At 35.9% G+C, this 71,405-nt stretch overlaps 7 protein-coding genes across 8 annotated transcripts in view; 6 read left to right on the top strand and 1 right to left on the bottom strand.

Annotated features, from left to right (window-relative positions):
* Positions 1–452, top strand: part of LOC114763000 (frataxin, mitochondrial-like) — a 2,923-nt gene extending 2,471 nt beyond the window's left edge. The window contains exon 5 of one of the 2 annotated variants that reach the window (XM_028952596.1): positions 111–452. In XM_028952596.1, the coding sequence (XP_028808429.1) occupies positions 111–240 (130 nt within the window). In that variant the 3' untranslated portion in view covers positions 241–452. Of the gene's footprint in view, positions 20–110 lie in introns of those variants that run through there. The other variant, XM_028952597.1, reaches the window with a different exon arrangement.
* A 3,649-nt stretch (positions 453–4,101) lies between these two features.
* On the bottom strand, positions 4,102–5,322 carry LOC114763004 (zinc finger protein CONSTANS-LIKE 2). The gene is made up of 2 exons (XM_028952600.1): positions 4,602–5,322; positions 4,102–4,441 (listed from the first exon to the last, which is right to left on the bottom strand). Exons 1-2 carry the CDS (start codon positions 5,130–5,132, stop codon positions 4,421–4,423), a joined length of 552 nt encoding a protein of 183 aa, XP_028808433.1. The 5' UTR covers positions 5,133–5,322; the 3' UTR covers positions 4,102–4,420.
* Positions 5,323–16,600: 11,278 nt separating this feature from the next.
* LOC114762998 (uncharacterized) lies at positions 16,601–28,928 on the top strand. Its single transcript, XM_028952594.1, has 16 exons — positions 16,601–17,111; positions 17,209–17,670; positions 18,569–18,694; positions 18,838–19,043; positions 19,120–19,330; positions 19,416–19,653; positions 19,744–19,894; positions 19,971–20,271; positions 24,122–25,327; positions 25,418–25,873; positions 27,066–27,185; positions 27,294–27,499; positions 27,576–27,786; positions 27,872–28,109; positions 28,198–28,348; positions 28,425–28,928. The coding sequence occupies exons 1-16, from the start codon at positions 16,601–16,603 to the stop codon at positions 28,731–28,733; spliced, it is 5,103 nt and encodes a 1,700-aa protein (XP_028808427.1). The 3' UTR covers positions 28,734–28,928.
* Positions 28,929–33,303: 4,375 nt separating this feature from the next.
* LOC114762986 (G-type lectin S-receptor-like serine/threonine-protein kinase At4g03230) lies at positions 33,304–37,739 on the top strand. The gene is made up of 7 exons (XM_028952581.1): positions 33,304–34,513; positions 34,611–35,072; positions 36,294–36,499; positions 36,576–36,786; positions 36,872–37,109; positions 37,198–37,348; positions 37,431–37,739. The coding sequence occupies exons 1-7, from the start codon at positions 33,304–33,306 to the stop codon at positions 37,737–37,739; spliced, it is 2,787 nt and encodes a 928-aa protein (XP_028808414.1).
* A 10,992-nt stretch (positions 37,740–48,731) lies between these two features.
* On the top strand, positions 48,732–63,079 carry LOC114762997 (uncharacterized). Its single transcript, XM_028952592.1, has 15 exons — positions 48,732–50,087; positions 50,371–50,964; positions 51,055–51,254; positions 51,325–51,535; positions 52,280–52,517; positions 52,609–52,759; positions 52,841–53,111; positions 57,741–59,003; positions 59,145–59,651; positions 59,963–60,109; positions 60,362–60,573; positions 60,661–60,871; positions 60,991–61,228; positions 61,380–61,530; positions 62,519–63,079. The coding sequence occupies exons 1-15, from the start codon at positions 48,803–48,805 to the stop codon at positions 62,825–62,827; spliced, it is 5,988 nt and encodes a 1,995-aa protein (XP_028808425.1). The 5' UTR covers positions 48,732–48,802; the 3' UTR covers positions 62,828–63,079.
* Positions 63,080–65,695: 2,616 nt separating this feature from the next.
* LOC114762996 (calcium-binding protein KRP1-like) lies at positions 65,696–66,326 on the top strand. The gene has a single exon (XM_028952591.1). It carries the CDS (start codon positions 65,829–65,831, stop codon positions 66,180–66,182), a length of 354 nt encoding a protein of 117 aa, XP_028808424.1. The 5' UTR covers positions 65,696–65,828; the 3' UTR covers positions 66,183–66,326.
* A 1,034-nt stretch (positions 66,327–67,360) lies between these two features.
* On the top strand, positions 67,361–68,389 carry LOC114762995 (uncharacterized). Its single transcript, XM_028952590.1, has one exon. The coding sequence runs from the start codon at positions 67,479–67,481 to the stop codon at positions 68,178–68,180; it is 702 nt and encodes a 233-aa protein (XP_028808423.1). The 5' UTR covers positions 67,361–67,478; the 3' UTR covers positions 68,181–68,389.
* Positions 68,390–71,405: the final 3,016 nt, after the last annotated feature.

The raw sequence follows: 71,405 nt of genomic DNA, 5'->3' as shown, positions 1-71,405 counted from the left end.
AGTGTTTTTGGTCTGCACCAACTGTGGGATGAAATATATTTTAAGCATTTTTCTGTACCTGTTTCATTTCTCTTAGATGCCTGTCCGATGGATCGTATCTTTGTTTGCAGTGGTCCATCTAGGTTTGATTGGGATCAAGAAGCTAGAGCTTGGATTTATAGGCGGAACAAAGCAAACTTGTACAAAGTTTTAGAAGACGAATTTGGGCAACTGTGTGGCAAACCCATGGTTCTTTCCTGAGCTGTCGGGAAAGATTCCCGTCAATCTGAGTTTCATTTATGAAAAAGAAATCATTGATGATGAATTTTGACGTTCATGTGTACTCTTAGCCTCTCTTTTCGCCTTTACACCTTTTTATCTCATTGTATCAATAACACTGATTTGTAGAAGTCGAGTGTACCATCTAAATAATAATCTCTCCTAGAAATTCAGGCGTAACCACGCTGTCGCCAGCTAGAACGTTGTGAGGAATTGTAGTTACGATCGTAGTGGACATACCATGCATCGAGTTTACTTATTCAACTAGCATTTTGGCATGCATTGCGAGGTTTAATTCAGCTGCTACTGCAAAGTGAAAACTAGTCGGTTCGCATGATGTCCCTTGATTAAAACCAAGTTCATCAAATTAGCAGGATTATATGCGTGCCCCGTCTCTCTGTAACAATCGCAGTTACTTCTGCAATGGCTGGTGGCCCATGCTCCATTTTGCGGCAGAATACTGGCACCTATTATGACCTGACTTCTCCACAGTCTGACCATTCCTTATGTTTGGTGGAAGCCAATTTAATAGGGTGCCATTCCCCTCTGCACAATCTGGTGGCCCATGAATTTCCAAATGTCAGTCACTCGTCTTCGCCAATTCATCCCCTTTCAGCTCTCCGTGCGGCAGTGCGAACTTTCTGGTGAGGAAGTTTTTACTTCTGAAGCCAACTGCCGATTTCTATGGGTCCACAAAATTAATACTCCTCCCTGTCCTTGTTATAAAATTCATAAATAAGGAACATTTAGTTAAAAATAAAAAATAGATTAGAAACCCTTATAATAAATGAGAAAAATGATATAAGAAAATGTGTGGAAAAATGTAACAGGAGAAAAAATAGTTAAAGACAACATTAAAAAAATACATTAAATATGAAGATAAACATAAATTAAAGCTTTCAAAATAGATTATACTCCTTTCTAAATTTAAAGGTCATAAATAATATTTTTATAGTTTCGCACAAAGATTTCCGCAAGAATTATATGTTAAACAGAGAACATGAGGTCGAAATCATGCTTCAGTTTATGTAGTCCGATCACTAATGTCTGATCATGGAGACAAACTTGGCCAGTTTTTACAGCAAGTACTCGATTTGAGAATGTGAATGTGGGCGTTATGACGACATCTTAGTCCATCCGTGTCGTCTTGTTTGGTTATTACTTGTCAATCAAGGCACTAGTGCAATCATGCTTTCGTTCGTTTCACAACATTTTGCCACGGGTTAGTACAGAAATATATGCAGCCCCGTTGATCCAATAATGGGGGCGTGATTAGTGGTCGCTTTAATTGTTCAGACATATACAGGGGAGGTTTTCAAGCTAAGAAGAAACAGAATTTGAAGCTTGGAAATGGAGGGAAAATCGCTGAGCCTGGAGCAAACATATCCCTTGAAACAGATCGGATTTTGTGTGTCTCCAATGATATGCTCCCTTCCCTTTCATTTCAAGTATGAGTCATTTCTAACTATCTTATGTGTATGGATAAAAATAATTAAAAGTATTAAATTTATCACAAAATTCAAGTAGTTTTTAATATTATTTTTGTTAATTGCACTAATATTCGACTCCGTATTAAGTTTTGCTTTTTCACTACTCATATATAGGCATATATGAAAAAATAACATTTAATACTCTTTAAAAGTTAAGACTATCAAATGCCTTGTAAAAAGAACGCCTTCTATATATGTGTGTATGCACATCACAAAAGTATTTTTTTTTAAAAATCATTTCATCCATTTTTATTTGACATTATAATATAAAAAATATTCGTCAGCTTTGTCAAAATCAAATCCTTCCTTCCAGTGAGCCGAAGTCCTAAACACGAGAATATTTCGAATGGTGGGGGAAAAAAAACGATAATATCTCATGGCCCAAAAAAACACCAAGCATGTGTTCCTTTACGACACCAATAAAGTGAAGTAACCCCCTGAAAGTCATTTTGAATATAATTACGTGGATATTCACAGTTAACTTAAAAAGAATTGGAATATATCTAAAAGACGCTAAACCGGGCAGAGAGATGACAAAAAATAGCCAGGAAGAGAGACCCGGTAGCGTTTTCCCTTTTATTAATGAAGTGGTTGGTGATGAATGATGAGAGGCAGCCCACATGTGTTTCGTAATGAAACATTGAAAAAGGGAACCTTGTACGACAAACAATTATTGATAAAACAAAGAATTTGGAGCTCACACAGCGAAGAAGATGAAACGGTAGGAAGTGAGATGAGAGGAAGCGCATTTGTTGAAAGCGGAATAATAGGGACAGGGTCACATGTCGGGGGTTTGAAGCCGTCCAAAACTGAAAAGCAAACAACAATATATTCAGTTTCATGATAAAAGAAAGGCGAAAAACAAACAAAAGTGAGTGGATTCTGTTGTCGTTTTCAGGGCATTGAGGAACTTCAACTGAGCCAAAAACGAAGCATATGGAACCGCACCTGCCACAAAGCACGCCGTTCCTCCTCGTCCTTACGCACCCTTAACGAATTTGCACCACATGAACCAGTCAGCCCACTACCACCTCGCTTTTTAATTTTTCTCCTTCTTTGGGTTATTCTCTGACTTTCCAACGAGTCCTATTTCTTTCTCACTTCCCCCCCCCCCCGGGGGGCCTTGACATGATTTTGATGTTGCTTTTGTGTGAGTGCATGAAAACTAATCATTTCAAAACGTGAACAGCTCAACACACGGGTTTTGTCATCTTTGAGACTGGTCAGATCATCAATCCTATTCCTTTATAATGTGTTGCAAATACGAGTTAAGAGAGAGATCATCCCACAAAAACTAACCCACTAGATAAAGACAGTCCTTAAACTTGTAAGAAATCCCCCTTTTTGTGAATTTTTTTGATTTGGGACTAATAACAAAATGTTGGTTCAGTCGTTTGTAATATGTTTCACCTTTGTATTGTAGGGGGCCAGCTCAATGTGGAACACCAGAATTTAATAGCCGATGTATCCATTCACTATACTATTGGGTCTATTTAATGGTAACTTTAGCAGTACTAAATTTTAAAGCTGAATTTGTCGAGCGGAAGACCTGCCAACACTTCAATAATATGCGGGGCCCACTCATGATTTATCCTTATAGGGAGCGATATAAAGATCACCCCAAGATGAGCATATCTATATCTTTATCCCGATCAACCCGTACTGTAATAAAAAAATTAATAACTAATCTCAAGCGGAGGAAAGCTCCTCACAGCCACATGTTTGCTTGCAGATCCGGTCAAGTAGTTTATTTTAAAAATAAAAATATCTTTTGGAATCATCACCATTCATTAATCCTGGTACTAATCCAGACAGCATTTCAGGATATGCCTACTCTGTGCATTTCCGAAACTAACCTTGTATCATTAGCAGGAGTCCAGGCCTAAACCCAGCACCACTAGGGGCACGTCACGACATTCGGCAGACCAAACACGCATTATCTTGCCCTTAATCATTGGTCAAATTATACTGTTCATACTACGAATAAAACCAGGGGCACTTTGATTAATGGAAAACACTTCACTGACTCTGGATCACAAGCCAACGGAAGGCACACGAAACATTCATTCCGTTTTTGAGATTTATTTCTAACCCTCAAGATTCAATTGATCAAAATGGAGACTTCAAATTTTAGGAAAATAATTTTTCCCGAATACATTGGCTATATTGCCGTCGGATATAATTATGACTTTCAAACACTTGTTCCTGAGTTAAAGCGTGCTGCTATTTTGTCGAAGTCTGAAATGAACAATAATACTCGTATTTATTACGTAGTAAACGACAAAGTTCAAATTAATCACAAAAACAAAACTACGAGATTCTGGTAATTGTAATTTAAAAAAAAAAAAAACAGGTCATTGTCACTGTCCACGCAACAACAAATTTTATTTTCAGAAAGCATGAAAATAAGATGTCTGATCAGTAGTGCAATTAGTTAATCAATAATAAATAATTAATAAAATAATAATATCTGATAGTACGAATTCCATTCGGCTCGCGTCTCCAGAACAATCACCTTCCAAGAGCAATCTTAAACCTGCTTGGGCCGTTCATCTCTACGGCGATCTGTACGTAGACACCGAATGCGATGCGAGCCCATCGTCTCGTGTTTCACGGCGGCGTTCCCCGTGGTCACCACCAATCTTCTCTGCTGCTTCGTTAACTCCGTCGTCTCACCCGCCATCAGTTGGACCCTGACCGTCCCATAACCAAAGTCACGTTGTTTCCAGAAACCATAACAATCAATTTCAAAACTCAAAGTGGAGAGAAATCCACAAATATGACGGAGACAACCAGATCACAAGATACAAAACAAAAACTTGAGTAAAAATAATAAAGAAATCTGAGGGAAACCTGGAAATTATTTTTGGATGCATTTTCGCGCCTTCGTTTCGAGGAAACTGATGTTCGTGATTCAGAGACATTTCTGTTGCCGTTATTAGACTCATCGCTGCTCGAAGAAGTTGCAGGCGGTGGGGGCGTCGTGGAGGACCAGGGGACTATTTGATGATCGGCCTCCCCATCACCGCCTCCCTCATCGCCGTCGGCGTCATCGTCGTTGTTTTCGTCAAGCATGGCATCGTCGTCATCGTCTTCCGAGTTTGTTTCGGTGTCATTGCCTCCTTCGCTTCCCTCGCCGTCCTCATCGCTTAAGTTCATTCCTCCGTCACAGTTCCGGCAAACCGAAACGGTGTTTCCGAGAACAGCACCGGAGGCCTTCCATGGCGTTGGAGACTGGCACGCATGACATAGAAGGGTCCGGGAGTGCCTGGCAACCAAGAAATTAGCTCCGTGAACCTTTGCATCGCAGTCCCAACATAAACTAGCCTGGTCGGATTCACAGTAGGTCCTCGCCGGAACCCTGCACAGCTCGCAGTTCTTCATCTTCTAGTCGTGTCAAAACGGGGCTGGTCTTCTGTTAGTCTACTGTGTTTCTATATGATTTCTTGCTCTCATTTCCTTTTTATACGAATATCCTCTGTTCCGCTAATAGATGAACGGCGGAAAGAAGAGAAAAGCAGAAGATTTTCCGTGGAATCCCGGAACTGACCCCAACTCTATACTCCAGCAGATTTCGCTGCAATACCTTCTTTGGCCACCTTCCAAACTACTCACTCCGTGCTATTTATTGCTTCAAATTAAAAAAAAGGACGTGTTCCATTTTATCAGTTTAATATTTATCTTAATGTTTAATGTAACATAATTTTTTTATTATATTTTTTCATATATTCTCTTTTTTTATTTAGTGTAAGAGTATATTTAAAAATAAAAAAATATCTTTAATCTATTTATTTTTTAATTTATTTTAGCTAATTCTTTATTATTTAAAGTTTATAACAAAAATTGGAGGGAACGAGGAGGGAGTATAAGATAACAAATGACTCCATCAACATTTATCAAGATTACTGTGTCAATTAAGATTTTACTTATAATATTCAAGCTACAGTGGAGCTGTGCATTTGGACCAAACTTAGTGAACATACCTCGTACGACTTTTGGGATGCATTCAATGAATTTAATTTTTTTTTGACCAGCCAATGAATTTTTTGGCCAAAACCAGCTAATGAATTTAATATTTAGATTTTGTAAACACCTATGCATGTATATAAATGAACAGTTGGTGAGTGTGATTTTTGTTTGTTGATAATGTTTTGATTTGATTTGACTTTGTAGTCTTATTATCCGCTATCAGGGACATCTATTTAGATTTTATCATCAGATATCGAAACAACTAACTAATGTAATTTGGTTTGATAGCATTTTACAATATTATCCTTTTTTTCACTTATGGTATGAAAATTTTGAATCTTTTTTAAATATAAAATAACATACCTTTAATTACATGAATACTTCTTATGGAAATAATTTCTTGAACTTAATTCGTATGCATAAATTCTTCTAAAATTTTATGCGTCACTAATAAAATTATAAACTAATTGAAAATAAAAAATATTTTTCTGAAGAAAAATTTAGAAACACTCATTTGCTTTTTTTAACTGTGTTTATTGAAGCTCACAAAATCGACTACCCCAAAATTGTTTCCTGCATTCAATTTGGGAATAGTACCCATTAAATATAAATTTTATATTTTAAGTGTATGGATATCGATTTTTAGTATTAGTATGTTGATAATTTTTATGGAGCGATAAAATTGATTTTCGGTTTGAAAATTATTTTTTATGATGAACAAGAGTGACGTGGAATTTAATCAAAATTATGTGATAAAATACTTTTAAAACATGAAGGGTAAGAAAAAAGAGGAATAATTTAGGTAAAACTGTAAAAAAAACACTTTTAAAATAAAAAATTACAAATAAGAACTTGTGACAATATTAGTATAGATTTTGATAAAAAAAAATATGGGTCTTAATAATACTCCTTCCGTTTCTCATTATAAGAGACATTTAATGTTTATAGCATGTTCTTATATATAAGAGACACTTAAAAATTGTCTCTACTTTTTTGTGTTGATTTCCTATTTTACTCATATTTATCGTCTCCAACTTATACTTTCTCTCCCTCCCACTTCTCTTTCTTTCAATAATTTAATTGTCCTCTCTCATGCTCTCTCTCCTTATTAATGAGGGTATTTTTAGAAAAAAATTATATTTTTTACACATTGATTGTTCTTAACTAATTTTAACTATTTTTTTATTAATGTAATTCGGTTATTCATCTCTTATAATAAAAAACGGATGGAGTAATTTTTATAAACAGGTTCCTCAATAAAAATTTTTATTTTTAGGGTCCTTTTTAACGATTTTCTCAGTAATTTATATTTTCGGAGAAGTTTTAGGAAAAAGGATATGAAAAGAAAGATGGGCGGGGGCGGAGGAATTGGGGGGTTATAATTGCGATTTGACAGAAGATGGTACGGAGGGTAGAGCAGCGTGCAGGGAGAGCAGGAGCCATAACAAGGAAAGGCATTGGGGGAGTGGTTTGTGGTGGATAATGATGCCACGTGTGCGCTCCTCGTCCGGCCTAATACTTTCTGTGGTCTGTATGTGCCCTCCCCCTTATTTCCTCTGTACTTCTCATAGCCTGGGATATTTCTTCCGCCTACGTGGCAGCCTCGGCATCTTCCTGATTCCGATTTGCTTACGTGTCTCGCTCTCATTCATCCTTGCCAGCTGGTCACTTTGGGCTGCTTTACCCCACGCGACTTTGCCGTTCCAATGTCTCACGCTCCCCTCGCTTCCCTCAAATCCCCCGTATGTGATTACCACGCTCTCCTCCTGCAGATGAGATCTGCCATCGACTCCTGAAAGGCGCGGCCGGATGAGGTTTTTGCTTTTTTTGGGGAGCAAGACCACGAGTGAAAATCCATCACGTTGCAACTGGCAAATTAGCGTCTCCTAGTCCCTGGAATATTAGCTCAAGCCTTAGTTCTGGTTTAAAATGGTATTAAGACCGTTTAAAAACAGCTTTTTAAGGTAAGTACATGATTAAAACCATCACAATTTAAATTTTTTCATCGAAGAATCTTGACGTTCAGAATAAAACATTTTTATTTTAGTCTCTTAGTATAACTTTTTTCCCATGTATAACTATCCTTCTATTAAAAATAATCACATTTGAATTACTCTCAGACATTAAATATTAGCACTCATTTGAGCAAGAATTCAAATATGGATTCTTGATTTTGTGAGGGACTTGCTTTTCTTATTAGACTCAACCCTTGTTGATATACTCCTCCGGTCTTAAATGTAAGACCTTTATAATAGTGTGTATAAGGGTACTAGTATAAGGGTCTTACATTTAGGATCGGAGGAGTAATATTTTTGTTAATTTAAACCTTTAGACCTTAATCCTACTATTTATTATAGTGACAATTACATACATGTTTTAAATGAAAAAAATGATTACCTCCAAGTCCAGCTGCAGATAATTACAAAAACATGGCAAATGAATGCGGAAATCTAACCTATAAAAAGACTGAGAGAAAGAAGGCTCCTCTTCTTAAATCATGGGGCCAAGTTAAGTTAAATCGACCATTTTTTTTTTCATAAAAGAATTTTCATACCACGTCGACACGAGGTCACTGGCTACATTTTTTCTCCTAGAAGTCTAGAACATCAAAAGAACTCCAGGCAATCCTCTTTTTCTCTTTCTTTCCACTTATTTGGTGTTTCTGTTTTCCTTCTTCAGTAAAAATTATCGTTCAGGCAATGTGAATTGAAATTATTTTCAAGAGACTTTGATATTGAGATTTTTAATTTAAAATGCAAAGTTATAATTTTATTTGTACATTTTAAAATTTTATTTTGACAGGTGAATAATTGCTGGTCCTGATTTAAGTTGGCTTCATCGATGAAAAGAGCCCCTTTTTTTTTACTATAAGTTTTTTTTTTTGAAAAGTTGTCATTATAAAATTCAAATAATATTTTCAAAAGTCATAATAAAGAAATTTAAGAAATCCTACACCCTCGAATTCACATCTTAAGTGATTCAAAATTACAAAATTCAAGTCTTTTTTTTCCCTGTACCTCGAACTGGAAAATTTCAAGTCTCTTATCCTAACCACTGATGCATTTTTTAAAACTGAGGGTGCTCCTTCGAACACAGACAAAATTAGCAGTTATAAATTATACAGAACTGATCATATTTAAAGCTCCACGAGTAACTAAGCAAATCTAGACCTAGTTTGCTGAGAGTTCCAGTCTGATCTTCGAAATTTTGAAGGGAAAAAAACTATTCTTCCAATTTTAAATATAAAACTTATTTTGTACTGCAATTTACACTACAAAATGATAATCGCCGTGTTGGTGCCAAACTAGTGGGCCAAACCCAACAGAGAGGAGAAGCATGAACAAGATGGGTACCTGAGGCCCATCCTTGTCACGGCCCAGTAATAGTTGGGCTATCAGCACGTGATCCCATTAAGCAATGTGAATGGAGGAACCAATCAATTCACAACTTATAAAATTGTAAATTAGAATTCCCCTGTCTATGTAAAAATCTTATTTATGGGTGATCTGTAAGTAAATCTGTAAGCGTTCTTTAAGCCTGGAGACATACCTTAATCCTAATAAACTATTGGGATCAACTTACCTAAACTATTTTGCCATAAAGTGGAGGGAGGTTGTAAAATGCAAATAATGGACAATTAAGCAGCCGCAAATCATGAAAACAAGAGAACGTGTGGAAGGTTTTGAAATTTTTTGGACATGTCCAGGAGCGTTACTATGGATGAGGGAGTAGAATAAATGAACAATAGATTTTTATCGAAACTAATTAAGATCGCTGTTGTGGGCCGAAACAGATTTTTTTTTGGAACGGGTTTATGAGAGATTTAAACAGGCAGAGAGGGACCTTCTGGTTGTAACGTCTGTGGAGGGCTGGAAAGAACACAATGAAGAGAAAGAAATTGAGACTGGACTTCGGAGTAGTTGACAATTCAAATGTTTCCTTTTCTATTAGCTTTGGACACATTGTTTTTTTTGGTTGAAAAATCCCCCCATTAAAAAAAGGGGAAAATTATGGAGAAGGACCTAGAAAAAATAGTATTTATTAGAAGGGATCATAAAAATCATAATTATTTGGAAGGACCAAATACTAAAATATAAATTCAAAAATAATAAATTACCCCTAACAAAACCTCCTAAATTACCTCCTACCTTTATAGTTTTTTAAAAGAAACTAAAACTAAATCTAATACCAAAACCACCCATCACCCATGCCCCTGAACATCCTTTATTAATTCAACCTTTTTTCTCATCCAGATTGGTATTTATATCATCAATATTTTATTTAATTATTAACATTGGTATTTATCTTTTTTCTCTCTCATCATTACGTTTCTTTGCCTAAATTCATATTATTGACACTAATGCCTACTAACATCTTTTCGCTAAAACAAAAACCAAACTTATATTATATCTTGTCAGAATTATCTATATAAACTTAAGTGATAAGTATAAGAGGAAATATTAAAAGATTTAAAGAAAATGAAAGAAATTATATTTCACTTACAAAAATAACAAGGGAGCATGCTTTTTAACCTGTAAGCAAAGAATAGACTAATGTAGAAGATGTTAAATTTTCTACCTAATATATATCTTAATAATTAGTATATCAACATGTTAAAAAAACCATTATCCCCCAAAAAAACCTAATTATTACTTTTTTTTTATTGTGATTTATCATAAATTTTGTTGATTACAGTGAAATGTTTATTGACAACATTTTTTTTTTGTTTATGCACAAGTATTTTCTAAATTCTAACGGAGGTAATCAAAATTTCACATGAAAGAGATATATAGATTATTTGTTTTCTATTTTATTGAAATTATATGTATTTTTATTTTTTTTTAAACTTACATAATTTCTTCTAAAATAAAAGTAAACTATACAAACTTTCTTTGATTTATTTAAAGTTACTTAAATTTTCATTTTACTTTGTAGACATATGTAACCTTTATTTAACATATAATAATAAGTTATAAAAGAATTGCAAGTTTTACTAAAATTGGCTAACTTTTGATTTTAATCGAAATTTGTGATGATTCTAAAAATAAAATTCTAATTTTTTTGTAACTGAATAATACAATAGATATTGAAGTAAGTTGCAAAATTTGACAGAAACACTGTTTTATTTGATAAAGTTTATAAATTCATAGTAGTTTTAATTTACAACCAGAATATGGGAGAGACAAAAGGAATGTGGAGGGAAATTTAGGAGGTCTGATTAGGGGAAATGAAATCATTTTAAATTTAATGTTATTATCTGGCTCTTTTAAATAATTATAATTTTTTATGATCCTTTAAAATAAATACTATCTCCGGTCCTAATTATAAGACCAAGTTGACTTATTTGAGGAGATTAAGGAAGTAAGTTAAGTTACTTATTTGTAATGAATAAGTGTTGTCATTCCTAAAATATCCTTGCTAATTAAATATATTGGCTAGAACTATCATTATTAGAAGGACTATCTTGGAAAAAATATATAAATATGAGAGAAAAATGGATTGGGGTCTTATAATTATGACCAGACAAAAAGTCAAACGAGGTCTTATATTAAGGACCGGAGGTAGTATTATATTTTCTAGGTCCTTCTCACTAATTTTCCCAAAAATTTAATATGTACTGTCTGTCATTTTTCCTTTTTGTTTCTGGTGGTGACTTCTCCGCCCCAACCCACACACATTAAACATTAATCATGGCAATAACGAAACTTGTGTTTGTAAATCGTAAAGCTGAAGTAGAGTCGTGAAAAAAAAAAAAAAGCGTAAAAATCTGCTTGGCAACCATGAATCATGTTTATGCATAATAATTATAATTATACTATTTCACTATTTAACTAACAAGTCGATATAAAAAATAAGATAAATTAATTAATTATAAAAAGTATAACATGAACTTTTAATATCCGTGTGTAATATTAGATTATGAGGCTAAAGTATATATTTAATCTTCCAACTTTATATAAAGTTTTTTGGTTTTTTAATTTAAAAAAGTATGATTTTAGTCCTTCAACCTTAAAATCGTGAACAAACAAAAATAATCATATTGAGTTATTAAATGTTGATTAAATATTCTCAAATACTAATATATTAAGTTTAATTTAAAAAATATCAACAACTATTACAAAAAATCATTACTTAAGACTAGCACTTTGAGAGTTAAAATTAAGAAATCAAATTAAAATCTTATATAAAATTAAAAAACTAGATATATAATTTAACAAAAGAAAAAAAGAGTTGAGATGTTATATTTATGATTAAAATTATTTTTTAAATATAAGAGTTAGTTAAAAAAATTATTTTTTTAACTAGCCCTTAAACTCAATGATCATTCGCAATCTCCTTCCCGTTCTGTACATTATTAGATAGAGCCCCACTTCTGGTTGACTCCGTCGTATTGCTCCGTGCAACCAAACAATCAATATCAATTTATTAATAACAGTAGTACCAATCGATGCCAAAATTAACAACATGCCTGCAAAATTGGCTAAAACCATACGTAACTCTAAATTAGTTTTCCCTTATTAAATGTGAACAAGGATTAACAGCTGCCTATTTAAAGCTGAACAAGAACTGTACTCATTGAATATTCAATACATTTAATAAAGGCTAAATTATATAAAACATCAATCAATTGCATAAAACTAAAGTTTTAACTTTCCTAACCTTTTATTTTTTTTAACACAAACACTTTACCGTTATCTTTTTGACAGAAATTGTCATATCATATTAATAGAAGATATGTGACACTTTATATGGCATCCTAGCTACGTGGCATTTAATAATTGTATATACTCTTTCCATCTTTAATATAATAATTAATTAATTAATTTGAGTATAATTATATTTTTTTAGATATCCTAATTATCTTTCTCAATTCTTTCTCTCTTTCTTACTTAATTATTGTTGAGGGAATATAAAAAAGGTGTTAATTTGAAAAAAAAATGATAAATAAATATGTAAAATAGATCTTACATATAAAACCAATGTTAACTCTCAAATTAGATCCTATATTAAGGATAGAAGGAGTACTAATTATATATTTTTTGCATAAGGATTAATCTATCATTTTATCATTAAAATAAAGGGAAAATTAGGGAGAATGACCTACTGGAAGTAATATTTATTGAGAATGATCTTAAAAAGTGTAATTATTTAGGAGGACCAAATACTAAAATATAATTTTAAAAATACTAAATTACCCTTAACCAAATCTCCTATCTTTCCTCTAATCATTATTTTTCAATTTTAAATTAAATCCTTAATTTAATTTAACTATTAAATCTTCAATATTTCATACCAGCACATCTCTATTTCTCATCCCTCTTGTTTCTTAACATGGATCTACACCACTAGTACTTTTCATTGCCCTATATCAATAGTTGTTAATGCACGGTTTGTGTCATTATAAGATCATTAATAATGACAGTAATATTGTATAGACTTCGCCAACTAAAACAGTTAGTCGAATTACAACTGGATAATATTTGAAGATTAATTGGGATTCCTTAAGTTAATGTGACATTGAATGATCGATGTGATTTGTTAATATTTTATTATTGTTATGTTGCTTTTTTTGTTATTTCAATTTTTAAACTTCATACTTACAATTGTTTGGTTTTTTTTTTTTGGGTTTTCAATCAATTGAGCATAGATGGAGTGAGGTTATAGATTCAAAATTTGAACTAAATATAAGGCTAAATGTATTTTAGTTGAACAATATTTAATTATTTATTGTTATTAGACCTGAAAATTGGGATAAAAAAATATGGATATAAAAGTAAAATAACAGTGCAAAAATATTTTTATTAATGAAAAATAGATCCATAATGGGTTGTAAAGTTAGTGGTTAGAGAAAATGTAGGAGATTTAGTTGGAGGTATTTTAGTATTTTTAAAATTTATACATTGACATTTGGTCCTCCTAAATAATTACACTTTTAGGATCCTCCCAATAAATATCATCTTTTCTTAGTCCTTCTCTCTAATTTTCTCTTTAAAAAATTCTCTCAGTGGGAATGATTTAAATCAGAGTAACAATCCTCTATCTAAATAAAATTTGTAGAGTATCAATATTTTTTATATATACAATTTTTTTCGGTCCTTTTCATTGATAAAATTTTGGATGGGAAACTTTTTTCAGTTTTCTCTATTTTCCATACAAATCAGACAAATTCAATTTTGCCTGCCTTAGATTTTTGAAAACTTTTTGAAAACTCTAACTATCCAATCTGAATTTTAGGGTTTTACAAACATTTTTTGAGTTTTGGGTTTATGTTAAAGTTCGGGTATTTATATATACATTTTTAAAAGAATATCGCGGAATATGAATTTCCACTTTTCTTTTTCATTTTTTTCAACTGGCCAAATAACCACTGTTTTACTTTTAATGTGTCAAACGTCTTTTTCAGTCATACTTTTCCTCGTAATTTCTCTCTGTCCTTTTTTGGGAGTAAGTTTCCACAAATAACACGGCTTTAAAGATGACGAAGCGATTGTCAGCCACACGGCCATGAGCCCATGACTGAGTCGGATACATAGGAAAAGTCACAACGCGGAACGCAGGAAGGGCGGGAGGCAATTTCGTCACATACCCTTTAAATCCATTATAATTATAACTAGCAGCAGGAAATAAAAATGGTGAGTATGAAGAGTATATATTTTTCTTATTTTTAATATGAGACCTAATTATTAAGTTAATTTTGATTTTAAATATAAGACCTATTTCTTATATTTATTAATTTTTTCTAAATTATCTCTATAGAACTCCCTCAATCATAATCAAGTAGGTAAAAAAAGGAGAATATTAAAAAAGATGATTATAATATTTTAATTAGGAAATACATGTCATATTTCTCATAATTAACTAACTTACTTAACTTTCTTAATGTAATCAAATTAATTAAATATGTATTATATTTAAGGATCAGAGGAGTATAAATTTAAAGTGCCACGCTGGTTAAATGCTTTTTTTCCTCTAAGCGGCACAGCTGGTTGATGTGGAGAAAGCCTCATATTTCTGCAATCACACTCATACCCTGACCAATTAATGATCCTTCCAGTCTTATTAATTGGCTCGTATGAAACCCGCAAGCATTCCATGTGTCGACAACGTAACATAGGGGATATTTTCTTTTATTCTCTTTTTGTTTCTCCCTATATTTTAAACTTGTCTAAGCAAGCATATGGCATTGAAGATGTTTATTACAAGTACGAGTATTATAAGGTAGTTGTTCTAACTTCTGATTGCTTGCCAGGCATTCCATATTTTAGGTTTGTTGATTATTACTCCTCCACTCTTGCTTATAAATAGTAGTATTGTTTTTACATTCCATGTGGCGAATAGGGGACCAACCTCTAATGACAATAACAGAAACCTAACCATTGTAATTCTAATAAAGTCGTGAATTTTGTGTTATTAAGTGATAAATTATGAAAGCTCCGCCATTCTATGTGGAAGGTCTCAGTAATAAACTTGAAGTTAAATAGGATATGAAAAAACCTTGAAATATAACCACATGAAAGGCCCGGAAAACCTCTCTAAGAAAGCTCGGTTTAAAAGACTTACGAAAAAGCTTGATATATTTAGAACTTAAATATCCTTTTTAAAAAGTAAAAGATGAACTTCATTTAGTTCACGCGGTACCTCACAATGAGGCTGATTAATGAGATGACATTTTTCTTTTTTGCTTGACCAAATGGTATTGATTAGTATTCGATTATTGACGACGTGAGTTAGGTGAAGACAAATCGCGAGAAAAAGGACAAATCCTAAAAAGGATGACCAGATGGGGAAGGCCAAGGGTGCGAGTGAGCGACGACCTTGACTTGCCCTGTTCACATCTCTGCAATGGCCCACTCACAGGAACGAGAAAAGTACTCGCAGAGCTCAACCTCATGAAGAACGGTCATAGGATGAACAACAAGGGGGTTAAACCAGACGACTGCCTTGACTTGCATACTAACAATAACTGCATCCCCTATGCTCTCGCATGCCTGTAGCTTGCTTCCATTGTAGCCAGCAGAAGGATCAGAATGAGGATACTGCTCTCTTGTTCCTTGCGTCTTCACATGTTTGCTTTTGTTCTCTTTTATGCTTTTCTAGTATGTCTTCCTCCGCCCTGCTTAGCCGGAGATAATTTGAAGAAGAACGAGAGCCTTCGTGAAGATGCCGGTGCCACCCTTGTGACAACGGGGCAGCAGTTTGAATTGGGTTTCTTTTCCCCTGGTGGAAGCCGAAACAAATACCTAGGAATATGGTATCATGGGATAGAACCGCGAACTGTTGTTTGGGTTGCTAACAGAGACAACCCCATTCCTCATTCAAGAATTGGAAATTTTCAACTTTCGCGAGATGGAAATCTCACTGTGTCCGATACAGACGGAAATCATTATTGGTCTTACACGCCTGAACAAGTATCTTCTCACGCGAACTTCACAGTGAGGCTTATGGATTATGGGAACTTAATTCTAGCAGACGATCAATTACAGACCTACTGGCAAAGCTTCCAACACCCTACCGACACATTTTTGCCGGGCATGATAATGAATGAAGATTTAGTTTTGCAATCTTGGAAAGCCTCTGGTGATCCCGGGAGTGGGAACTTCACGTTTGCTCGTGGAAGAACAGGGTATATCAACTATATAATCCACGACAAGGAGACCCACCGACTTCACTGGGCAGGTGAAACACGCCAGGATTTCGGCACAAACGGAAGAGTGCTTTCTCTGTTGACAAACTTCACCCAAGGGAATTTTGCTTGTACAAACTTCACCGGGAATTCTACTTATACAGACTTCACCCAAGGGAATTATACTTGTAAAGACTCAGACTTGATGTCAATAAATAGACTTCGTTCTGTATTTGAGTCTGAGAAAGCAAGGCTAGTGATGAATTATACAGGACGGGTAGAGCTTTGGCGCTTGGATCTGTTGGACGGAGAATGGGGGACTAGATGGGGCAGGCCAGATAGCAAATGCAAGATATATAACTTCTGTGGGAACTTTGGCAGTTGCAATATTAATAGTTCGCCAACGTGTAGATGTTTGCCCGGATTCATTTCTAAGTCGCAGGGGGAGAATCAGACTCCGTCCTATAAATCTGGAGGCTGTTTCAGAAAACCCACACCATGCGCGCAAAACAAGACCACATTCATAAACCTGAAGAGGGTGAAAGTGAGAAAACCAGACACAAAAGTCTCCGCAGCCAATGAAACAGAGTGCCGATCTCAGTGCGTCAATGGGTGCCCCCCTTGCACCGCTTATTCATACGATGCGTCGACAGATGTCTTTAGTAGGATGTCCGTACCGTGTTCTATTTGGACTTCTGATTTATCTACCCTTCAGGAAGAGGATGATGCGGGCTTTAATCTTTCTGTCCTGGTATATAAACCAGATATAGGTACGTCATATATTTTAACCATCTCAACTCTCCAACTAAGATGCTTTCTTTACTTAGTCAATACTGTCTTAGATTGTCTAACACGAAACTGATACAGAACCAACTCCAAGAACCTGCAAACCTTGCGGTGTATTCACAATTCCTTATCCGCTAAGCACTGAACCAAGTTGTGGTGATCCCATTTACTCTCATTTTAAGTGCGACTCGCCAACCGGGCAGGTTAGTTTCATTGTGGGAGAAGAGCCTTATAGAGTTACTAACATTGATCCAGACGAGAGATCGTTCTCTATCCAAATCAAAGATTCGGGTGATTGTCCTCCAAGCAATCTCGGGCGTTGGCTTGGTCCTTCATTTGGGGTGACTCAACAGTGCGATGAGGGAGACGAAGCAAAGACACTAAAGATTAATTGGTCTGCTCCAGATGAACCTCCATGTAATAACTCCGTAGACTGCGAGGGCTGGTCTCATTCAACTTGCAACGCAACCAGTAATGGAAATGGAAGATGCCTCTGCGATGAAAAATATTACTGGAATCGCCTCAATTTAAGCTGCAATCAAGGTAAAGGTGTTAACACATTAATTTATTCCCCCCCCCCCCCCCTAAATTCTTCATGTTAGAGAGACCGTACGTCTAAACCTGACCGCTGTCCAAGCGTATTGGAGCCCTGAAACTGACTTGAATGGTAACTTGGATAGGATTTAACAAGTAAGGAAGAATTAACATTTCGGAGTGGGAGATTGATGAGAAGGATCGTATCTGTTGAAACAATATGAGGCGATATTTAATTGTCTTGTTGAAAATTGATTTACCGACTGATTAGAATGACCTTTGTTGTTATGAGTAGTGAGATTCTTTCATCTTTTTATTTTTATTATTCCTCAACTTAGTTTGAGCCAAATTGATTGATGCGAACTCCGTAAGAACGCTGAGTTTCTCTATTCTACCTTTTTTAGCCAATAACAACCATTCAGTTTAATTTAATGAATATGAATCGCGCCTACATGACGCAAGAGTAATAGAAACTGCGGCTAAAGGATTTACTGCACTATTTTACTTTGATTTTACAAACATTGAACCTCTCACCGATTTTTACTTCTAGGAGAAACAGTGAGCAAAAAACGAATGATAGGAATGACAAGATAACGACAAGAGTGATTTCATGATGTTCTTGTCAATCTTCGGTATATGCAAGTGTTATAGATAGAGACACAAATTTAACTACCGCTGACAAGCTGCAACTGAATGCAGTCAGGCTAACTCTTCCGTACTCAGATTGATGTCAAACTTTAATATATAATGATTATCCAACACTTCAAAATGCTCAAGAACATTTTAATACTATTACTATCATCATCATCATCATCATTAGTGCCCACAATTAAAGTACACTTGATTCTACAATTTCAATGGCATTCCTCAATCTTACGTGTAGACGCTAACACATTTCCTTTGTCAATAGAGCCTCCAAGAAGAATAAGCTCTAAAGTTTTGATATTAGTGGTGACATTTTCAAGCTTGATTTTCTTGGCCTGCATTACAACTTCTGCTTACATTTGGAGAAGAAAAGTAGCCTTTGAGCAAGGTAACACATTTTCTGCTTACAAACTTCGAAGCATTCAACAGGATATGATGCTTGAGATTATAACTGGACATCATAACTTTCATCATGTTATAGAGCCGTGTTTATGTATTAAGTTTATGTTTGCATCTATTATGCGTGTTTAGAAAGGGGACAAAATCAAAGAACGAGAGATGCCCTGCATGACAGTGAGAGGTATATCAAAGATTTCATAGACGCCGAGAGGACAGAGGAAAAGGACGGTGAAGGGATAGAGGTACCTTATTTGGATTTTAATAGCATCCTTTTAGCCACGGATAACTTCTCAGATGTGAACAAGCTTGGACGTGGGGGTTATGGACCTGTCTACAAGGTGATTGATTCAGTTCCACTTTCTTCATTGATTTCTAAACTTTAGAGACATGCTATATGAAGAATTTTTATTACAGGGCAAGCTTCAAGGAGGTCAAGATATTGCAGTCAAGAGGCTTTCAAGCGTTTCTTCACAAGGAATGAAGGAATTCAAGAACGAAGTTGTCTTGATATCCAAACTTCAACATCGGAACCTTGTTAGACTTTTGGGCTATTGCATTACAGGACAAGAAAAAATATTACTTTATGAATACATGCCAAACAAGAGCTTAGACACATTCTTATTTGGTAAGTTACAAAATGCTTAATTATCAATAATTTCAAGCTTGATACAGGTTTGGTGAATTTAATGTAAAAGGAAATGTTGATGTAGATCGTACACAAAGAGTGATTTTGGACTGGCAAATGCGTTTTGACATAATTTTAGGAGTTGCTAGAGGAATGTTATATCTTCATCAAGACTCTAGATTGAGAGTGATTCATAGGGATTTGAAAATTAGTAATATTCTTTTGGATGAGGAGATGCAACCAAAAATTTCAGATTTTGGACTTGCAAAAATATTTGGAGGCAAGGAAATTGAGGCTAACACTGAAAGAATAGTTGGAACTTAGTAAGTTTAATGTGTCTCTTTTTTTTTAAATATTGATCTTAAACTATATTTACAACAAACATTATAATTTTGATTCTTTTTATTTTATAGTGGATACATGGCTCCAGAATATGCATTGGATGGATTTTTCTCGATCAAATCAGATGTTTTCAGTTTTGGGGTTGTAATGCTTGAAATTATCAGTGGAAAAAAGAACACGGGATTCTTTCAATCCAAACAAAGTTCCAGCCTTCTGGGTTATGTATGTTTGATCTTGTTCGTCCCTTGGCTTAATGTTCTTTTTGCAGTGTGGTGATTTCCTATTTATATGAATGCAGGCATGGAGGCTATGGACGGAGAATAACCTCTTGGATTTAATGGATCGATCTTTGAATGAAAGTTGCAATGCAAATCAATTCATCAAGTGTGCACAAGTAAGTCTGTTGTGTGTGCAAGATGAACCAGGAGAGAGACCCACCATGTCGCAAGTATTAATAATGCTTGAAAGTGAGACTGCGAGCCTTCCAACTCCAAAGCAACCGACCTTTTTTATGAGCAGTAGCAGGGGCCTTTCTAGCTCTGCTTCTTCTTCCAGTAGACCTGAAGGAATTCTTCCTACTGACAGTACCTATCAACAAGGTCGGTAGTGAAGATTGGATTATATTGGATCCTGCTGGAAAACAAAAAACTAACTTGTCATTGAAATTCTAGCACGCTTGTGTGAAAGGCCATTCATTCTTAGGGGACCTAGATCAGCTGACATCTGGTATGAAAATACAATGCAAATATCAGTTAGGCATATGTTTGAAATCTGTTGGCGCAATTATTTGAAGATGAAACGTGTTGATATTTGAGGTACTGTGTAGTCTATGTGTTTGCTCCAAAAATAAGTTGGGCCAAACCCAACAGAGAGGAGAAGCGAGCACTATAAACAGGATGGCACTGGAGGCCCATATATGTCCGATCTCTGTGGCAACTAAGATCTATATCGTGGGCCGAAGCTATTGAATTAAATGGTCTTTTGTGGGGTATATGAGGGCGTAGAAATAGAATGATGGATTTGGACAAGTAGAAGAGGCCCTTGTAGCGCGTGTAGACTGTAGAGAGCTGAGAGTAACCCGGGAAGAAAAAGAATCGAGATTCGAGTCCTTGAAAATTCAAAGGTAGACTTTTCTATTAGCTTTGGACATTTTCTATATAAATATATATCTGTATGTACACACACGCACACACATATATTATATAACATAGAAACCGGACAACATCAATTTTGTTTGGGTTATATTTTGGAAAACACTAATTACCGATGAAATTTAGGGTTTTACAAACATTTTTGGGTTTTGGCCTTTCGGGTTCACGTTGAAGTCTGGGTTTGTGTGCGCGTGTACTTAGAAAAATATTGTGCAATATGAATTTATCGAGACTAGATGGTATTTTAGGCATTTTTACTTTCTTTTTTTTCAATTATCTTCAACCTTTTACACAGACCAAGTGATATTTTTCTGATCAAACATCCTACTGTTTCTTCAAAAATGACCAAACAGTCATATTTTTCCTTTTAATTACTCTCGTCTTTTTTGAGTAAAGTCTCCACAAAATACATTCTATAAACAACATAGATTCCAAGAGTAAGATGATGACGTTTAAGATAAAGTAAGAGATTGTCAGGATGGCTTGCATTGAAAATAAAGAAGTAAAAAACCAGAATTGGGATATAATGAAAACGCTTGTCATTAATAGTACTAATCCAAGGAGAGTCACAAAAGGAATAGAAAGAAAGAGGTCAGAGAAAGGAGAAACATACACGGAGGTAGAGAAACACTTTCATCAGATGATCAAATACTTTATTCCATCCCCACCCCTCACCCTATGTATCCTAACTTCTTCCAGTATACTCCCTAGAGAACCGTGATATTAGGTTTGTTGAGCTCATAGTTGCTTCCTTATGATCCCCATTCATAAAATCATTACATCGATTTATGAGCGACTTTCAAATGATCATAAAATATAGGTATATAGGTTTTGATTTTAAAAAAAAATTATAAGACTAAATTAGAAATTGTCATAAATTATTAAAATGAATTAATTAACGAATAAAAATGATGAGTCTAAAAAGTATTCATTTAAATTTTAAAGTGCCACGCTGGTTGGTTACATGGTTTTTTCCCCACCAAAATAAGAGTGCAATACAGCCGGTTCATGGTGTGGAGAAAGCCCCATAATTCTCCAATCACAACCATGCTTTCACCATTCAAAGTCGTTCCTATCTTATTAATTAATTGGCTGGCATGAAACCCGGAAGCATTTCATGTTTTCGAATGATGCAATTTATTTTTGGTATTTCTTATTTTTTTATTAATATTAGTTTTTTTGGGACTGCCTCCTACATATTTTGCAAATCAAGTTCTACTCAGTACAGCTTGACTCGCTCAATAATAGAGAACTGTTGTGTTTGACTGAGTCATTCACAAGTTTAAACGAGCTGCGGCTAACATGAGGTTAAAAGTGAATTGGTGCGATTCTGTAAGCTGTAAATATAAAAATGATAAGCTTGATAAATCAACCCATAAGTCGAACTAAATTTGCAGTTGATAGTAGCATATATTTAAGTGAGAGTTAATATGATTGTATAAACTAAAACTAAAAACGGAAAGGAAGTTGACGTCAATGCGTGTTTCATTGCCGATTTATCCATAATTAGCTGTCAAAGCAACGTGGAATATATATGCTGCTTCCCTTGCAGGTCAGTGTCGGAAGTTTTGACTTAAAGATTGTCTAAATCTTAAACATGTAATATGGAGGACAATGAATTATCGCATGTGTTCTTTTTTTTTGACCAGGGGTCGCATGTGTTCATTGCACTCATACAAACAATAAACCGACATAGAAATACTTATAGTGGCACTGTTTAAAATTAACTTGACTCCTTCTTGCCGGTTCTGCGCGTAGCGACTTGGAAATCTTTGCGGTGCTGAACTGTAATGTCAATTTAGTGTCCTTTTCGATTCAAAAATAATTAATAAAAAAAGCTTCATCATAACTGCAGTTTGATGAAAACCTGCGCAATAAATTTTAAATTATTGTTTTTATATGGAAGAATTCTAAAAAAAAATATCTTTGAATTTTAAAATTCAAACTCAGTCTTGTTTACTACACGTTAATAACAATTGATCATATTTGAAAGTTAAATGACAACATATTTTTTAGTCATTCCTGATTTGGGATTTTGAAATTTTAAAAAAAATTTCTTTTTATATTCCAGAAGGTAAACAGGGGATGAAGTTCAAGTGACAATACTAGGAATCTAACCACTGTAAATTCTCAAGTTATGAATTTTGTATTTTGAGTGATAAATTATGCAAGCTTCATCACTATATGTCGCAGGTCTCAGTAATAAATTTTAAGTTGTTAAAACTGAGTAATATTTAAAAGAAAAAAAAGAAAAAAAATTGTGAAGGGGCAAGACAAAGAACCCAAAAATCCTGTAAACGAGCGCTGTTTCAAGAGCTAAGAAAAAACTTAATATATTTAAAAGTGGAACATCGTTTAAAAAAAGTCAAAAAAAATGAACTTCATTTAATTTACCCAGGACCTCATAATCAAGCTGATTACTGAGGTGATTTTTTCATTTCTTTGTCGCTAAATGATTCGTATTGACTATTGATGGCGCGGATAAGACCAAGAAGACAGATCCCGACGGCCCCAAAAAGAGGATGAGGAACGGCCAGGGCGCTAGTGTGCGCCGACCTTGACTTCCCCTGTCAACTACCCCCCAGCTCGATATCCTGGTTTTATGCAAATGACTATTTAAAAAGGTTATAAGTTGGCGTTATAAGGTAGTTCTTTTCTAACTTTCAAGGTCAAAAAAAAAAAAAAAGTAGTTCCCTTCCAACTTCTGAGTGCTTGCCAGGTGTTCCACATGGTAGGCTTGTCGATTATTTATTTATTATTATTTTTGTTTTTTACCGGAGGGTTTGTTACAAACCTGCTTTTTTTTACAAGTTATTTTTAATATATTTTACTAAAAAATTTAGAATCAAGAAAAACTTTAAACCTTTTTGAATTTTACTTCTGTTTAATACATATATATATATATATTAAACTTTGATATATGTACATTTACCCCAGGACCTCATAATCAAGCGATCACTGAGATGATTTTTTTTTTTTTGTCTTTTGTTCTTGACCAAAGATGGGATGGCTTACTGTTCACAATGGTGATCTTGATTAATACTGACGCGAAAAAGATCACGAGAGAAGGACAAATCCTAAAAGCGATGCCCGGATGCGAGTGAGCGACGACCTTGACTTTCCTTGTCAACTACTGCCTTGAGTTGCATACCAGCAATTGCATTCTCTATGCTTCCATTGTAGCCGGAAGAAGGATCAGAATGAGGATGCTGCTCTCTGTCTCTTACGTCTTCACATGATTGCTTTGTTCTGTTTTATGCGTTCCTATTATGTCTTCCTCCGCCCTGCTTAGCCACAGATACTTTGAAGATCGGTGAAAGCCTTCATGACAGGGAAGATGCCGCTGCCAACCTTGTCACCACGGGAGGTCAGTTTGAACTGGGTTTCTTTTCCCCTGCAGGAAGCCAAAACAGATACCTAGGAATATGGTATCATGGGATAGAACCGCAAACTGTTGTCTGGGTTGCTAACAGAGACAACCCCATTCCTCATTCAAGAACTGGAATTTTCCAACTTTCGCTAGATGGAAATCTCACCGTGTTAGATACAGAAGGAAATCCTTATTGGTCTTACACACCTGAACAAGTATCTTCTCTCGCAAACCTCACAGTGAGGCTTATGGATTCTGGGAACTTAATTCTGGCGGACGACCACTTACAAGCGACCTACTGGCAAAGCTTCCAACACCCTACGGACACATTTTTGGTGGGCATGAAAATGGATGAAGATTTAGTCTTGAATTCTTGGAGAGCCTCTGATGATCCCGGCAGCGGTAATTACACATTTGCAGGTGGAAAAACAGGGGATAGCAACTATACAATCTACGTCAACCAGAACCAAGTTCACTGGGCTGGTGAAACGCGCCAAGATTTCGGCTCAGAAGGGACAATACTTTCGCTCTTGACAAACTTCACCCAAAGGCCTTCAACTTATAAAAACAACAGCATGTCAACAAACTCACCTCGTTCTGATTTTGAGCATACAAGGCTGGTGATGAATTATACAGGACAGGTAGAGCTTTGGCACTGGGATCATATCGAAGGATGGGGGACTAGATGGAACAAGCCAGATAGCAAATGCAAGATACATAACTTCTGTGGAAACTTTGGCAGTTGCAATATGAATAATTCGCCATACTGTAGATGTTTGCCTGGATTCGCTTCTAAGTCGCAGGGGGAGAATCAGGTTCCATCCTCTGAAGCTGGAGGTTGCTTCAGAAAAACAACATCATGCGGGCAAAACACGACAGCGTTCATAGACTTGAAGAACGTGAAAGTGAGAAAAGCAGACAAAGCAGTCTACGCATCGAATTCAACAGAGTGCCAATCTAAGTGCCTTAATCTCAATGGGTGCCCAAATTGCACAGCTTATTCATATGATGCATCAACAAATTATGATAGGACGTTCTTATCGTGTTCTATTTGGACCGCCGATTTGCCTACCCTTCAAGAGGAGATTGATAAGGGTGTTAATATTTCTGTCCCGATAAGTAAACTAGATATAGGTACATACACTTTCACTACCTCATCTCCTCAAATAAGATGCTTGCTTTACTTGATACTGTCTTAGATTGTCTAACATGAAACTGGTACAGAACCTACTCCAAGGACGTGCAAGCCTTGCGGTGTATTCACAATTCCTTATCCGCTGAGCACCGAACCAAGTTGTGGTGATCCCATTTACGCCAATTTCACATGCGACTCGCCAACCGGGCTGCTTAATTTCACAGTGGGAGAAGAGAGTTATAGAGTTACTAACATTGATCCAGACGAGAGATCGTTCTCTATTCAAATCAGACATTCGGATAATTGTGCTGCAAGCAGTCTAGGGCGTCGGCTCGATCCGCCATTTAGTGTGACTCAACAGTGCGATGGTGAGGCAAAGACAATAAAGATTAATTGGGATCCTCCAGGTGAACCTCCCTGTACTAACTCCACAGACTGCGAGGGCTGGTCTCATTCAACTTGCAAGGCAACCAGTAACGGAAATGGAAGATGCCTCTGCGATGAAAAATATCAATGGAATGGCCACAGTTTAAGCTGTACGCAAGGTAAACGTATTAGGTGTTAACACATTAATTGATTGCACCCCCCAACCCCCCCCGACGTTAAATGTCTAAAGCTGGCGCCTCTCCAATTGTATTGGAGCCCTGAAACCGATTTGAATCGCAACTTCGATAGGATTTAACAAGTGAGAGAGAATTAACCTTGGGAGTAGGAGATTGATGAAAAGGATCATATCTATTGGAACAATATGAGGCCATATTTACTTGTTGAAAATGGATACTACCTCCGGTCCTAATTATAATAGCTAATTGACTAATTTGAGAAGATTAAGGAAATAAGTTAAATTAATTATTTGTAATATATATATACTGTGTTTCCTAAAATATCCTTACTTACTAAGTTGATTGGCTAGAACTACTATTATTAGAAGGACCACTTTGAGAAAAAAATACATAAATATGAGAAACAAAGTGGATTAGGATCTTATAATTAGGACCAAAATAAAAGTCAAATAAGGTCTTATATTAAGAACCAGAGATAGTACTTGAATTCTTTACCGACCAGTTAGAATAACCTTTCTGTTGTTATCAGTACTGAGATTCTTTCATATTTTATTATTCCTCAACTTAGTTTAAGCGAAATTGATTGATATGAACTCAGTAAGAATCTTGAGCTTCTCTATTCTCTTTTTGAGCCGATAACAACCATTCAGATTAATTTACCGAGTATGGATCATGCCTAGACAAAACAAGAATAACATAGGAATTGTACTCTCTGGTAAGCCTCAGCTCAGGGAGATTTGACTTCCAACTGAGGCTAAAGAATCTGTTGCACTTTTATACCTTGATTTTACAAATATTGAACCTCTCATCGACTTTTATTTATAGAAGAAACAGTGAGCAAAAAGTGAATGATATGAATGACTAGATATTGTTGCCAAACAAAATATAGAAGAATGACTTCGTAATGTTCTTGTCAATCTTCAATATATGCACGTGGAATAAGATATAGTTAGAAATTTAAGTACTGATCGCAGTTAGGATGACTCTTCCATACTGAGATTGATGCCAAGCTTTAATATATGCTGATTATCTAACCCTCCAAATTGCTCAAGAACAAATTGTTGCTATTACTATCATCAGCATCAGTCCCCACAAGTAAAGTACACTTGATTCTACAATTTCAATGGCATTCCTTAATCCCGTCCAGAAGCTGACACATTTCCTTTGTCAATAGAGCCTCCGAGAAGAAACAGCCCTAGAGTTCTGATATTAGCGGTGACACTTTCAACCTTGATTTTCTTGGCCTGCATTATAACTTCTGCTTACATTTGGAGAAGAGTAGCCTCTAATCAAGGTAATACGTTTTTTGCCTACAAACTTCGATGCATTCAACATGATCTGATACTTACAGTGCCTGTGCTCACGTAATAAGTTTATGTTTGGGTCTATTATGCGTGTTTAGAAAAGGGAGAAAATCAAAGAACGAGAGATGTCCTACATGACAATGAGAGATATATCAAAGATTTCATAGACGCCGAGAGGACAGAGGAAAAGGACGGTGAAGGGATAGAGGTACCTTATATGGATTTTAATAGCATCCTTTTAGCCACGGATAACTTCTCAGATGCGAACAAGCTTGGACGTGGGGGTTATGGACCTGTGTACAAGGTGATTGATTCAGTTCCACTTTCTTCATTGATTTCTAAACTTTAGAGACATGTTATATGAAGAATTTTTATTGCAGGGCAAGCTTCAAGGAGGTCAAGATATTGCAGTCAAGAGGCTTTCAAGTGTTTCTTCACAAGGAATGAAGGAATTCAAGAATGAAGTTGTCTTGATATCCAAACTTCAACATCGGAACCTTGTTAGACTTTTGGGCTATTGCATTACAGGACAAGAAAAAATATTACTTTATGAATACATGCCAAACAAGAGCTTAGACACATTCTTATTTGGTTAGTTACAAAATGCTTAATTATCAATAATTTCAAGCTTGACACAAGTTTAGCGAATTTAATGTAAAAGGAAATGTTGATGCAGATCATACACACAGAGTGATTTTGTACTGGCCAATGCGTGTTGACATAATTTTAGGAGTTGCTAGAGGAATATTATATCTTCATCAAGACTCTAGATTGAGAGTGATTCATAGAGATTTGAAAACTAGTAATATTCTTTTGGATGAGGAGATGCAACCAAAAATTTCAGACTTTGGACTTGCAAAAATATTTGGAGGCAAGGAAACTGAGGCCAACACTGAGAGAGTAGTTGGAACTTAGTAAGTTTGATGTATCTCCCTTTTTGAATATTGATCTTCAACTATATTTATAACGAGCATTATAATTTTGTTTCCTTTTATTTTATAGTGGATACATGGCTCCAGAGTATGCATTAGACGGATTTTTCTCAATTAAATCAGATGTTTTCAGTTTTGGGGTTGTAATGCTTGAAATTATCAGTGGAAAAAAGAACACGGGATTCTTTCAATCCAAACAAACGTCCAGCCTTCTGGGTTATGTATGTTTCATCTTGTTCCTCCCTTGGCTTAATGTTCTTTTTGCATTGTGGTGATTTCCTATTTATATGAATGCAGGCATGGAGGCTATGGACGGAGAATAACCTCTTGGATTTAATGGATCGATCTTTGAATGAAAGTTGCAATGCAAATCAATTCATCAAGTGTGCACAAGTAAGTCTATTGTGCGTGCAAGATGAACCAGGAGACAGGCCCACCATGTCGCAAGTATTGATAATGCTTGAAAGTGAGACTGCGAGCCTTCCAACTCCAAAGGAACCGACCTTTTTTAGGAATAGTGCCAGGGGCCTTTCTAGCTCTGCTTCTTCTTCCAGTAAACCTGAAGGAATTCTTCCCACTGACAGTACCTATCAACAAGGTCGGTAGTGGAGATTGGATTATATTGGATCCTGTCAGGGAAACCAAAAACTAACTTCTTATTGAAACTCTAGTACGCTTGTATGATAGGCCATTCATTCTTAGGGAACTTAGAACAGCTGACATCTGGTATGAAAATACCATACAAATATTAGTTAGGCATATATTTGAAATCTGTTGGTGCAATTATTTTTTTCTGCTAAAGCATAGATATTCTCTTATTGGGGGCAATACTATTCAAGACATTGTTAGGCGCTAAATATGGGTACCTCTCCCAGCAGAGATTCAAACCTTGGTTCTCCACATTGTGACAGAATAGCTCATTCTGCTAGATCCAATCCACCGTTGGTTGTTGGCGCAATTATTTGAAGATGAAATATGTTGATATTTAGGTCCTGTGTAGTCTATATGTTTGCTCCAAAATAAGTTGGGCCAAGCCCAACAGAGAGGAGAAGTGAGCGCTATAAACAAGATGGTACTAGAGGACCATATATGTACGATCTCAGTGGAAACTAAGATCTAGAGTGAGGGTCGAAGCTGAATTAAATGGTTTTTTGTGGGGTATATGAGGCTGTAGAAATAGAATGATAGATCCATAAAAGTTGAATCTAGAGGAAGGACTAATCCCGCACAATCTTGATAAATGAAGGTTCGAATCTCACCTGAGAGAGGTGTTCACATTTAGTACCCAACAATATCTCGAATAGGATTACCTCCAATAAGAAGATACCTGCGCCTTAAAAAAAAATAGAATAATAAATTTAAACAAACAGAAGAGACCCTTGTAGGGTGTGTAGAGAGCTGAAAATAAGCGGAGGAAGAAAAAGAAATTGAGATTCGGGTATTTGACAATTCAAAGGTGGCCTTTTCTATTAGCTTTGGATATTTTCTATATATATGCATACATACACACACACACAAATATATATATATATATATATATATTATAACATATAAACCGGACTCCGTCAATTTTGTTTGCTGTGGATTTTGCAAAACACTAATTACCGATGAAATTTAGGGTTTTACAAACATTTTTGGGTTTTGGCCCTTTGGGTTTATGTTAAAGTATGGGTTTGTGTGTGCTTCTATTTAGAAAAATATTGTGTAATATGAATTTATTGAGACTAGATGGTATTTTAGGTATTTTCACTTTCTTTTTTTTTCATTATCTTCTGCCTTTTACACAGACCAAGTAACATTTTTCTGATCAAACATCCCTACTGTTTTTCCAAAAATGACCAGACATCTTTTTCATTCATATTTTTCCTTTTGATTTCTCTATCTCTTTTTTATTTTTTTTGAGTAAAGTCTCTACAAATTACATTGTATAAACAGTACATATACTATGTTCGGTACGAGAGAAATGAAGGGAAAGGGAGGGGAGGGAAAATATTGATGAGCTCGTTTTAAAAAATTGAAGAAGTGGGGTTATAAAATTTTGATAAGAAGAACATGTGAGATAAAATAATAATTAAAATAAATCAAAAAATTTTAACCCCACTTCTTCAATTTTTTAAAACGGGCTCATCAAAAATTTTCATTCCCTCTCTTTCTCTCTGTTTCCCTCAAACCAAACGGATAAGAGTAAGATGATGACTTTTAAAATAAAGTAAGAGATTGTCAGGATGGCTTGCATTGAAAATAAAAAATAAAAAACAGAATTGGGATATAATGACAGGAAGATATTGGTCATTAATAGTATTAATCAAAGGTTAGTATGATACAAGGAGAGTCACAAAAGGGATAGAAAGAAAAAGGTCAAAGAAAGGAGAAACATACGAGGAGGGAGGGAAATAGTTTCACCAAATGATCAAATACTTTATTTCCTCCCCACCCCTCAACCTATACTCCCTCCGTCTTTAATTATAAGATCTTTTTAACTATATTACGCAGTTTAATAAAATAGTTAAAATTAATTAAAAACAGTTAATATGCAGCAAATGTAATTTTTTTTCAAATATACCCATATATATAAATGGGTAAATGTGAAAAAGTAATAATGAGATAAATAAAGAAAGATAATGTATTAAATATATTAAATTAGGAGTAAAATAGATAATAATATATTATATACTCAAACATACTCAAAAAGAATTTTATAAAAAGAAACAGACCCCTTTAAAAAATTAGATTTTATAATAAGAGACGGAAGAGTATATCATAACTTCTTCCAGGATACTCCTTGAGCCTAATGTTGGATTTGTTGATCCAATAGCTGCTTCCTTATGATCCCCGTTCATAAAATCATTAAATCGATTCATGACCAACTTTGAAATAATAATAAAATATAAGATCAGCTCCAAAAAAAATTTTTTTTAAACTGCCACGCTGGTTACATACTTTTTTCTTCCCACGAAAATAAATAAAAGTGCAATGCAGCTGGTTGATGGCGTGGAGGAAAGCCCCATAATTCTCCAATCACAATCATACTCTCGGCATTTAATGATCGTTCCCATCTTATTAATTAATTAATTGGCTGGTATGAAACCCGGAAGCATTTCATGTTTTCGAATGATACAATTTATTTTTAGTATTTCTTATTTTTTATTAATATTAGTTTTTTTGTTTTCTCTTTTTGGACTGGGTTCTCCTACATATTATGTAAATCAAGTTCTACTCAGTACTCAGTACAGTTTGACTCGCTCAATTGGGTGGGAAAAAAAAATGAGGGAACTATTTTGTTTAACTGAGTCATTCATAAGTTTGCAGTTTAAACGAGTTGCAGTTAACATAGGTGACACGATTTTATAAGCGATAAACATAAAAATGATAAGCTTGATAACTGAACTCATAAGTCCAACTAAGTTTGTAAATGATAGGGGTATACATTTAAGTGAGAGTTAATATGATTGTATAAACTGAAAACGGAAAGGAATTTGACATCAGTGCGTGTTTCATTGCAGGTTTATCGATAATTATCTGTCAAAGCAGCGTGAAATATACAATGAACTGTCGCATGTGTTCATTGCACCCGTACCAGCAATAAACCGACATAGAAATACTTATAGTGGCATTGTTTAAAATTAATTTGACTTCTTCCTGCCGGCTCTGCGCGTAACGACTTGGAAATCTATGCGGTGCTGAACTGTAATATTTGTCGAAGTAGAGTTAAATTAATGGAAGCTTGTCTGAATTAGTTGCTTCGGGACATGCACTTTAAACTTTGGAGTCACACAATGATGTTATTTAAATAATTGTTGCCATAAAATAATATTTGGAGTCAAATTTCTTGCATCCAATTCTTCTAATAATTCTGTATTTAATTTGGCACTAGGGGAAGGTGTTATTTTTATATGTGAAATGGACAACCATTTCAAACTTTGAATCAATAAATTATAAAATATGGTGTTAATATAAATAAAATAAATAAATAATGCATTTGGTGTATTGCTCTCGTAGTAAAGTAACTCCTTTATATGGATAAGTTGGATTGTTCTATTCCCGCAGTGTCAGTTTAGTGTCCTTTTCGATTCAAAAATAATTAATAAAAAAAGCTTCATCATAACTGCAGTTTGATGAAAACCTGCGCAATAAATTTTAAATTATTGTTTTTATATGGAAGAATTCTAAAAAAAATATCTTTGAATTTTAAAATTCTAAATCAGTCTTGTTTACTACACGTTAATAACAACTGATAATATTTGAAAGGTAAATGATAATATTCTTTAGTCATTCTTGATTTGGGTTTTGAAATTTGAAAAGATTTTGTCTTTTTATATTCCAAAGGGTAAACAGGGGTTGAAGTTCAAGTGAAAATAAGCCATTGTAAATTCTCAACTTATGAATTTTGTATTTTGAGTGATAAATTGTGAAAGCTTCATCACTACATGTCGCAGGTCTCAGTAATAAATTCTAAGTTGTTAAAACCGAGTGATATTAAAAAAAAAAAAAAAAAAGAACTTGCGAAGGGGCAAGACAAAGAACCCAAAAAGTCCTGTAAACAAGCACTGTTTGAAGAGTTAAGGAAAAAACTAAATATATTTTAAAGTGAAACACCGTTTAAAAAAAAAAAATTGAACTTCATTTAATTTACCCAGGACCTCATAATCAAGCTGATTACTGAGGTGATTTTTTCATTTCCGCGTGGCTAACTGATTCGTATTGACTATTGATAGCGCGGATAAGATCAACAGTTTCCAGACAGATCCCGTCGGCCCAAAAAGAGGATGGGGACCGGGCAGGGCGCTAGTGTGCGCCGACCCTGACTTCCCCTGTCAACCACCCACCGGCTCGATGTCCTCATTTCGTGCAAATGACTATGAAAAAAGTTATAAATTGGCATTTGGTATGCAATTGGTTAGCAGCTGTTCACATCTCTCAAGTGCCCCACCCACAGGAACAAGAAACATACTCGCAGAGCTCAACCCCGTGAACAACATAAAACTCAAACGTGGGTTGACGAATGAACGGGTAAACGAGGCGACTTCCTTGACTTCATGCTGGCAATTGCATCCTCTATGCTCTCGCATGCGTGCAGCTTGCTTCCATTGTAGCCAGAAGTAGATTCAGAATGAGCATAATCCTCTATGTTCTGTTTTATGCGATCCTATTATGTCTTCCTCCGCCCTGCTTAGCCATGGATACTTTGAAGATCGGTGAAAGCCTTCATGACAGGGAAGATGCCGCTGCGACCCTTGTCACCACGGGAGAGCAGTTTGAACTTGGTTTCTTTTCCCCTGCTCGAAGCCAAAACAGATACCTTGGAATATGGTATCATGGGATAGAACCGCAAACTGTTGTCTGGGTTGCTAACAGAGACAACCCCATTCCTCATTCAAGAACTGGAATGTTCCAACTTTCGCTAGATGGAAATCTCACCGTGTTAGATACAGAAGGAAATCCTTATTGGTCTTACACGCCTGAACAAGTATCTTCTCTCGCAAACCTCACAGTGAGGCTTATGGATTCTGGGAACTTAATTCTGGCAGACGACCACTTACAAGCGACCTACTGGCAAAGCTTCCAACACCCTACGGACACATTTTTGGTGGGCATGAAAATGGATGAAGATTTAGTCTTGAATTCTTGGAGAGCCTCTGATGATCCCGGCAGCGGTAATTACACATTTGCAGGTGGAAAAACAGGGGATAGCAACTATACAATCTACGTCAACCAGAACCAAGTTCACTGGGCTGGTGAAACGCGCCAAGATTTCGGCTCAGAAGGGACAATGCTTTCGCTGTTGACAAACTTCACCCAAAGGCCTTCTACTTATAAAAACAAAAACATGTCAACAAATGCACTTCGTTCTGACTTTGAGCACACAAGGCTAGTGATGAATTATACAGGACGGGTAGAGCTTTGGCGCTGGGATCAGATCGAAGGAGGATGGGCGACTAGATGGAACAAGCCAGATAGCAAATGCAAGATACATAACGCCTGTGGGAACTTTGGCAGTTGCAATATTAATAGTTCGCCAATCTGTAGATGTTTGCCTGGATTCACTTCTAAGTCGCAGGGGGAGAACCAGGTTCCGTCCTCTGAATCTGGAGGGTGTTTCAGAAAACCAACATCATGCGGGCAAAACACGACAACATTCATACACTTGGAGAAGGTGAAAGTGAGAAAACCAGACAAAAAAGTCAACGCAGCGAACGAAACAGAGTGCCGATCTAAGTGCCTCAATGGGTGCCCCCCTTGCACCGCTTATTCATATGATGCGTCAACAAATGCCTATAGTAGGATGTCCATACCGTGCTCTATTTGGACTTCTGATTTGCCTACCCTCCAAGAAGAGATCGATGCGGGCTTTAATCTTTCTGTCCTGGTAAATAAACCAGATATAGGTACTTCATATATTTTCACCATCTCATCTCTCCAAATAAGATGCTTGCTTTACTTAATCAATACTGTCTTAGATTTGCTAAAATGAAACTGGTACAGAACCAACTCCAAGAACCTGCAAACCTTGCGGTGTATTCACAATTCCTTATCCGCTAAGCACTGAAGCAAGTTGTGGTGATCCCATTTACTCTCAATTCAAATGTGACTCGCCAACCGGGCAGGTTAGTTTCATTGTGGGAGAAGAGCCTTATAGAGTTACTAACATTGATCCGGACGAGAGATCGTTCTCTATTCAAATCAAAGATTCGGATAATTGTCCTGCAAGCAATCTCGAGCGTTGGCTTGATCTGTCATTTAGCGTGACTCAACAGTGCGATGATGCAGATGAAGCAAAGACACTAAAGATTAATTGGTCTACCCCAGATGAACCTCCCTGTAATAACTCCGTAGACTGTGAGGGCTGGTCTCATTCAACTTGCAACGCAACCGGTAATGGAAATGGAAGATGCCTCTGCGATGAAAAATATAAATGGGATGGCCTCAATTTAAGCCGTACGCAAGGTAAACGAGTTAACACATTAATGATTAATTTACCCCCCCCCAAAAAAAAAAGTTCTTCTTGTTAGGGAGACAGGATGTCTAAGCCTGACACCTGTCCAATTGTATTGGAGCCCTGAAACCGATTTGAATCGCAACTTCAATAGGATTTAACAAGTGAGGAAAAATTAACATTGGGAGTAGGAGATTGATCAGAGGGATCATATATGTTGGAACAATATGAGGTGATAATTACTTGTCTTGTTGAAAATTGATGCTTGAATTCTTTATAGACTAATTGGAATGACCTTTGTTGTTATGAGAATTGAGATACTTTTATTTTTTATTATTCCTCAACTTAGTTTGAGCCAACTTGATTGATATGAACTCAGCAAAAATACTGAGTTTGACTATGCTACCTTTCTGAGCCACTAGCAACCATTCGGCTTAATTTACTGAATATAGACCACGCCTAGACGATACAAGAGTAACAGAGGAATTGTATTCTTATTTTAAGGCTCACTGTCACTGACAACCCATGGATATTTGATTTCCAGCTGAGGCTGAAGAATCTATTGAACTTTTGTACTTTGATTTTACAAACATTGAACTTTTCATTTATTTTTATTTATAGAAGAAACAATGAGCAAAAAATTGAATGATAGGAATGATTAGATATTGTTGCCAAAGAAAATATAAAAGAATGACTTCATAATGTTCTTGTCAATCTTTAGTATACGCAATTGTAATAAAAAGAGACAGAAATTTAAGTACCATTAGCAAGCTGTAACTAAATGTAGTTAGGTTAACTTATTCGTAGTCAGATTGATGTCAAGCTTTAATATATACTGACTATCTAACACTTCAAAATGCCCAAGAACATGGCATTCCTAAACACACATATGAGTACACTTGATTCTACAATTTCAATGGCGTTCCTCAATCTCACGTGTAGAAGCTAACAAATTTCCTTTGTCAGCAGGGCCTCCAAGAGGAAAAGGCTCTAAAGTTTTAACGTTAGCGGTGACGTTTTCAAGCTTGATAGTCTTAGTCTGCATTATAACTTCTGCTTACATTTGGAGAAGAAAAGTGGCCTTTAAGCAAGGTAATGCATTTTTCGCTTGCAAACTTCTAAGCATTCAACAGGATCTGACGCTTAAGATTATAATTGGACCTCTTAAATTTCATCATGTCCCAGTGCCCTTGTCCATTATGTTTATTTTTTCATCTATTATACGTGTTCAGAAAAGGGACAAAATCCAAGATCGACAGGGAGCCTACATGACAGTGAGAGATATATCAAAGATTTTATGGACGCTGACAGGTTAGTGGAGAAGGACAGAGAAGCAATAGAGGTACCTTATTTGGATTTTAGTAGCATCCTTTTAGCCACAGATAACTTCTCAGACGCTAACAAGCTCGGACGCGGGGGTTATGGGCCTGTCTACAAGGTGATTAATTCAGTTCCACTTTCTTCATTGATTTCTTTACTTTAGAGACGTGCTATATGAAGAATTTTTGTTACAGGGAAAGCTTCAAGGAGGTCAAGATATTGCAGTCAAGAGGCTTTCAAGTGTTTCTTCACAAGGAATGAAGGAATTCAAGAATGAAGTCGTCTTGATATCCAAACTTCAACATCGAAACCTTGTTAGACTTCGGGGCTATTGCATTACAGGAGAAGAAAAAATATTACTTTATGAATACATGCCAAACAAAAGCTTAGACACATTCTTATTCGGTAGGTTACAAAATGCTTAATTATCAATAACTTCAAGCTTGACACAGGTTTGGTGAATTTAATGTAAAAGGAAATGTTGATGCAGATCGTACACAACGGGTGATTTTGGATTGGCTAATGCGTTTTGACATAATTTTAGGAGTTGTTAGGGGCATGTTATATCTTCATCAAGACTCTAGATTGAGAGTAATTCATAGAGATTTGAAAACTAGTAATATTCTTTTGGATGAGGAGATGCAACCAAAAATTTCAGACTTTGGACTTGCAAAAATATTTGGAGACAAGGATGTTGAGGCTAACACTGAGAGGGTAGTTGGAACATAGTAAGTTTGATATATCCACCTCATTGAATATTGCTCTTCAACCATATTTACACGAAATATTATGATTTTGTTTCCTTTTATTTTGTAGTGGATATATGGCTCCAGAGTATGCATTGGATGGATATTTGTCTATTAAATCAGATGTTTTCAGTTTTGGGGTTATAATGCTTGAAATTATCAGTGGAAAGAAGAACACAGGATTCTTTCAATCCAAACAAACTTCTAGCCTTCTGGGTTATGTATGTTCCATCTTGTTCCTCCCTTGCCTTAATGTTCTTCTTGCAGCATGGTGATTTCTTGTTTATATGAATGACTATGTAGGCATGGAGGCTATGGACGGAGAATAACCTATTGGATTTAATGGATCGATCTTTGAATGAAAGTTGCAATGCAAATCAATTTATCAAGTGTGCACAAGTAAGTCTGTTGTGTGTGCAAGATGAACCAGGAGACCGGCCCACCATGTCGCAAGTATTGATAATGCTTGAAAGTGAGACTGCGAGCCTTCCAACTCCAAAGCAACCGACCTTTTTTACGAACCGTGCCAGGGGCCTTTCTAGCTCTGCTTCTTCTTCCAGTAAACCTGAAGGAATTCTTCCAACTGACAGTAGCTATCAAGAAGGTCGGTAGCGTGAATGATGAGTTCGATGCGCATTGGATTGGGCCCTATTGGAAAACCAAAAAGCAACTTTTCATTGAACTTCTAGCACGTTTGCATGCAAATGAAAGACCATTCATTCTTAAAGGGCTCATGACTTACTGGTCTTCAAAAACCAGTTATCTCTATTAGGTTCCTCATTTAATGTAATGCAATTTGTGATTATCTTGATTATTCTAAAAGTGAAACGCGGGAAGTACTTTGATGTAAGTGGTCGCTTTGATCGAATCCGACTAATATTCTAGTGAATCGGAATATGTAGGTGCTTTGATCCAAGTGTACAGACGCTAGAGAGTGGTATAAAATTTTGCAATAATAGAACCCAACTTGTTAGTTGTGCAGACTTGCATACTAAATGATCGAAGTGGTAGGTCCACCATATCAGACGTAGTGACAATGTTTGGCAGCAGAGAGATTGCAGTCCTCTCGAGTCCTAAAGCTAGAACCAACCGTTTTTTTTTTCTTTTTCGCTTTGGTGAGGAGAGGGATTTCTGATTCATCTTCTTCTACAATTAAACCAGAAGAAATAAACCTGCGATGTAAGAGTAGCTCTGCAGATTCTCCATAGTGCATGGTGAAGAACCCAATTGAGATTTGGCTGCATTCCAGTTTGCTACGCAGGTCCAATTCCAAACAACTAACGATATTAGCTTTTCTCTGTCAAGTATCAGTGGAATTTGTATGAAGTATCAAGAAGAATTTCACACGATAATGTCCCTCAGGGGGCCAAAAAATATAAAGAGCGAGGAACTATCACTGCTCCGAAAGGGGGGAAAAGCCATCACACCTTGTTGAATCCATACTCTCTCGTGAAAGAGAGTCCACTATTTGAGTAAGTGGATATTTATTTATTGCTTATCTTTTATTATCTGAAGCAAAGAAGACTGTCCCTTCAAATTTTATTGATAACTCTTATATGTTTTGATTATTCATTATTTTAAAGAAAGAATTGCAGAAATTATAGGGAAAACCGTGTGTTCAGAGAGATTCTCGTTTCAAATTCTACAAAAATTTGTTGACCGAAAATGTTGAGAATCTTAGCAATTACTAGCCTGTACTAGTAACAGAATTAAAAAGTGAGTATACAGTTTAAGAAAAGAAAAACAAGTTAACTATAGCTAGGTCTCTAATAATTTTTTTAGGGAAAATTTGAACAAAGGACATTAAAAAAATAATATTTACTCAAAAAGATATTAAAAACCTTAATTATTTAGAAGGACTAAAATTTAAAATATAAATGTAAAAGTACAAAATTGTCCCCAATGCAAACACCATGATTTCTTTCACTTGCGCATTTTTCGGATTTCCCTTCAGTTTCATACGCACAAGGAAGAAAGAGACAATGAACTACAAGCTTTAAGCTTTCCTTCTTTAATGGTGATCAGCGATCTTTTCTGAATCAAATCACTTCCAGTAAAACCACCCTTACACATATGCACCAACAGAATTGGGTCATGATCACCATCGCAACACCACCAATGGCGTCTCTCACCCTCAGCAAGTCAACAAGCCATAGCTTCATACTTAATTATCGAAAGATTGCATTGGAAATTTCCCTTTGGATGTGTAAGCAGTGTGCTCTAGTAATGTTCACAGACAATGCTTTGCCCGTCGCAATCCTTTGATGATTAAGTTACAAAAAGATTGCGTTGTAAGGAGTTAAGAAAATAGGAGGAACAGAGGAGAACGGGAAGAATGAAGGATATTAAATTTACATTTTAATATCTGGTCTCTCCAAGTAATTATATTTTTTTATGGTCCTTCTTAATAAATATTACTTTTATTAGCTTTTTGGCTCTAATTTTCCCTTTTTTAAAAAATACGTTATTAATACTGAATTAATAAAAACTGCAAATTCAGGAGGCTTAATTATTAATAGTGCATTTAACTTGTAAATGTAATTTTCAATTTGTAATTAGAATTTTTGCTTGTATTGTCAACGATACTTACAACTTAATTTTTTAAAAAAAAAAATTTAAACAATCTGATAAACCTATATTTTTACCATGGTATTTTATATTTTTAAGGGGTTTTTTCTCACCAAAATAAACTAAATTGCAGTTGTTATGATTAATTTAGATTGGAGATTGATTTTATTAAAATGGAACAAAAAGAGTATTTTTGTCATATTTTTATGTTTGCTCTCAAATAATAAATTTTGGAACTTTTCATATTACAATTTGTTAAATTATTTTGTTGGTTATTCTGGGAAATTTAAAATGAATCATGAGGAATTTCAAGGATTATAATGATAAAAATAGACTACGTGGAATGAATAAAAAAGAATGATAAGAGTTGTGCATGCTCAGTGAATACAAACATCATAAACACCGCTAAATACTATTCCGGTTCTAAATATAAGACTCATTTTATAGTGTAAATTTAAAACTCATTTTGTAGTGTAATCTATTACTATATAAAAGTAGGGTACAAAGCAGGATCTGATGAGAGATTGCCAAGTGGCCTCACCATAATGCAGATAAATAGGTTTTATTTTTCTATTTTTGTAAAAATTGAAATTTTATGCACAACTCCCCTATCTATACATTCCTTACCCTGTCTTGATAAAAATTGGCAATTATCTCTCATAATGAATTTGCCACTTATCTCACATTATTTCTATTTAAATTATTTTAGTTGAGTTGTTTATTTACATTTTAGAATTAAAAGTTATCTTTAAAATATCTTAAATTTAAAGCTAACAAGAGTTATTTATTCCAAAAATATTTATTGTCTATTCCCATTTGAATTGCATGAAATAAATCTTTGATTCTGAAAATCATGGCAAGTATAACAGCTACGATATATTTTTTAAATTTGAAATTTACATTAATTTTAGTGTTAATAAATATTTTAAATTTTAAATTAAATAATACAAAGATAATATAACTTCCCAATCCTATTAACCAATTATCTTTTTATCTATACAGTTTTAACAATTTAAAAAGATATTTAATTTCTCTCTCATACCTTCCTGTTTTTCTTTATTGGTTGCTTCTTCAATAATTTTAAATAGAAAAATAAGTGTGAGCATTATTTTATAGATGAGAAATGGCCCATTTTGTCATTTCTTAGTTGATAGAATGGTTTTGGACTTTAGATTTTTATAACTGAAATATCTAAAATATTTAATTTTGAAAAAACATTATATATATTATCATCAGTCAAATAATATTCCAACTTGAAAAATATAACTGTCTAAAATATAACCGGCAACTTTAGAAACAATAATATTGCATCAGTGTTATTTTAATAATAATAATAATAATAATAATAATATTTACTTAGATATTTAAAAAATAGAGTAAGTGATGAGCGTCCCAAACGTGGCCCGACATTCTCAATGGTGGAGGAGGTTACAGTCATCAGTCGGTTTACTGCAAGCAGGGCGAGAGTTGAGGATTCTATACCTTCTGCGAGCAATCATAAAAGGTGTGCATTTCACGTTTATGCTTTTCAAATTTTTCGAGCAGTGGATTATGATGAGTCATGTTTGCCAATTTTCAAATGTTTTCCCATGTTTGTGTTTGGTGGCAGGATGGTGTGGCAAAAGGTTGGTGCCTTCATCGTCTTCCTTTGTTGGTTCTTCTTCTTGATTCCCCTCTTCTTTCCATCTACTCCATCACTTACCTTCTTCTTGGTGATATACCACTGTGGCTGAATCTCTCCTAACCTATCATTGTTGAAGCTCTACTGTTGTCTTCAAGTGGGTTTTGCATTTTGATATTCAGATTTGGGTGATTTTTTTTTTTGGTTGGGATATTTTTTTATTTCATAATTTTTTATTTTATTTTATTCCCTCAATACTTTTAATGCCTCACAAATTTTGAAGGGAGCAGGGAGGAAAAATCTGGATATTTATGCAGATGATCGCTGCATATGTGGATTGAGAATTTCTCCTCAACAAATATTTTATAGGTACGCTGGTTTTTTTCCGGTTTTGGTGAAGGCGAAGGCAAAGGTTTATCCTTCCTTCTTTCATTTTTCAATGTCAACTGGCAATTTAGAGGTAGTGTTCTATTGGTTGTTTTTGTTGTTCATAAAGCATGGCTTCTGAAATATTGTACATGACATTGCACTCATAGTCTCATGCTAATTTCGACTTTTGTTATGATACATCAAGAGACACATATTGTGTTGATAAAATAAAATATCCTACTAAGTGCTGTTTCAAATTATGATATGAAATTAGCATGTATTATTAGAAAAATATATAAATCTTATATTAAGGACAGGAAATAGTATGTATTACTAGATAGATATATAAGTAGGAAAAAAAAACAAAAGTAAATTTTGTCACAAAAAAGATAGGTTAAAGTATATATTTAGTCGTATAACCTTGTACAACGTTTTAATTTAATCTCTTAACTTTAAAAATTATATTTTTAGTCCTTTAACCCTAAATTTTTTTTAAAAAATGATGACATTAAGAGCTTAAATGTTGATAAAATATTTTCAAATGCAAATATGTTAAGTTTAATTTTTAAAATATTTATGATTGTCCAAAAATTATCATTGAAGCCTAATAATTTTAGGATTAAAGAACCAAATATGTGCTTTTTAAATTGAAAGGACCAAATTAAAATCTTATATAAAATTAAAGAACTAAATATATACTTTAGCTTAAAAAGTAAAGTTTATTTTAATCCATCCTATAGTACGTACGTTGCGGGACTGTCTTTTCATATTTTTGAGTTAATAACATTAATTACGATTAATAACAACAATTTTCGAAATTCGGAAAAAAAAAATCATGATCCTCCCCTGGCCCTCCGTTTTAATTAAAATTTGTTGAGTTAATCTTTTTAGTGTTCCTCTTTATTACTTCTTCAATCTTATTTATAAGCTTCAATTTAGAAAGGGATATGATTTATTTTATAAATTTCAATTTGAGTTTATCTTAACATTTAATATTTAATGCATTTTTTCAAATGTTGTCTTTAATTATTTCTCCCTTATAACATTTTCTCCACACGTTCTCTCTATCTTTTTTCTCATTTATTATAAAGGCACATTTAAAAAAAAACATATTTCTAACCTATTTATTATTTTTAACTAATTTTAATTAATGATTCATTATTCATGAATGGAATTAGTTATTTGAAGCTTCATCAATATATTTAGTACTCATCTTTCAATTTTCAATTACCTTTAATGGATGGAAAAAAATTTATTGTCTTTAATTCTCATATCTCATGTTTCCGGCATCTTTTTTTTTCGTATGTCTACAATTTAAGCTTGGACGTGACTGAATAGGCTTTTCTGTTTTTTGAGATACAAGTACAAGCCAAAACTTGGAAGAAAAGCCCAAAAAAAACTTAAAACTGAAACCGCAACCAGGAACCCCCTAACAGATAGACCGTTTATGGACACGGCTCAGCATCCATTGGCATTATCGGAAGCAAAACCATCCCAGTGGAATCATTTCTATGTCCCTGTGGCAGCCAAAAAATCAGCTCATCTAATAATATCGATGCACATATATATGGTAGCATCCCACGGTCCAATCAGAGAAGAGCCTATTCGTAATATCTATGATGGTAGGTTTGAATGGATAATTAGGATCACCGCCTCTCCTAAGAAGATTAAAAACATCTAAAGAATCAGAGTCAGAGTATATAACGGTATTGTAAAAACCCATTTACCAACTTCTAGCCCTGTATTGCTCCAACAATTGAACATATTAGAGATTTGAACGGTACAATGAGTTTTGTGGTTCTGAATAAAAGCAAGTAGAGGTCTAAAATTTGGTAGCTTGCAGTTATAGGTTGGAGTTGGACTTTGGAGAATTTTTTGAGTCCACACAAAAACTTAGTTCATATACTATTCATTATAGCTGGGAATACGGGCCAACCCGCGGGTTGCGGGCCAGCCCGCCACAACCCGCGGGTTATACGGTGCGGGCTGGAGCAGCCCGCATTTTGGCGGGTTGGAAAAGTCCCAACCCTAACCCGTCACAGCGGGTTGGCGGGCCAGCCTGCCAGCCCGCCATCTTTTTTTTTTTTTAATTCTCATTTTTTAAATCTTATTTTTATTTAATTTTTAAACTAATAAATGGTGATCCAAAATTTCAAAAGTAATCACAAGTATAAATTATATTTAACCACATTTAAAATAGTCAATATAAATATAAAACAATATATTACAAATATTTTACATGACTAACATTCAACATCAACTTATCAAGTGATAAATTTTATAATTTTTTTATACAAATGTCATGTTTGATACAAAACACTATCTCTTAATAAATTAGAAGTGCATTTATCTAACTTTTTTTAAAGTTCATTCACCATATTTTTCTAAAATACTTTTTTTCTATAATAAATATTATCTTATATTTGATTGTAGTTATTAAATTTTTGCTACAAATATGGTATGCTTATTTTTAAAAAATATTTGTTGTTTACATATGTATTATGTAACATGAAAATTGAGATGTAAATGAGAGAAGAAAAATTTCAAATATAATAATATATTATTTATATGAAAAATTTAAAAAAAAAATGGTGAGTTAGGCGGGCCAACCCGCCAACCCATAGGCTAGCCCGCCACAGCCCGCGGGTTATGCGGTGCGGGCTAGAGTAGCCCGCATTTTGACCCGCTCTTTTATGGCGGGTTGGTGGGCTGGCCCGCGGGCCCCAACTCATATTCCCGACTCTACTATTCATGTATATATAACCATTCTTACTAAAAATAAAGCCATTCTACCATTATGGTGATAACGAGTGCCACAAAAAAGTGGAATAAGCTCCAAATCATTTTCAAAACATGTTTGAAAATCTAGTATTGGAGCATACTGTGCCCGAGGAAAGGGATGGGAGAGAGGCTTCTTGGTTCTGTCACCTTGCAACTAGCATGCCTTGGTCTTTTGAGTTTGAAAAAAATAACTCACAGATCGCAATCATATTTATAGCCCTCAAAGAGGCAATCAAATTCACAGTGACCGGTGGGGGAAAAAAAACCAAACCATAAATAAAGATCCCACTACCCAGAGAGGGGACCCCACGACGCTGTAGAAGAAGAATCATCGTGCAAAAAAACGTGAGATAGGACCAAAGATAACACAGAGAAAACCTAAACAGATGGTGAATTCATACCCGTGTATTGCACAGGTACTGAACTAGTTTACACTACAAAATGGGTCTTATATTTAGGACCAGGGAAGTATTTCACAACGAATTTATGCCTTGCAACGGAACTTTTGCTACTCAATAAGACTAAGAAAAATGCCTTATTTCCTTCCCTTTTTTTTCTTTTCTCACATGCATAAGATTTTTTTTTTCCATTTTCGTTTTTTGCTATTTATTTATTTCTTTTTTTTCCTTCCTTTTTTTGCCCCAACTAGCATTCCAACCCATTTACAAAAATGGCAACAACATCCCAATATATAACAAGGCATATGTGTGTTAACATGCTATGGAAATATAATTAAGATGCACATGCATTGTTATTTGCTCAAAATGAGAATAAAAAGAAAATAAAAACTCAAAAGGAGTTTACAAAAGATGTACTACCTCTGGTTCTTAATATAAGATCTTATTTGACTTTTATTTTGATCCTAAATATAAGACCCCAATCCACTTTATCTCTCATGCTTATATATTTTTTTCCAAAGTAGTCCTTCTAACAATAGTAGTTTTAGCCAATACACTTGATTAGTAAAGATATTTTAGGAAAAACAACATCTATTTAGGACAGATAACTAACTCAACTTACTTCTTTAATCTCTTCAAGTTAGTCAACAAACTCTTATAATTAGGACCAGAGGTAGTAGAAGATAGTGGTTTGTATTTGGAAAAATAGGGATATGAATAAGCATGCCTCAATCATCTTCATCATATAATCACAACGCCTAATTGTGATTATAAAACATCTAAAGAATCGGAGTCAGAGTAGATAACGGTATTGTAAAAACCCATTTACCAACTTCTAGCCTTGTATGGATAGCTATCAGTTTATTTGCTCCCACAATTGAACATATTAGAGATTTGAATGGTACAATGAGTTCTGTGGTAGCTCATAGTTGTAGGTTGGAGTTGGACATTGGAGAATTTTTTAGGTCCACGCAAAAACTTAGCTCATGTACTATTTATGTATATACCCATTTTTACTAAAAATAAAGACATTCTACCATTATGGTGATAACGAGTGCCACAAAAAAGTGGAATAAGCTCCAAATCATTTTCAAAACATGTTTGAAAATCTAGTATTGGAGCATACTGTGCCTGAGGAAAGGGATGGGAGAGAGGCTTCTTGGTTCTACCACCTTGCAACTAGCATGCCTTGGTCTTTTGAGTTTGAAAAAAATAACTCACAGATCGCAATCATATTTATAGCCCTCAAAGAAGCAATCAAATTCACAGTGACCAGTGGGGGGGAAAAAAAAACCAAACCATAAATAAAGATCCCAGTAGTTTTAGGTCCACGCAAAAACTTAGCTCATGTACTATTTATGTATATACCCATTTTTACTAAAAATAAAGACATTCACCATTATGGTGATAACGAGTGCCACAAAAAAGTGGAATAAGCTCCAAATCATTTTCAAAACATGTTTGAAAATCTAGTATTGGAGCATACTGTGCCTGAGGAAAGGGATGGGAGAGAGGCTTCTTGGTTCTACCACCTTGCAACTAGCATGCCTTGGTCTTTTGAGTTTGAAAAAAATAACTCTCAGATCGCAATCATATTTATAGCCCTCAAAGAAGCAATCAAATTCATAGTGACCAGTGAGGGGAAAAAAAACCAAACTATAAATAAAGATCCCACTACCCAGAGAAGGGACCCCACGACGCTGTAGAAGAAGGATCATCGTGCAAAAAAACGTGAGATAGGACCAAAGATAACACAGAGAAAACCTAAACAGATGGTGAATTCATACTCGTGCATTGCATGGGTACTAAACTAGTTTACACTACAAAATGGGTCTTATATTTAGGACCAAGGGAGTATTTCACATCGAATTTATGCCTTGCAATGGAACTTTTGCTACTCAATAAGACTAAGAAAAATGCCTTATTTCCTTCCTTTTTTTTTCTTTTCTCACACGCATAAGATTTTTTTTCCATTTTCGTTTTTTGCTATTTATTTATTTCTTTTTTTTTCCTTCCTTTTTTTGCCCCAACTGGCATTCCAACCCATTTACAAAAATGACAGCAACATCCCAATATATAACAAGGCATATGTGTGTTAACATGCTATGAAAATATAATTAAGATGTGCATGCATTGTTATTTGCTCAAAATGAGAATAAAAACAAAATAAAAACTCAAAAGGAGTTTACAAAAGATGTACTACCTCCAATCCTTAATGTAAGACCTTATTTGACTTTTATTTTGATTTTAAATTTAAGAACTCAATCCACTTTGTCTGTCATATTTATACATTTTTTTTTCAAAGTAGTTTTTCTAACAATGGTAGTTCTAGCTAATACACTTGACTAGTAAAGATATTTTAGGAAAAACAACATCTATTTAGGACAGATAACTAACTCAACTTACTTTTTTAATCTTATCAAATTAGTCAACTAACTCTTATAATTAGGACTACCGGTCATAGAAGATAGTGGTTTGTATTTGGAAAAATAGGGATATGAATAAGCATGCCTCAGACATCTTCATCATATAATCACAATGTAATTAAACTAAGAGTTGAAACAAGTTTCCCATAATGCAAAACTAAGTGGATGATTACAAAGGAACAAAATTCAGGCTCAAACATCTTCCAACAAGGTTTACTCCCTCAAGCTTACTCATTTTGATAAATTGGACACCAAGTTAACCACAAAACATTAATAAAACTATTCAAAAATCAAAGTATTATATTAAATCATAAACAAGCATAACTCATAATTAAAATAGTAAAAGCCATTTTCTCTTTTTTAAAAATATGGAGTAGCAAAAATCTAAATACAGCGCACAATAAACAACAGAATTATTAAAATAAGCAGAAAAAATAGCAGGACTCCAAAATATAATAACAAAAGCGTCAAATTATTATTTTTTGTTTGGGGAGTGGACCAAGGAGAACTTCCATTAATCATCACCGAAACAGGACAAGCAAAAATGAAGGCGCAACACTAAAAAAGCGCCGAGCAGAAAAAGCAACGTGCAGAACAGGAAAGCAAACCACCACCGGCCATTTGGTCGAGTGGTACGCGTGTGTGTGGAGTATGTGCGTGCGGGTTCGATCCGGCCCCTTGTAACCATAAAAAAAAAAAGGAACAGGAAAGCAAACCGAGAAGAGGGAAAGACAAAACAAGCCAACGAATGCCATTTAAGTATTGACCATGCCCAGTTGTCCACAAACTTACTGCGGTTGAGCGGATTGTGTTTAAGGTCATGTGATATTCTTTGAGCAGTTAAGAATAAACTAAACTTTATTCATTTATATTTATTAAGAAACTAGTTAAAATCAGTTTGAAACAATAAATGTGTAAGTTATGTATGTTTTAAGATATGTTCTTATTTATGAAGAGAATAAGTAAAAGATGTAATAAAAAAATCAGAGAAAAAAAAGAATGTATAGGGATAAAATTAAAAAAAACTCATTAAATGTTTAGACAAAAGTGAATATTATTTTATAAAAAAAAAACTAAACATCTCTAATAAAGTTTAGCTTATATTGTGAACAAGCAGGATTTTTTTTTTTTTTTTTACTTTTGCCACTATCTCTGTTTACTTATGAGAGATTTTACTTATTGAAAGATATCCAAGTCCCCTTTCTTTGGACCAGCAATATTTTTTCATCACATACGAGTTCATTCGTTGAATCATAATTTGGTAGGATTACCCAATTTGCCAGTACTTGTTCCCATCACTAAAATTTTTATCCCCAACTTAAAGAGAACTAGCTTCCTTTTCCCTTCGTCCACTTCTTTCTCAACATTCGGACAGAGCTCTCCCACCGCTGCTACCCCAGAGCATTCAATCATCTATTGATATATACCAAAAAGAGAGAGGGGGGGGGGGGGGGGGGAGAGAGAGAGAGAGAGAAGGATCGTAATGAGATTCATCGTCAAACGTCAAGTAATATGAAAACTGTTGCGGTGGTTCTCTTCTCCTTCACAAACTGGTTGCTGTGCTTTTCTCAGCCCTATTTGGCTCTTGATACTTTAAAGCCTGGAGAAAAGCTTACAGGCAATGAAACCCTTGTTTCAAATGGAGGCAAATTCGAACTGGGTTTCTTTTCCCCTCGACAAGATTCGAGCAAGTACTTGGGAATATGGTACCACGGGTTACAACCACGAACAGTGGTATGGGTTGCAAACAGAGACCACCCTGCTCCAGATTCCACTGCATTTTTTCAAATTGCAGACGATGGAAATCTAATAGTATCAGACATCAACGGAAAAAGCTACTGGTCTTCGGGACTAAAAGCATCTCCGTCCTTAAACCGTACAGTGAAACTCATGACTTCAGGAAACCTGGTATTGTTCGATAACCAGTTGAGTATAAATAATCTCTGGCAGAGCTTTGAACATCCAACGGATACATTTCTACCATTCATGAAAATGAATAGAAACATAAAGTTGACATCCTGGAGAAGGTTTGATGACCCAGCATCTGGGAAATTCACCTTTCAGCTTGCTCAAGCAGGTGACAACAGCTATCTCATTTTGAAAGACCGAGTCCAACTTCACTGGCAAACTTCTGACGCAATGCCCTCGACGATATCGAACTTGCTGACCAACTTCACTCTCAGGCAGAGCCCCCAGTTGAAGAATAACTTCTCGAGGCTGCCTAAGTTGAATAACAACGTCATGAATTCTACGAAACTGGAAGCCGCATATAATCTTACAAGGCTAGTCATGAATTACACAGGGAAGATCGAATTTCAGAGGTACGATATTACGTTTGGAACTGGATGGTCTGTGGGATATGGTGAACCATCTGGACCGTGTAAGATACACGACGCTTGCGGGACCTTTAGTAGCTGCAATGATCAGAATCTCCCTCCCTGCAAGTGTTTGCCCGGATTTCATCCCAAGTCACTGGCGGATAATTCCCTTGGAGAAAGGTTTAACGGGTGTTTCAGGAAAACAGCATCGTGCGAAAGAAAAGACATTGCGTTCCTAAACTTAACGAACATTGAAATTGGAAGCTCGGACACGCCAGTTGATGCAGAAAGCGAAGAAGAATGCCAATCTAAATGCCTTGACAAGTGCCCTCAATGCCAGGCTTATTCATATAATACTAAAATGTTGGATCGGAATTCTCCGTCTTGTTTGATCTGGACTCGGAACTTACCCACTCTCAAAGAACATTCCCCTCAAAGTGGCATTTCTCTTTCTGTCCGGTTACTGATTTCAGACATAGGTCAGATTTATTTATTTGTTTTCGGGCTAAAAAAAGGATATATGTAGCATGCATCATGCTTAATTTCATAATTGTGATTGAAAAGCTAATGTTATCATCACTGCATACTTCGAATTCCGTTAAATACCAAAATTTGAAGATGTTTACATGAACTTTTTTTTTGGGGGGGGGATTTGTAAACTAATATCAATATATTTGTTTTTTCCTCCTAATTTTTGTTTCCTTTTTCCAAAAGATGCTTGATTTACGAACACCAAAACTAAAATAAAGTGCACTTGTGTAGCACCAAATGCCAGGACCTGTGAACCTTGCGGCACAACAGTAGTTCCATATCCACTAAGCACAGGGACAAATTGTGGAGATCCTTTGTACTTCGAGCTAAACTGTGACAATTCAACGGGCGAGGTTAACTTCACGATGCCTGGACTTGGACCAAATCGTGTGGCTAAAATAAATTCAGATGAACGGAAGTTGATTATCCAAATTCAAGGTCCATACATCTGTGATGATAAAGAGAACCAAAGAGTTCAGCTTGATTCACCGTTTAGTGTAACCAACTGGTGCTTTGGTCAAGATAAAATTGAGGTTACTTGGCTTCCACCATTAGAACCTCTCTGTCATAACTCCACAGACTGCAACGATTGGCCACGTTCAACCTGCAATAGTGATTCAAAAGATGGAAAACGAAGGTGCATTTGTAATAAAAACTATTACTGGAACAACTCAACTCTAAATTGCACCCCCATGTCACAAGAGTCGTCTGGAAGAAAAAAACCACTCACTCTAATTCTTGTAGTAACTCTATTAACTGTGGCTTTCGCGGCATGCATGGTTGTTTTTGCCTATCTATGGAAAAGGAAAATGGCCCGTAAGGAAGGTAACATTTCTAGTTATGCATTATGAATTTCTTACTAACTCTTTTTCTTCAAGCAACAGAAGCTATACTATCACTCTTCCTATTACTCAGACAGGGGAAGAGTTCGGAGAATCCGAGGGATGTATGACAGCGAAAGAGAAGTGAAAGATTTGATAGACTTGGAAGAACTAGAAAGAGATAATGAAGGCATTGAGGTACCATATTATGATTTTGAAACTATACTGACAGCAACGGATAACTTTTCAGATGCTAACAGGCTTGGACGGGGAGGTTATGGCCCTGTTTATATGGTAATAGTCTCATCTTACATGTCAATTTCATTTTGCCCGATGGTTTGTTTACACTTTCTTTTTTCTTTAGGGTATATTACCAGGGGAGCACTACATTGCAGTAAAGAGGCTTTCAAATGTTTCGTCACAAGGTTTGAAGGAATTCAAGAATGAGGTTGTTTTGATATCCAAACTACAGCATCGAAACCTTGTCAGACTTCGAGGCTATTGCATTACTAAAGATGATAAAATCTTAGTTTACGAATACTTGCCAAACAAGAGCTTGGACACATTTTTGTTCGGTCAGTTTTTAGATGCATTAATTAATTTTTAGTTGTGATTGGATTTGGGGTTGCTGTAGGGTTCTATGCTCATTTGAGGATAGCATCATACTTATCCTTAATATAACACATCTAAATTAGATTTACAGCATTGGTATTATATTCCCTCCAGTCTTATATATAAGCTTCACTTTTAAATAAGGGTTTGGTCCAAAATATAAGCTTCATTTTTTAGTTTGTCTAAGCATTTATTACTTTTTTTCCTATTTGCCCTTAGTTGACTCTATTTAGTACTCCTTCTCTCTCATTAATATTACCTCCATATATTATCTTTCATTTTTTTTAATTCATTGCCTCTCTCATTTACTCTCTTAATAAATGAGAGCAAATTTGGGAAATTTTTTTTTTTACTTGTTTATTATTTTTAACTAATTTTAACTGTTAGTTCGTTAAACGTAACTCAGTTAACTGAAGCTTATATATAAGACTGGAAGAAGTATATTTTATTCAAATTTTGATTTTTTTTAAAAAATAGAACAAAAAATGATCTTCTAGCAACTACCTTAAAAAGAATAATGTTTTTAAATGTAAAAATATAAAAATATAACCAAATTTAAATTGTGTGAGAAAGATGAGCATGGTTCTCATCTCTGAAGACATATCTTCATTGAAATTCCCATCTTCCTAAATGAATAGTGAATCCGAATTCTTTTAATACTTTCTACACACCACACAGATCTAAAGAAAATGAAATTATTATCGCAGATCCTACAAAGAGTCTGATTTTAGATTGGCATATGCGGCTTGACATAATTCTTGGAGTTGCTCGAGGAATACTATATCTTCACCAAGATTCTAGATTGAGAGTAATTCATAGAGACTTAAAAACAAGTAACATTCTTCTTGATGAGGAGATGAAACCAAAAATTTCAGACTTCGGTATGGCTAAAATATTTGGAAACAAAGAAATTGTGGCCAACACTGAAAGAATAGTTGGAACTTAGTAAGTTAGAGATATCTATTTGATTACTATGAAATTGACCCTTAACTTCATTTATAAAAAAAATAACATTTTTTATCTTCTTATTTCGTAGTGGTTATATGGCTCCAGAGTATGCATTAGATGGATCATTTTCTGTCAAATCAGATGTTTTTAGTTTTGGTGTGGTGGTGCTTGAAATTATCTGCGGAAAAAAGAACACAGGATACTTTCAATCCAAGCAAGCTTTCAGCCTCCTGGGTTATGTAAGTTTCATCTTGTTCCTCTATTAGCTTATTGTTCTTGTACATTATGGTGATCCACTGTTTATGTGGATGAATATGCAGGCATGGAGGCTATGGGCGGAGAATAAGCTGTTGGATTTAATGGATCCATCTTTGAGTGAAAGCTGCGATGCAAATCAATTCATTAGGTGTGCGCAAGTTAGTTTGTTGTGTCTACAAGACGAACCAGAAGACAGGCCCACAATGTCGCAGGTATTGATAATGCTTGAAAGCGACACTGCAAGCCTCCCAAATCCAAAGCAACCTACCTTCTTTATGAAAAAAGACAGAGGCCTTTCTGGCTCTGCTTCTTCTTCCAGTAAACTTGAATCCAGTAAGCTTGAAATAATTCTTCCAACTGATAGTACCTATCAAGAAGGTCGATAGTGCCTGATGAGTTCTGTAAATGATAAATTCTACTGGATAGTGCCTGATATATACTACCGTGAAGGCTTGTCGGAAACAACACTTAATTCTAAGGGAGCCATGGACTATTGGTTGTTTGTTCTTATAAGAAAATGTCTATTTGAATCAGCATAAATACCATATCAGGTGTACATTCTGCGTTTGGCTCTTCTTATCATTTTTTCCTTTTTATATTATATTCTTCAGTGGCTTCTTTGACCATCAAACTCCCTAATTTGATAATCACTTTGCCTGAAAACAAGTAGTTTCACTTGTACCTTCACTCACTCGGTTAATACTGTTTCACTGTCACAAGCATTAAGCTATTAAAAACGAAAGGTTCAATGTTCACCACCTTCAACTGCGCCCCTACGCTTCTAGTTTTTTGACAGTAAATGTGGATATATGAAGGAAAGATTCCATTTTGAAACATTTTCTGATGTATTTTGGTCCTGCCCATACATAGTTGTTGTCAAATGTTGTATCAGGCATGGAGAGGACAGAAAATAAGGCGGTCGATTTAGTGGATGAGACCAGTCTGTGAAAGAAACTTGTACTGATATATAAATCAAGTTATTAGGTGTACGCACGTTTGACTCTTGTGTGGGCAAATTGAGGCCAGTGGCAGACCTACCATGTCAAAAGTTGTAATAATTCTTGACAAGCGACGGTGACGTTGCAGACTTGCCTACTCCTACAGACCCAACCATTTTTGTTTAACTTGTGAGGAGAGGATTCCTGATTCATCCTCTTCAAGTGAACCAGGAACAAACCTGCAATATGAGATTAGCTCTTCAGATGCCCCATTGTGCATGATGAAGAACCTACCCGAGATTTGCCGCATTCCAACTTTGCTATGTGGCAATAACGAACCACATTCGTGTTTTAGTGTCAAGAGGGATTTGTGATAGGGAGATGTGAATAATTGAAGCCTTTTTTTTCTGTAGCATGGCAGGGTCCTCTGGATTTTTTTAATAATCCGCTAAAAAGATTATAAAATAAGCCTAAGACTTTGCATGATAGTATCACTGAAAAAAAAAAAGAAATACAGAGAAAAGTGAAGAATTTAGCCATTTTGTAGGACCATAATATGAGTGCACTTAAATCAACATGAGAAGTCCTACATTATATATAAAATAAATAAAATAAAAAATGTGTAAACTAACCTTAAAATTTGAAACATGATGTAACGTTTTCTAACCCTTATCGCTCCTTTGGTTTCCAGTGCTTCATCAATCACCAAGCATGTTGGCATGCCTTTCCATTGTGTTGAAAAATGCATGCTTTTTCTAGGGATTGTGACAACCAATTTCCATGGTGCGTGGAAGGCATATTCATCAAATGGGCGCTGGCATCGAGTTCATCACAAACCATTAAAAAGTCCAAATTTACAGCAATAAAAAGTCTCAATTCAGCCTTCCGAACAGAAACGTCGGCATTGATTTTATTGCGTTGAAACTTGTTAGAATCCTATTTTGTACGCTTTATTGTTTTCCACAGGATTGGAAAACATAACATAGATGGAGATTGAAAGATCGGTCATATATTGGGAAGAGGTCGACCACTTTGACTATTTACTGTCTAGTTGTTCACCACTAGGCATGGGCTTTTGCTACTATCTGTCACTAACAATGCAGCATATTCTGGTATCGTTCTCTTTTTCCACATTTTATTCTTTGCCCTTTGTTCTTTCCGCCGCTACATAATATTCTTTGCCTCGAATCCCCAAGATGTACAATCTTGACAAGAAACTTGCCTGCCTTTAGGTTGATTTGAAGGTGTTTCTAAAATGCTCGAGTGGCAGTTACAACCATTTCAGTCCTCCTCATGCTGCTCAATGCTCACCAAATATTGTCGTCTGAAAATGGAAACTTTTTCTTTTTTTGTGGATTTTACAATGACTCATGGTTCCTGGGTTGAATTTTTTATCTCATACATTAAAATTGCTATGCGGTTTCAGGTTTCTTTTTACTTGTAGAATTAATATGCTTCTACGGTGCTTGATTCTCAGTTATTTGATATTGTGCCTAGTCCTCCTCGTTGCCTTCAATGCTTTCATCTGAACGCCTTACGTGACAGTGACAGTTGAAAGCGCCATTTTTCTAACGATATGTCATCACTGCATTGGCCTTTATTCCATTTAATAATGTGACTAGTGGAAATGATTCGGACAACTCTTTACCTTCCATTTTGCTAAGCTGTAAAACATATTACATCTTTCTAGTGGAAGTAGAAACCAAGCTTCAGCTAACAGAAATATGAGGATCTAGCAGAAAATCCTTAGGGTGACAGTGTTTGTATGGAATCAATATCCGAAGACTTGTGAATCAGTTGGCCACACATGCATAATTTAAGAGGTTTATGTAATAATATCCACTAGTTGCTGTTATCTCTCGTCTAATCAAAAATTTATGATAGCAAACAGAAGTTTGTCAGGAGACTAACCAGACAAAAAATGTCATGAAATGTCAAAAGTGACCCAGTGTGGTGCCTTTGCTCGAGACTTGAGCTGTGTCGGCTGGCCAAGTTAAATAGGACTGATCTCGTGACAATTGCACTATGATTGAAAAATAACAAGGCTGACTACTAAGTGCTAAACATCTGGGCGAGATTTGGGATCTCTGCTTAAAGTGCTTCTAGATACAAATCCTAGACGTATATCTTCCATCTTGGTGGATATTGTCCTATAGTACTTTATTGATTGGTGCTATGTTATATTTCTATTGGCGGATCATTTCTGCGTTCTTGAGAGAAGATTGCAAGTCAACCCATGTGGGGCGACAAAGGCGGGGTAGTGAACACTGGACCAGGGAAGGCCTGACTTCATTTTTCACTTTGAACAGAACAATATTTACTACAGTTTATCAACTTATGCTTGTATCTTTCAAACATCGTCAAGAAAATGATACCCTTGGAGAAATCATTATTAGGAGGAACTTGGATAAAAACTCTCATTTAATTGGTTTAGAGACCATAGGGTAAGACAAGAGGGTCGAAATAGATCTCACATGATTGCACGAAATAGTAAACGACTTGACAGCAACAATTTAAAATTGGATGCAAAACTAATTGTATAAGATGCTTCATTATTATAAGAGTTAACTATGAATGAACAATATTATTCTTTTTATCAAACAATGTTCCTTGACTGTTGCCCATAATTTTATTCCAAAATCTTGGAAAGAGTTTAAACCAGTTTAAAGTCTTAGCCTGCTATGGCATGCCGTGTCTCGAGCTCCGACAGCTCTCTATTTTAAGAACCTGGAGGGCCATTGATCCTAAAATAACTCAACCATGTCACAGTAAATGTTCAGTGTTCCCCGCAAGATGAGCAAACTTAATACTCGAGTAGGTAGCATATGACAAGTCTCTCACGCACACTTCACACGCTTGAATTTAAGAAAATTCATGATTTTTTTTTCAAGCTTGGCCCTAGCATTTTTTGGACTTTTGGGGTTGGCCTCAATTGTCTGCTTTAGGTTAAGTTTATTTGAAAAGTTTTTGCAACTTTATTCATTAGGATTGGATGACTATTTTCTTTCCTTTCTTGACTTCTTTTCAACGGAAGGGTAATTGGGCGGCCTGGGCTTGGCCTGTTTGCATCATGAAGAGGCATGCACATTAACCACAGCTTTGACGGCTATTCATGGAATATTATTTAATTATTGCGTCATATAAGCGGTAAGCCAAGAGTCATATAATGCTTGATTAAAAGATAACCCCGCTCAATATCTTTAAAATCTCAAACAGGATGAAGAATAAAGCAACCCTAAGGGGACCCATATAAAGAAAGATACAATTGACAAAATATAATGGAGTGATGTTGACATCACTACTCAGCTTGCCTTTTCCATCAATTATTTCATTTTGGTCTCTGGCCACGATACACCAATCACACCACGAATTACTATAGCGTGGCACTAGCAGATAGAACGGCGGCGGACTTTCTGCTTCCCTGTGACCGGTTATGCTCACGAGGAACCCACCGATATTTGGCCTAAAATGGTTTTGTGCGAACTGATAATGGATGGATAAGACCATGTAATACTGGTTCAACTTCAAGCAATTAATTACATATGACGTGGTTTGGGACGCTTATTATTTCATATGGCCCTAAATATGACAGTTAGTTGAACTAGCTATAGATATTTATGCATATCATGCATATTTGATTAGAATGCATCATTTCACCTAGCGTGTGGTTTGGACATTTTTTTTTTTTTTAATGTCGCATTGAGTGAATTTTAAGAACATCCGACCCAAATATGCGTCAACTGCTCAACCAGTGAAGTCCTAAAGCATACTATTGTCCGCTAACAAAACTTTACTAAAGTGAGATTCTTCTATTATGACATGCATAAAGAGGGTTTCCAGAGACAGGAAGGTTCCTTATTTCAATTAAGAGCGTAGCCCTGTGAAAATTGGATGATCAGTCATCACTGCACGTAGTACTTGAGAAAGGAAAGTTAGAGTTTTGCTGTCTGTCCTATGAGAAACACAAGGAGAAAGATCAGAAGGAAGATAATGCTCAACCGGTCTGCAAATCACATGCTGCCAGTATTCTTTTTGCATGCATTGTTTTTCACCTGTATGCATTGCTCTGCTACGGATGTCATAAGCACTGACAATTTCTTAAGTGATAGGGAGGGGGACTCTCTTATTTCTGCCGGGGAAAGATTTGAACTAGGATTCTTCACCCCTAATGGAAGCTTTGGTGGTGGAAGATATGTGGGAATATGGTACCACAAGTCAAATCCACCCACAGTTGTGTGGGTTGCTAACCGAGAGAATCCACTTTCTGAAGCTGGGGGTGTTCTGGCCATAGCTGAGGATGGCAATCTCAGAGTTTTGGATGGAAGTGGGAGACATTACTGGGGTACAAATCTTGAAATGTCATCTTCAGCGCACAGGACAGCTAAGCTAATGGATAGTGGAAATCTTATTATAAGCGATGAAGAAAAAGGAAGTCACTCGGTGAAGATTGTATGGCAGAGTTTTGCAGCTCCAACAGATACATTTCTCCCCGGCATGAAAATGGATGAAAATTTGGTTCTACCTTCATGGAGAAGTTATGATGATCCGGCGCCCGGGAACTTCTCATTTCGCCAAGATCAAGGAGAGAACCAATATATCATATGGAAAAGATCTATCAGGTATTGGAAAAGCAGTACGACAGGTACATTTTTTGGGTCAGGTGAAATGTCTTCCGTAATATCTTACTTATTGTCGAATTTCACCCAGAGAATATCTCCAAATAACTCTGTTCCCTTTCTTACTTCATCTCTGTATGGCGACACAAGGCTGGTTATGACTTACTCTGGTCAGCTTCAGTATTTGAAGATGGATTCACAGAAAGTTTGGTCCTTGGTGTGGGCAGAACCACGAGATAGATGCAGCGTGTATAATGCTTGTGGTAACTTCGGCAGCTGCAATAGTAAGTATGATTTTATGTGCAAGTGTTTACCTGGGTTCACGCCTAACTCTCCCGAAGGCTGGGATTCCGGTGACTTCTCAGGTGGGTGCAGAAGGAAAACAAATGTGTGCAGAGAGAACGCTGAGAGTGACAGGTTTTTGAGTTTAAAAATGATGAAAGTAGGGAGCCCGGATGCTCAATTTAATGCCAAGAATGAAATGGAATGCAAGTTAGAATGCCTTAACAATTGCCAATGCTATGCATATTCATATCAAGATCCTAAAATCACAAGGGGGGCCGCTAGTGGTGACGCAGTGTGCTGGATTTGGACTGAAGACTTGAACAATCTTCAAGAGGAGTATGAGAATGGATGTGATCTCAATGTACGCGTAGCATATTTTGACATAGGTATAATTTTTCTTTACCCCCCTCTTAAATTCTTTGCTGTGTAACTGACTCTTAATTTGAAGGCACGCGTTAGGGAAGGTTAGCTGATGATTGGAAATAATTGTTTCTATTTTCTAAAGCGCCGGAGTTCTCTTTCTGCAGCATCCAATTGCAGGACCTGTAGGACTTGTGGTACAAACTTCATTCCATATCCACTTAGCACAGGACCACGTTGTGGCGATCCCATGTACTTAAGTTTTCACTGTAACTTCACTACAGGAGAACTTACCTTTGAAAGTCCTGGGGGCACTTATCAAGTGATAAGCATAACCCCTGAAACGCAAAAATTCATGATCCACAGCAGAGACATAAGTGATTGTGAGGGTCAAAGTTTGAGGGACAAGCTTCTGCGTCTAAACCAGTCATCTCCATTTCATCTAACTGGCAGGTGCAATGCTGACCCAAGCACCCTTAATCCAATTGCTCCTGCGAAACTTGGTGGGGAAATAGAAATGAGCTGGGATCCACCATTGGAGCCACTTTGTCGTTCTTTTTCAGACTGTAAGGACTGGCCAAATTCAATTTGCAATGCTTCCACAGATGGGCAAAAGAGATGTCTTTGCAAAACAAACTTTCTTTGGGATGGCTTGAGTTTAAATTGTACCATTGGTAAGGACTTGGTGAATTAAAGAATGCTTTTACTTTGTAATTTAGCTGCTTAATATTACCTGTGAGGAAGATCAGTTCTACAGGAATACGTACCCTGTCTCACTGACTTTAACAGTTAGTGAGTGAGTTTCAGCTCTGTTCCCATTCCAAAATGCTGTCAGTATTGTCACAGCATGATTCCAAATCTGGATTCAATTCAGCACCAGAACCCAAATTAAATTTGAACAAGTTTGTGTTATAAATTCATCGTTAGGAAATAAAAATAATTTTCTACGTTTCTGTATGTAATTAGTGCATTTCAACTTTTGCAGAAGGCAGCCGTCGCGGTAAAACAGGCAGGCGTTTGTCTGTTCCTTTGATTATTGCAGTCATTTTCACTATTGTGATTGTGCTAATTCTTCTATCAAGTACCGTCACCTGTGTTTACATTTGGAGGAGAAGGATGATCAAGACAAAAGGTAAATTCAATTCCTCTTAATCTCTAGGGGAAGTTGTTATGCGGTAATAATAATAAGTACTAGTGTTATGATGGTTAGAAGTTCCTAGTGTAAGTTGAAGGCCAGGGGACCTATATATACCCTCATCTGTACTCTGATATACTTATGCAATGAAAAGTGTCATTCCTTTACTATTACGATTCTCCATATTTAAAAGTTGATTCAAAACATTTCTATGTGACTAAAATATACAGTTCATCTGTTTAACTTCAGAAATCAGGAGATATGTCAAGAAAAATTCAACGAGGAGCCTGTATGACAGTGAGAGATATGTCAAAGATTTGATTGAATCGGGTAGGTTCAAAGAAGATGACGGACATGCCATAGATATCCCAAATTTTCATTTGGAAAGCATACTTGATGCTACCAATAACTTTTCAAATGCAAACAAGCTTGGACAGGGAGGATTTGGTCCTGTCTACAAGGTAATGAAAGTTTTTCTCAAATAACCTTTGATTTTCCATATTTAACGCATTGTTGACGGGAAAGGACCATGTTCGATAAAATGTCAGGGAAAGTTTCCAGGAGGACAAGAGATGGCAGTAAAGAGACTTTCGAGTTGCTCTGGGCAAGGTTTAGAAGAGTTCAAAAATGAAGTTGTATTGATTGCCAAGCTTCAACATCGAAACTTGGTTAGGCTTCTCGGTTATTGTGTTGAAGGAGATGAAAAGATGTTAGTGTATGAATATATGCCAAATAGGAGTCTAGATTTTTTCATATTTGGTAAGATTACTTCACACATTATTTTTCCTTTTTTGTAAACTTACCTTTCATATTTGGAAATTCTTGTCGGACAAGCACTAACACGGAGCCATGCTCTCAATTTTACTGTGATATCCAAGATAGGAAGTCATGTGTTTTATTAGATTGGGGCAAGCGTTTCAAGATTATTTTGGGAATTGCCCGAGGGCTTCTTTACCTTCATCAAGACTCAAGGCTAAGAATCATTCATAGAGACTTGAAGACAAGCAATATTCTACTCGATAAAGAGATGAACCCTAAAATCTCAGATTTTGGTTTAGCTAGGATCTTCGGAGGAAAAGAAACAGCAACAAACACGAACAGAGTAGTTGGAACTTAGTAAGTTTCATGAAAATGCATAATTTTGTGTCATTTTAGTAGATTGTAGCAGTAGTTCCTTCTACTTCACAAATGGTAGCAGCCATCAGCTGAATTTGGTCCAACTAATATATGTACACACTTCTTCCTTTTTCTTTTTTTTTTTATGCAGTGGCTATATGTCTCCAGAATATGCACTAGATGGATTTTTTTCAGTCAAGTCTGATGTGTTTAGCTTTGGCGTGGTTGTACTCGAGATTCTTAGCGGAAAAAGGAACATGGGATTTTACCAGGCAGATCATGAATTGAGTCTTTTAGGCTATGTGAGTATACCGAGTTTTCATATACTCTCCTTCCCTCCTTAGTTTGTCTGATGGCTCTTTAATGCCACAAGTGGAACTGGTGCTGCAACTAAATATAAAATTAGAATGAGACGCAATGAACAACGTTAGTTGCCACACAAACAATGCTGAAATTCTATAACCTATCACATGATTGGTTAATGATGATATAACCCTCCTGTCAGCTGCTGCATGCAAAATTTTCCTGTGTTCTTAAACCATCGCATTATAACTGCAAGACCAAAGCAAGGCATGCAAACTTAGACAAGAATCATTATGAAGCATGTGTCAGGTCCAACTTTTTATTTTTTTGGGTCGTCTTTACAGCTATCACTGCAATATTAAAGCAAATGGGGTGTTGATGGAGAGAAAACCCAGAGTATTTTGCATATTTTGGCCTCACAGTAGAGGTATTATATAATTGTACTTTTTTTTGGGGGGGGGGGGCTCCTCTGTTCAACTGACAGTATTAGGTTGTTGTTTTTCTGAGTTCTTGTAAGTTGAAACACATAGAGGCTTTTTTCCCCTTTTCCTATCCTTCTTGTTGCAGGGATCTTGTTTCCTTTTTTGGACTTTAAAGTTGAAACACTTCAAAATAGTGGTGCGATTCAGAAGATTCAACTTAGCTGAATTCATTCAAATGTGTCTATCTCAACTTACAGACATGAGCAAAAGCGATTGACTTCTACAAATGAAGTTAGATATAAAGATAACAAGAACTTTTTTGGTTAAAGTTTTCTCAGTTACTTGTTACATTTAATTGAAGGGAATGTTTGGTTTAATACAAAGGTAGCTTCACCAGTAACACCAAAAAAAGCCACAGTTGGTAAAATTTCGGCTACAAGGAGGTCAAATTTTGCTCAATCCATCACTGAGCAAGCTCTCTCACTCTAATTGAATTCTCAGTTGTGTCGCTATAGATGGATTCTTCCCAGATAATAACAAATTTCAATTTATACTTGAATTTCAGGCGTGGCATTTGTGGAAAGTAGAGAGAGCACCGGATTTTATGGATCAGACACTATCTCAGACATACAAGACAGATGAATATTTGAAGTGTGTAAATGTTGGACTGTTGTGCGTACAAGAAGATCCAAGTGACCGTCCCACCATGTCCAGTGTAGTTTTCATGCTTGGAAGTGATTCCAATACCCTTCCAACTCCCAAGCAGCCAGCCTTTGTTGCTAGAAGATGCCCTTCTAGCAGAGCCTCTACTACCAGTAAAGTGGAATCTTGTTCACATAATGAATTGACTGTCACTTTAGAAAACGGTAGGTAGCTTATCTATTCTAGTCGTTGTTTCCAGAATTACTGCAAGGCTCTGTTTGAAGCATCGATTGCTTTTAATTGTTTTCAAGGGAATCCTGTATTGATAGTCTTCCAAATGTAATGTTGATGGTCTTCTATTCCATCCTTCTATGTGGATATCTAATCCAAGGATGAGATTTGATGACTGAAGAAAATGAACATAATTTGAATTTTACCTCTTGATAAAATGTTTGACCGGAGGTCTCATTGTTGAAAATTTCAATATTACCTCGCAGATCATCTCTTCTTCTTTATTCATGCGCAACTTCCATGTTAGTGACGCCCTTGTGTTCCAGCTACATATGATTTTCTAATTTCTACACCAAATGTATCTTTTTTCTGGCCCCTTTCACTGTCATTTGCCTGTATTTAGGATGGTTTTGACCAAGCTGAATCAGGTAATCACTCATGAATTTCCAGTCTGAATTCGATTGGAAGCCATGAAATTGTCATAATGCTCCGGGGCATGTGATGGAAGGTCTCAATCAATTTGTCCCACAAGGTTTTGACCCATTTCATGTCTCTTTCTTCAGAGCTGTAATTACGTTGGCTTCGTCGTCCGCAGTTTTGACCTTGTAAAATGGTGAGACGGTGCTATTTGGTCAACCATTTATGGGATTTTGCAGTGACCGAGACGTGGATGATTGATCTCAAAATAATTACTCAGCTAAAAACCCTATTAATTTAATCGCTTCATGTGCCAACAGTTTAAGAGTGTGAAATAAACATTAAAAGATAAGGTTGCAAAGATAAATGCGATGTCAACTATTAAACTCCTATCTTGATCCCTGATGAATCTCGTGGACATTATCTATTATTCTTCACATAGAGGCAATTACTATTAAGTGGGACTCTCAAGAACATACCACTCTCTTTAAAACCTTATTGTGCAATAAGTTGAACTAATCATTGTCGGTGCCTTGTAGCCTAACTGATATTATTCCAATGCTAAATATAAGATCCATTTTGTAGTGTAAATTACACTGTAAAATGGGTCTTATATTTAAGATCGGAGGAGTACTAAACATTTCCTTCAAGACTTTTTTAAACTTAAAATTATGAATTTGAACTCAATATAGAATATATAATGAAGGTGCGAGCCATGGAAAGGGGGAAAAAAGAAGACATGAAGCTTATTAAGTATACACAACACAGACTTGGTTAAATTCTTGAAAAGCAGAAACAAGCATTTGTTAAAGATTGAAGTAAGATCTGTCGGGCATCAACACTTGATAAAGTGTGAAGTTCATTCGCACATTGTTCTTTTAATCAAGAAGATATGGTATCATAAAATATCATTAGTTCTGTTGGTCTGCTGCTGTTATCCAGATGCCACACAAAATTATTATTTAATAATTGAGGATCCCAGATTTGGATGTGGATGTTTCCTCCATGACCCACATATGGAAGAACAGGGCATCTTCTTGTCTACGCTTCAGAGAAACCCTTCTCAAATGCTTTATTTGCAGCAATTGTAATGCTTAGGATAAAAGGTTTAACAACGTGATGTGAACACTTGTGGGCATCTAGTCTGAAAGTGGCCTATAAATGTAGAAGCCTGAGCTTCCCCGCATTGGGTCACCCTCCTTCGTCTCTTTTATGTGTCGAGTTACGATAGGTGCAGGGGAAGGCGCATGCCTTCACATATGGGAATGTGATGTGGACCATTGGATTCATATTGCACAAGTCACATTGTTTTTAATAATTTTAGAGAATAAATGGGAGGACACAATATTTTAACTCAAAACCTTAAAATTTAAATTTGTTAGTCTTTACTTTAACTCAAAACCTTAAAATGTAAATTTATTAGTCTTTCCGATTTATTATACTGCTATTTATTAAAATCAATTTTATTCATCATGGGATTTCCCACGCCAAATTCGGTCGACTCAGATTTGAACAACCGAACATTATATGTTGGGTTGAACAGGCAGTTGAGAGGAAAGTTGGTGGGTGTTTCCAGTAGAGAAGAAATTTGCCATTTCCCTCCTGACTAAGCATATGACAATTCCTTAACGACATCCTTTGGTTTCCCAATGAATGTTCGCGTACACGCGTACACACGCACCCATCGCCATTCCCCCCCACGCAAACACAATTCTGTCAAGTAATTTTAACATCAGAGCCCTTTTAGTCTTTCTTTCTTCTTCTTTTTTTTCCAATTAAATTCTTATTTCAAATTGATCAGTCTAAAATTATCCTTCTATAAATCAACTGTGTTATTTATTATTTATGAGCAGTGCAAATTATGAATTAGAATTAAAAGTTAGAAAATAAAATTTCAGTAATAAAAGGAAATAAACAATAAGACCCGTAAAACCATTCTTTGACTTGCCAAAAAAATTCTTTGACTACTTTGTTTGTTTCAGTCTTAATAGCTCAAAGTCAACTATCACAGACACGGGGTATACATGGCATGCAACCTCCATGGAACTTTTGAATTTTCCATCCTATCCCCTTTTGTAGACATGTGAATGGATGAGCAATAACACTTCGTCTCAGTTTATTTATAAAATATAAATAAATTAAATCACTGCTCATCAATAAATATTATACCCACTTCATTTCATGAAATCTTTTCTATTCCTGCATTTAGTTATGGTGATTTTAATTTTCTTAACTTAATTATTGTCATAAATTACTGTTATTTTTTGCCAGGGGAAAAAGTAAAACAATTACGTGAGCTTTTGTAGGAAGCCTGAGCCTGACAAACTTCTCGGAAGGAGGGAGGCAATTGCTGTCATGTGTGACGAATACGAATCAAAAAGACTGTCATCAGCTAATAAATAAATTTGCGTTCATCCACACCTGCTTTTCATTCCCTCCTTCCTTGAAATCCTTCCTTAGATCCCTTTTTCCCATACCTTGTTCCCTATATATATACACGACTCACCACCTTCCTGGCCTTCAACAGACGCACACAAGTTTCTGCATATTATTCGTATAACACTTTGCAGAGAGCATCGTCATCAATGGCGGGGAAGATTGGGTTTGAAGACTTGCTGCCTGTTATGGCTAATAAACTTGGAGGAGAAGGTCTGATAAAAGAGCTGTGCAATGGGTTTGAGTTGCTGATGGACAAAGACAAAGGGGTGATCACTTTGGATAGCTTGAGGAGGAACTCTGCTCTTCTGGGTCTGCAGGACTTGAAGGAAGATGAACTTGTGAGCATGATGAAGGAAGGCGATCTCGACGGCGATGGTGCTCTGTCTCAGATGGAGTTCTGCGTTCTCATGTTCAGATTAAGCCCCGATTTGATGGCTCACTCTTGGGCTTTGCTCCAACAGGATCTCCAACATGAACTCGATCACCTCGCTTCCAAATGATTCTTCATTCCTTGATTTTCTTGTTTCCCAGTTTCGTCTACATTGTTACCAGAGTTCTTTCTGATCATTGTGAATTATGATATGAAAATATGATTTATACTCCGATCTTCAGCCTCAATCATTATTCATATTTGAGAAAATTAACATGTCAGTCCTTGTAGTTTTTCCTGATTTTTAATCAGGTGGTGTCTTCTTTTTATTGTTCATCATACTTTCTAATTTATCACAAAAAAGGATTGGTTTCTCACGAAGGGACATGAAATTTGCTGCCAGAAGGCAACTCCATACATACAGGGTATGAACAGAACACAGCTGTAGAACAGTTCATGAATCTTGCGTAGGATGAGAAGCATAATTCTTAGTGAACGGAGTTCAAAGCAAGTGGGCTCGGAACTTTCGCAGAAACACTATTCGTTGGTTTCTTGTAATTGTTTGACCCGTTTGTTGTTATTAGTTTTGAGATCGAAATAGCTCTTGGCCGACCAGTCAAATCACAGACGCTTATAACCTCTTATTTTATATTATTTATCAGGGGAAAAAAATTGAAGTTCAAGTGTTCAACTCATCCAATTGCATACAGATTTTATACTAATATTTCATTCAGCATCGTGGCGGTGAAAAGAAAATCATTTTCAATCATTTTAAAAGTTGATAATTTGAGGGGAAGTCCTATTAATTTATTCTTGAAATACTATTTGCCTGCAAAAAAAAAATTGTTGGAATATTTATGTTGATCACTTTGGAATCAGTAGGTTATAATTCTTGCGCAAACGGGAAACTTTCAAAGCGCTGATGGGCATTTGAAACCGATTTAATAAATTAGGTCAGCCGAATTCTTCTTTGCTGGGTACAATAATCAAATACTTTAAAGTTCTAGTCCAAGTTGTGGTCTAAATATGGGTTGCGGACCAAGTTAGCTCAGTTGCCCTGTTCTTGAGAGCATGAGGCCCAAAATTGTATTTTATAATGTGTGTTTTTGTATTAATGAATTTTTATATTTATATTTTTAAAAAAATTGTAACTTTTAATAGTTATTATTTTATATTTTTATAGGCCCTGATTTACATTTTTTTATAAAAAGAAAAAAATGTACCATATCATATGGTTATCGCATTTCTTTTTTGAAATTTTGGTTTGACTTTGATACGGAAGTGCGTTGCAACCCCATGCCTGCATCAGAACCTTCTGAAACGGGCCTTGGCTCCTATCGCTTTCCATCACCTTTGAAGGTAAGAGTGAAGAGAAAGCACCAGAAAGCAAATACGGGGTTTTCTGAGGTAGCAAGAGAAACATCAAATGGGGGGAATGGATAGGCAAATACAGGTCTTTCTGAGGAAGCTGTCATGGGCTTGCATCACCGTCGCTTCCTTCACCCTTCTCCTTCTCTTCCTCCAAACCCCTGAAACCTGTGTTCCTCCAGACGCACCCCCCAAGCCTCACCTCCGATTCCCCAAATCTTCCTGCGATTTCTCCCCTCGTGTCTACCTTCCTATCGACAAGAAGAACAAACGCCTCTGGTCCTCCAGAGAATGGCTAAAGAAGGTTGATTCCTATGTTAAATTCTTCAAATCCGTTCAAGATCTGGGTCTTCTCCAGAAGAATTCCAGAGCTCTCTGTGTTTCCGCCGGAGCTGGACACGAGGTCATGGCTCTGACCAATATGGGGGTGCTCGATGTTACCGGAGTCGAATTGATCGAATCGCCGCCACTGGTGAGTCGGGCTGATCCGCATAACTTGCCCTTCTTTAACGATTCGTTTGATTTCGCTTTCAGTGCCCATTTTGCCGAGGCATTGTTTCCCTCGCGATTTGCGTCGGAGATGGAAAGGACAGTTGAGGCCGGGGGAGTGTGTGTGCTTGTTGTGGAGGAATGTGGGGATGATGAGGTGAAGGAGATTGCTGGATTGTTTAGGAATTCAAGATTTATTAGCTCTAATAATGTTTCTCTGATTGGATTAAAATGGACAAGCATTATTATGAAAACAAGAAATTCTCAATGACTAGTGGTCAGATTTTTTGCTGTGTAAGTACTCTAGATTTCATTTGTTGGTTCCCTCTGTAAATTCTGTGATGCTTCAAATTGAATATAGCGCTCCTTCATTTGGTAATACTGTTGTTTCCAGCAGTTAACATGCATTAGATTATTTGATCTCACATTTCAAAGCTGTACTAAAAGCGATTGTATATTGTATGTACTCTACGCTTGCCTACAACTAGATCTAGATGGCTTGTTATGTTAGATCGGGTTGTGTGTCGTCGTGGCTGACTGCTGGAGATGTATTTGTGTTCCGGTGATCGTGAGCATGATGTGTTACGCACACACGTCCCTGTCAAAGCAAAAGAACTGAAATGTTTTAGCTTCATTGGTTGAATTTAAAAGAAGTCATTATGAATAAGTGCCATAACTAATTAACTATGCAGATTAGAGCCGCCGAGATGGGGAACTACAACTCGAAGGTGGTTCATAAGTGCCATAACTTATTTTCTCTTGATGAATATTGTAAATTCTTTAAATTGATCCCTGATGTTTGTTATGTTTGACCATGTGAATTTCCAAGGTTGATGTTTTCCATTATTCAAGATGATTTCTTATGTGTTGGTGAGTAGATAATGTTTAATGGCGCTTGTTCTTTCTATCGATTTATTTTCAACACAGCAATAATACCTGTGCCTTGTGGAATTAGAATAAGTTCAAGAAGAAAGCAGATATTGGTATTTGTTTTTCTGAAAAAATAAAGTAACAGTTGTTAAATTCGGACAAAATGGTGGTTAGCAAGTGGTGGAATCATCTTCCTTAAGCAGCCTAACTCCGCAGTTTTCACTTGAATGTGGATATTTCCATTACAGCCAATCTCCATTTCATCCCCGAGTCAAGCTTCCTTCTGGGGGAATAGAATCTCCTGTTTGACTGTTTCTTTAACTGAGGCATTCTTTTACTGTTTTTTTTTTCCTTTTAACAAGGTAATGATTCGATTTATTTGCTCTCACTATTGTTTGTCATATAAACCCATAATGTTGGTCGTAGTTGATAGTCAGCACGTGGTTTGATATTTGATGTGTCAACTCTAAAGCATTGTCAAGTTTCCACTTTTCAACTTTTAGCCGAACGTCGTGCGGTTTTCAGCCCCACGGTTTTGAGAATTGAGATATCAGATTCAGACGGGCCATCCTGTTTTCCTCATGTACTCAGAAATGCTTAGACTTGCTCTTTCAAATTAGTGGTAATTTTAATTACTTTTGGCTGTCTTGGTTCTGGAAGGAAGTATGTTGGGTGAAAATAAAAACTTAGCCCTGAAAATTTTCACTCTCATTCTTAAAATTAGTAACCATGACTAGGGGTGAAAAGTTCTTGTAGAAATATGCTCTGGCAACATCCTTTGTGGGAGACTGGGAGCCAACGAAATTGAAGCTTAATGCTCAATCATGACTAAAATCTTTAGAGTTCGACTCTTATTCTTCAAGTCTCGTGACAGTTTTAAGACAAAAAACGATTAAAAAGTTTAAAACAAAACGAAACAAAAAGATTTTAAGAAAAATACTTGACGGAAAGCACAAGCTTGCCGTGTTGCAGAAAACTATAGACGAGTCTTCAACTAGATTTGGTATATTCGCCATATCCCTCTTTTTATGTTTTTTAAAAAAAGTACAGGAAAAAGGAGTATTGAAGAAAAAAATCAAAGGAACCGGGGAGTAAGAAAAAGTTAAGAGGAACAGAGAGCTCCAATCTGGTTTTCATATTCACAATATACTGATAAAATAATCATCGCAATCGCACTTACAATGTAACTACAATCTTAATCTTTCTGTTTCACTTTTCTAGATGAAATGGAAAAGATTCAGAAATGAACATTCAGTAATTAGGATCCCTTTTCCTAGTGACTCGAATGTAGCAAAAAACAGCAGCAAAAATAGCAGTAACAAGACCGCCTATTATCACACCACCTCCCGCCACAGACTTGTCAGTGGAATGATGCTTCCCAAGCCTTCTATACTCAGGAGCTTCCGCTACTTCATACTCTGACGAAACCCTACTCCCAGAAAGTGGCTGAGCTGCTACTTCGTGATCGTTCTTCTCATGTGGCTGAACTCGTGTCTGGGTTTCAAGCTGCAATGGCTTCAGATCTGCTAAGGATTGAAGTACCAACATCTGAGCCAGCAGAAGAAAAACCAAACCAAGCTTGGCCATTCTGAACAAAAGGCAATATATCTGATGCAGCAAGTGAGGGTGTTCAGGGTTTTAGAGAAAGAGTCAGCGTTAAGAAAACAGAGGCTGATATTCTAATGAGCTTAGGCGGCAGGGGTCCAAGGAATTTATAGGTAGAAGGGGAATGGAGTGGGATCCTTTTTTAATTTTCGGTGGTTGAACGTGTGGCTCGAAACGCAAGTGTAGGTTCATAAGCTATTATTTAATTGTTGTGCGTGCATATGGATGGGTCCCATCCATAATAAGAGATGTATCTCACGGCAGAGGAGTGTAAGTTTGGTTTTAGGATTTTATTAAGGTTGCTGTCTGTCCCAGCCTTACAATTCAGTTCAAGCAGGTCTTTACAATTCAGCTTTGGGACAGCTCACTTGATATCGTCTGCATCAAAGAATTAAAGCCGAAACAGTAAACAACCAATGGAAGGTATCAGTTCATGTCAACGAGTTTTAAGTTTAACATTAGCAAAAAAAAATCTTTTTTGACACCTACACGTCTAAAGTGCGAGTTTGAGTATTCCGAGGCTTGATCTTATAGTGGGTATTTTTGGGTTGGAATAAGAGATGCGATTATGAATATGTAATAATAATCTCTCATGGAAGAAGGAGCCAGACTCCAAATAAGAAGGATTGAAAGAGAAAGGGACAGTTGGCAGTGGGAAATTTGGGGATACGGATAGCTGGGAAATAGCAGGTGCATTGATCTCCAATCACTCTCGGCACCGGGATCAACGATTGCGACTTTTGAACCCCACATTGTTGATGTGGACCCGTATACGTATTGGCATTAGTTAATAGTAATCTTAGCGTGCTAAGCTGCTAATAATTAATCATTTTTCTTTTTGATTAGCGGCTAACTAAAGAAGGAAAAAGATTAAGCAAGTTGTCAGAATTTTATATTAACTCGAGGGGGTAAATGGTGGAAGGATGGTAGTTAATAATAATGGGGGGAAGAAAAAGCAACGGCTGTAAAAGGAAAAGCCAGAGCTGGAGATATGCAATCTACTTTTCGTATGGGAGGGAGG

Source organism: Neltuma alba, unplaced genomic scaffold, assembly GCF_004799145.2.
Source record: "Neltuma alba isolate B1F8T4 unplaced genomic scaffold, ASM479914v2 tig00011249_pilon, whole genome shotgun sequence".
NCBI lineage: Eukaryota > Viridiplantae > Streptophyta > Magnoliopsida > Fabales > Fabaceae > Neltuma > Neltuma alba.
This window is presented reverse-complemented; position numbering and strand designations above follow the sequence as displayed.

Bases quoted from the DNA above. Each gene is read 5' to 3' on its own strand.
- LOC114762996 (XM_028952591.1), top strand. From the start codon at position 65,829: ATGGCGGGGAAGATTGGGTTTGAAGACTTGCTGCCTGTTATGGCTAAT.
- LOC114762997 (XM_028952592.1), top strand. From the start codon at position 48,803: ATGAAAACTGTTGCGGTGGTTCTCTTCTCCTTCACAAACTGGTTGCTG. The intron at 60,574-60,660 runs GTAATGAAAGTT...ATAAAATGTCAG, and splicing joins GATTTGGTCCTGTCTACAAG to GGAAAGTTTCCAGGAGGACA. The intron at 60,872-60,990 runs GTAAGATTACTT...GTGATATCCAAG, and splicing joins TCTAGATTTTTTCATATTTG to ATAGGAAGTCATGTGTTTTA.
- LOC114762995 (XM_028952590.1), top strand. From the start codon at position 67,479: ATGGGGGGAATGGATAGGCAAATACAGGTCTTTCTGAGGAAGCTGTCA.
- LOC114763004 (XM_028952600.1), bottom strand. From the start codon at position 5,132: ATGAAGAACTGCGAGCTGTGCAGGGTTCCGGCGAGGACCTACTGTGAA. The intron at 4,442-4,601 runs GTTTCCCTCAGA...TGGGACGGTCAG, and splicing joins CATCCAAAAATAATTTCCAG to GGTCCAACTGATGGCGGGTG.
- LOC114762998 (XM_028952594.1), top strand. From the start codon at position 16,601: ATGAATTATACAGGACGGGTAGAGCTTTGGCGCTTGGATCTGTTGGAC. The intron at 19,331-19,415 runs GTAAGTTACAAA...ATGTTGATGTAG, and splicing joins CTTAGACACATTCTTATTTG to ATCGTACACAAAGAGTGATT. The intron at 19,654-19,743 runs GTAAGTTTAATG...TTTATTTTATAG, and splicing joins GAAAGAATAGTTGGAACTTA to TGGATACATGGCTCCAGAAT.
- LOC114762986 (XM_028952581.1), top strand. From the start codon at position 33,304: ATGGATACTTTGAAGATCGGTGAAAGCCTTCATGACAGGGAAGATGCC. The intron at 36,500-36,575 runs GTGATTAATTCA...TTTTTGTTACAG, and splicing joins GTTATGGGCCTGTCTACAAG to GGAAAGCTTCAAGGAGGTCA. The intron at 36,787-36,871 runs GTAGGTTACAAA...ATGTTGATGCAG, and splicing joins CTTAGACACATTCTTATTCG to ATCGTACACAACGGGTGATT.